At 40.8% G+C, this 68,198-nt stretch overlaps 2 protein-coding genes and 1 pseudogene across 3 annotated transcripts in view; all 3 read right to left on the bottom strand.

The window, feature by feature from the left end:
• LOC125357572 (sodium-dependent glucose transporter 1-like) overlaps positions 1–2,913 on the bottom strand; it is a 12,840-nt gene extending 9,927 nt beyond the window's left edge. Inside the window, exon 1 of the mRNA XM_048354532.1 lies at positions 2,660–2,913. Coding sequence (XP_048210489.1) covers positions 2,660–2,662 — 3 coding nt within the window. The 5' untranslated portion in view covers positions 2,663–2,913. The remainder of the gene's footprint in view (positions 1–2,659) is intronic.
• Positions 2,914–7,906: 4,993 nt separating this feature from the next.
• On the bottom strand, positions 7,907–41,553 carry LOC125357189 (annotated as a pseudogene).
• A 25,101-nt stretch (positions 41,554–66,654) lies between these two features.
• Positions 66,655–68,198, bottom strand: part of Slc16a10 (solute carrier family 16 member 10) — a 134,466-nt gene continuing 132,922 nt past the window's right edge. For both annotated transcript variants that reach the window (XM_048353916.1, XM_048353917.1), the window contains one exon: positions 66,655–68,198. This exon is cut by the window's right edge and continues 177 nt beyond it. In XM_048353916.1, the coding sequence (XP_048209873.1) occupies positions 68,143–68,198 (56 nt within the window). In that variant the 3' untranslated portion in view covers positions 66,655–68,142.

The raw sequence follows: 68,198 nt of genomic DNA, 5'->3' as shown, positions 1-68,198 counted from the left end.
CCTGTAGATAAGATTCTCTCAGATTTGTCTGCTCCCTCTGGCTTTGAACCACAGTCTTCAGATCCTAGATTACTTTTTTTTAATATATATATATATATATATATATATATATTTTTTTTTTTTTTTTGGCCAGTCCTGGGCCTTGGACTCAGGGCCTGAGCACTGTCCCTGGCTTCTTCCCGCTCAAGGCTAGCACTCTGCCACTTGAGCCACAGCGCCGCTTCTGGCCGTTTTCTGTATATGTGGTGCTGGGGAATCGAACCTAGGGCCTCGTGTATCCGAGGCAGGCACTCTTGCCACTAGGCTATATCCCCAGCCCTAGATTACTTTTTAAGTCAGGCAGTTTCAAAGCCAACTATGAGCTTTAATCATATTCTCTGAACAAAGACAATGACTCCTAGTGCTTGAATACAGTTCAACTCTCTGTATTAAGTGGGGCTTAGATTATTTCATTTTAATCAGCTTGTTCATAGAGACACCATTATAGGGTACATTTTGGTGTCTAGGTACATCTTCCTGACTTCCTCATGAGTCACAAATGTCCTAAGCAGCCATTCTTTGTTCGTCAAATGATCAACAAAAATATGAAGCAAGAATAAGGAATCATTTAACTACTCTGCCATTGTAAATTGTGAATTCCTGGAGGTAGTCACTGGAGGCTCATGCCTGTAATCAGAGCTATTCAGGATGCTGAGAGGTTCAAGGTTTGAAGCCAGCCTGGGCAAACAAATTTGAGACTCATATCTCCAATTAATCAGCAAACTGATGCACTGGAGATGTGGCTTAAGTGGTAGAGCACCACCCACGTGAGCAGAAAAGCCAAGCAAGAGTATAAATCCCTGAGCTCAAGATCCAGTAGCAGCATAAACAAACAAAAATAAATAAATAGCAAGTTCCACAATTAGGACAATCTGGCCATTGTAATGTGGTGACAGAAATTACTAACAACGACCAAGGTTTCAGTCCCCAAACTTTCTTTTTTCTTTTCTCCCTCCCTTCCTTCCTCCCTTCCCCTTCCTTCCTTCCTTCCTTCCTTCCTTCCTTCCTTCCTTTCTTTCTTTCTTTCTTTCTTTCTTTCTTTCTTTCTTTCTTTCTTTCTTTCTTTCTTTCTTTCTTTCTTTCTTTCTTTCTTTCTTTCTGTTGTAGGACATGAACTCTGGGTCTGGGCGCTGTCCCTGAGTTCTTCAGCTCAAGGCTAGCCTTCTACCACTGGAGCCACAGCACCACTTCTGGTTTTCTAGTGGTTAATTTGAGACAAGTGTCTCACAGACTTTCCTGCCCAGGCTGGCTTTGAACTGTGATCCTCAGATCTCAGCCTCCTGAGTAGCTAGGATTACAGGCGTGGGCCATGAGCGCCTGGCTCACCTGAACTTTCTATCAGAACTCTTCTTAATTTCCTTTAAAAGGAATAGCTAACCAAATTGTTGAATAGCTAACCAGATTGCTGAATTTGATCTACAACTGCTTGTGTATATAGAGATCTGTAACCACCTTAAAACTTTATCCTTAGAGACTGTTAAACAAGTAGCTGTACAGTCAAGCATCTCATCCAGCTCAGGCTGAAAGCTGCCCAGAAACATGCAAAAGAAGCAAATTCACTAAAACCTGTGAAGTCATTTATATGTCACTTTCTTGCTCTGCCAATAGACATCACCTGTACAGGCTCCTGACAGAGCTTTGCAAACCGTTCCTGTTCAGGTGTTTCCCAACACATTTGTTTGTAAATGTTAGCAATAACTAAAGAATTACAGTTACCTTTAGGGCAAATTCCTTGAACCTTTTAAGCAAAACCGTTACCTTGTCTACTTTTTGAGAATAGTTGGTTCTATTTGCACTTCTGCTCCAAAGGCAGGGTGCCCCTCTCCCCAGCTTAAGCAGGAGCAGGGCAGGACTAAGGACCAGGGTAGCCATACACGTGCACAGCAAGCACTTAGTACACCACAAGTTAGGGCCGTGACTATATTCGAATTACTTCATGTTTTCTAAGAGTAGGCACACAGTAAGTGATAGCGCACCAATCACCTGCAGTCACTTCTTCCTTTGACCTTCTCCCTCCCTGCAATGAAAAAACTTTACAACAATCCTGTCTCAGAGTCCCTGAGATGCTTAAGTGACCAGAAGTGATTGAGGGGGTTCACCCTCCCAGCCCCCTAGATGATAATCATCAACTGGTAGGGGGTGAGGAAGTAAAAGCTACCCAAGGAATTAGCACAGGGTGTTTATTTTTCATGTAAGAAAACTGAAGCGTTGATTCAAATTAGGGCAGAGTAGAAGACAGGTGCCAGCTTTACCACTGAGCTAGCTGTGTAATCTGGAAAAGTCATTTATTTTCCTCTTGAGTTCAGTTCTATCTGTAAAGTTAAGCAGTCAGGCCTTAGACAAAGAGGAAATCCCTGAAAAGCACTTTTCTCGGTAACAAGTTGGACAATGGCTGAAGACCCAGAAACCTCTCTTGTTTCTGTGCCAGGGCCCAAATGAGGCTTACAAAGGTTTGAGACAGTTGAAAAACATATTAGGATCAGTTTCACATTCAACCTTCCATGACTGGAATTGTATGCTAGTGTTAGATAAGGAAACTGAGGCCCTGGCAGATGACTGGTTCCCCCCGGGGGAAGAACCCTGAGGACCCCGGCCTGGGGGTCGCAGCCCCAGTTCTCACCATCCCCAGGAAGGCCAGAGACAGGATCACAGTGGTGAACCAGCGCAGCAGGCTCCCAGCCCGGCCACTCGACCTCCGGGAGACCACCACCGCTAAGGGCTCTTTCTGTCAGCGGCCTCCGCTCGGAGGAGCCGCTGCTCGGCAGCCCCGGCCCCACTCAAGTCCTTGTGCAGCTCCAGCTTGGCGGCTTTTGCTGCCTGAGGGATCACTGGGACTCCGAGCTCCGGTGCCTTCAGCCCCAGAGGCCCTCCCGGTGCCCCCTCCCCCGGGATGGCCCTGAGCCAGGGCCCGGGAAGCGAGACTTTGGACTGCGCACGTCTTTACAGGAAGGGGACACGAGCTGCTCCCATTTCGCGCGGCCAACAGGCCTTTCCCCATCCCGGACCGCGCCTCCACCGGGAAGCATACTCGGTCGCCGGTCCGCGTCCGAGTCACAGCTGGCTGAGCCCGGAGACCGGCACCTGGTGGGAAGAGCCGGAGACGCAGTCTCGGAACTGCCGCGTCCTCTGGGCTGACACCCACCGCCCCTCCGTTCTGGCGTCCCAAGGACCCCGCTGGAGCTCCGCCCCCGGCGGCTCGGGGCGCTCCGCCCGCGCCTCTCAGCATCGCCGGCAGACCCCTGAGCGCAGCTCCCTCTGAGGACTCTGCACCTGGCTGGGGAGGATCAAGGGGCTTTGAATGAAGCAATGCACACCGCAGCCAATTACGCTCTGTAAGATGCAGCACAGAAACAGCTGGGGCCAGGTGGCAAGCAGTAGTTATTGCGCATTTGTTCATTAATTCAGCATCCCTGCGGCGGCGATGGAGATGAGTAGAATTCCATCTGAAATAGAACACACCCAAGGTTTCCCAAATGCCGTGCGGTAATGCAAGTTCCAGAGGAGATGATTGTAGCAGAAAGAAATGAGAAGGGTTGTTTACGTTTGAAATGCTCTACCACCAAGCTCTACACGCGTAGCCCAAGACATTCAGTTCTCAAGGCCAGGAGATCTTAACCTTAGCCAAATTCATTTAAACTACTGGTTGTCAAAAGAAACATATATTGTACTTGGCCCAAATAAATGACCAGTTGATTTTCTATATTTAGCCCTCAGAATGAAGCAATTCTTGCAGTTGGTGGCACTAAAGCAAGTGAGTGAAAATGCCATTCACCAAAATGGACAACTGTGCAGTAATGAATGCATTGTTTGAAGACAAGGTGTAATAGGTTGGAAATACCTGGGCTGTGCGTTGAACAGACCACCACTGCCAACCTTATTATGACAAGAACAGGTTCAGAACTGCAAACATCTGTCCATATGTCCACTAAAGCCACCGAAGTCAGAGGACACTATTAAAGACACAGCTTCATCAGTTGACAAATAATGAATGAATAGAAATGGCAATTTGAGAAACGAAGAACATGCAATGAGGTACAAGAGAGATAATCAACATGGCTCCAAAAATGAGGGGGATGACTCAAGGAAACACATGTGGGGGTGGGAAACACTGCAAAGAGGCTATACATATAATGGCATGGAGAGAGACTGGGCATGCCTGGTTCTGGGACCATGCCTTGTACAAGGAGTTCATTTTGCTGTTTAATTCACTTCTCTTTTTGTTGTTTCATTTGCTTTCAAAAAAACACCTGCTGCATCTGCTTAAAACCTTTTCCTGCCCTTTAATTCTTTAATTGGAAGAGAAAACAAACTAGAACTCTAGACAGCATCAAACCTTTGGCACTATTGGTTTCCCAAAAAAAACTGTGTTTTGGTTTCCTGGTGTCTATCTGGAAAGACAGTCAGACGCTGCTGCAGGCATGGTCCAAATGTTCTAGGTGTAGCTCATGACAGTATGGCTCAGTAGATCCCAGCACTGTCCATGGGATGCTGGTTTTGCAGACATTCACAATGAAATCTTTGTGGGATGTTAAGGGGCTTCCACCCAGATTTCAAATAAAAGTCTGGAAGGTCCAATGGTAGCCAGATCAGAGTGCCAGCAAACAGCCCCTTACAGGACAATGCTTAGAGGCAGAGACACAAAGTAGAGTACAGGAAGATGCGTGAAACATGAAATGTCTGCTAAGAGAATCTGCAGACAATAGATAGAACCAGTCAAAGAGAGTGGCCAAAGTCACCAAAACCCTAGTGGTAGGCTATTCAAGATATGGGACCCATTACTGCTGCCAATATTTTCCCTGTTGTCTTATCCTAGTTTGGCTTGATCCCTCTTTCATTCTTTCTTTTTATTATAAAGGTGATGGACAGCGAGGTTAGAGTTACATAAGTCAGGTAATGAGTATATTACTTCTTAAACTTATTCATGTGCCATAAGTTTTTGTTTCTTCAGGGTATGTTTTTCTTCTGTGCAACATCCTCTTTAGGTTTAGGAATGATTTGCTCCTTACATTTCTTTTTGAATAGTGTCACCTCTTCCCTCATTTTCTCTCAGCTTTTTCCCTCCCAAATCTCCTCCCCCACTAGTTGAATAGTTCATTTTCAACATAGTGCCTAGTGAGTCTCAATGCTGCATTTGTTTACCCTATGTCCCACCATTTCTGTGACGCCTTTATCGTCCTCAACATGGGCAAAAAGTACAGCAATCAAAAATAGTGACAAGAGGAGAAAAGCAAGGGAAAAAAAACGCACAATAAGCAAAATAAGAAAAAAAACTTTAAAAAAATTGAAAAAGACACTACAATCTCCAAATTGGGATAAATTACTGTATTTCCCTGAATAAAATTGAAACCATTGTGTGCAACTACTTAAAGCTAATAAAAATGAGAAATAAGAATAGCCAAAGCAATTCTAAGCAAAAGAAGCAATGCAGGTGGTATCAGAATCCCAGATCTTAAGTGCTACTACAGAGCCATAATAACAAAAACAGCTTGGTATTGGTAAAAAAAAATACCTGAAGACCAATAGAATAGATTAGAAGACCCAGAAATAAAACCACACACTTATAGTCAACTGATTTTTGACAAAGGAGCCAAAGACATACAATGGAAAAAGCATGTCCTCTTCAACTATTGGTGCTGGGAGAACTGGGCATCCACATTCAGAAAACTAAAAGTGGACCCCAGATTGTCACCAAGCACTAAGATCAACTCAAAATGGATTAAAGACCTGAAACTCTGAAAATACTACAGGATAAAGTAGGAGAAACACTAGAACTTATAGGCACAGGCAGGAACTTCCTGAACAGAGTTCCAGGGGCACAAAAGATTGGAGAGAGAATCAACAAATAGGACTACATTAAAATAAAAAATTTCTGCACAGCTAAAGACATTACTACTAAACTAGAAAGACAGCCAACCATCTGGGAAAAGATACTTACCAGCAAGGCAACAGACAAAGGCCTAATATCCATCATCTACAGAGAGCTCAAGAAACTAACCCCCCCGGGCTGGGAATATAGCCTAGTGGCAAGAGTGCTTGCCTCCTACACATGAAGCTCTTGGTTCGATTCCCCAGCACCACATATATGGAAAATGGCCAGAAGGGGAGCTGTGGCTCAGGTGGCAGAGTGCTAGCCTTGAGCAGGAAGAAGCCAGGGATGGTGCTCAGGCCCTGAGTCCAAGGCCCAGGACTGGCCAAAAAAAAAAAAAAAAAAAGAAAAGAAAAAGAAACTAACCCCTTCTAAACCTAACAAGCCGATCACTAAATGGGCAAAGGAACTACATAGATACTTCTCAGAAGAAGAAATAAAAATAGCAAAGGAACACTTGAGGAAATGCTTAACATCCCTATCTGTAAATGAAATGCAAATAAAAACAACACTGAGATACCACCTTACCCCAGTCAGAATGGCCTACATTTTTAATTCAGACAACAAATGCTGGCGGAGATGTGGAGAAAGAGGAACCCTACTGCACTGCTGGTGGAAATGCAAACTAGTACAATCACTCTGGAGGTTCCTCAAAAAACTAAACATAGACATACCCTATGACCCAGCCATACCACTCCTAGGCATCTATCCTGAACAAGAGGAACCACGATATGACAAGGACATCTGCACCTCCATGTTCATTGCTGCACTATTCACAATAGCCAAGATATAGAAACAAACCAGAAGCCCCACTACAGATGAATGGATTTTAAAAATGTGGTACCTATTTGCAATGGAATTTTACATTGCCATTAGAAAAGACAAAATAATGGCATTCACTGGGGACCATCACTACATTGGACACAGATGAAAGGGAACTAAGCAACTCATGGGTGGGAATGGGAAGGAAAGAATGATTGAAGGAGGGAACAGATGTTGCTAACCAAAAGGGAAGTATCATACAAAATAGAGAAAGTAATGTTATTGTTAAGGGTCATGGACTTTATAAGCTATGTAGAGTTGAATGACAATTTTCATCATTGTGAAAGCTAAAATGTATACTGTGAAATATATGTAATAATGTAAATTCAATAAAAAGAAAATAATTTAAACATATCAATTTAATAATAATTTGAAAATGAGAAATAAAGTGCTACAATATACATACGTGTATATATACATATATATGCATATATAAATATATGAGAAAAAACTGTGAATAACTTGGTTACAAGGTTAAACGATCATTTTCAGATAGTTCTGATTTCCAAGATCTTAAAAGTAGAGAAAATACTTCTGGGTCAATTAAACATTAAGTATATTTAAATTTGATATGTAATTTGTGGCACATTTCTTTTTGTTTTGCATGGGGGTTTGAACTCAGGACCTTGTACTTGCTAAGCAAGTTCTCTACCACTGTAAGTGATACCTCCAACCCATTTGCTTTAATTTTTTTTTTCCTTCTTCAGACAAAAGAATGACTTTTTCCTGGGAGCTAACCTCAGATTACAATACTCCTACCTCTGGCCACCAAATAGCTGAGGTCACAGGCATGAAATACTGCACACATTCAGCGTATGTTTTGAGACAAGGTCTAAGTATTTTCTCAGGAGGTCTCAAACTGCAATCTCTGTCTTCTGTGTAGTTGACACAGTAGTACAAACATATTTATTTAGTGTGCCCATCCTGGGGCTTGACACTGGGCCTGGACACTATCCTTGAGCTTATTTGCTGAAGGCTAGTACTCTTCACCCACTGAGTAAAAGCCCCACTAATGGATTTTTGGTGGCTAAATGGAGGTAAGAGTCACATGGACCTTTCTGCTCAGGCGGACTTCAAACTGTGATCTTCAGATCTCAGCCTCATGAGTAGCCAGAATTACAGGCATGAGCCAGGCACTGGATTAAAGCAATTTATTATTTTTACTTCAATGCTCATTTGAAATGAAAGATGGGCTGAAATTCATATTAATTTCTAAGAAACACTTGCACTAACTTTAGAATCAAAGGATCCTTTGATTTGGAAATTATCTCATTTTTAATATTGAGACTCACAGTTCAGGAGAACATAAGAAAGGCCTACATGGCATGCTGTGGAACATGAAATCATTCCTGAAGCCAGGGGTCCTGACCTTGCTCTGATTCCTTCACAGAAATCAGGACAGTCATTATTATTCTTTTCAAAAATGACAGATAGTGAAAATATCTATCCATACCAAAGATGCTCTTTAATGAAACTCCCCAGGTAGAATGATGATGCCTATTTGCTTAGCTAATCTTTTCTACTTGTGTAGGGTCATTTGTTGGGAGGGTTTTGCTTACATTATGTACTACCCATCTTCTTAAAATTAAATGCCTTCTTAGCACATTCTAAATAGTAGAGATAATAAATATCACCTAGTTAGCCTGTTGGCAAACATGAATCTCATAAGATGATCTTACTTTACCAGACCATTGGTAGTTATGATAGACTAGGAATTATTGAACATTTCAAAACCTTTTAGCAGTTAATGTAAATGAATCTAGAATTGAAATACCAAAGCAGGACGAAAATCTTCAAAACTCTGATTGGTTTGTTCAGGAGTGGCAATGATTCAAGGAAGTCACTAAGTGTTCTGCCTATACTTCACATCATTTCCTTGTGTCCTGGCTTCTGGCAAGGGGCTTCTTAAGAAAATCACAGATAATAATAGACCAGTACTTAAATTGCACTGCATTGGAGAGGAATTGTTGGGAAATCTGGCTATGGGTTCTAACAACGTTTTACCAAAGGTTTTCATTAAAGAACATCTCCTTGTATCATTCATTTCAGCCATTTCAAAACATGATACTATCATTTTTCTGCATCTTCTCCTCCATTATCTTCTTCACAGCCTAGAACTCGAGGTTTGAGGTTTCTTCCCATCACTCTTTCTCTGTCCTTTGCTGGTTACCAGAGGCAAGGTGGCTAATTTTTACATCACAGGAAACAAAATAGCAGTGCAGATCGCTGACCCCAAACAGGTGTACAGGACTACTAGTAAGTCTGGGTAGTGTCATTGAAGAATTCCAATTACTGCAGGAATTGCCATATCTCCCATGGCAGCACCAATCATAAGAAATGCAGCAGACTTGCCACTGATGGTGATGTACTGTTTAATCCAAGAAATACCACTGGGAAACGTGGTGGCCATGGAGGCCCCATACATGGAGGTTGCTATCCACAGACAAAGGGGGCTCTTATAAAAAAGCACTAGAAACAAGCAGGAGGTCAGGCTGCCAAGGTTGCTCAGCACAATCATGGTGGCAGGTCGCAAACATGCTGCAAAGAAGATTGCCAGACCCCGGCAGGCTGCGAAGGTCCCCCAGAAGATGGAGTTCAAGCCAGCTGCTTCTCTCTCATCCATGCCCAATGTGGGTAGTGGCAAAGGAGAAAATGTTAGAGCCGATTGTTATCTCAGCTCCAACATAGAAGAAGAAGAAGAACATAAAAAGGAGACAGAGAAGGGCCTTGTGGTATTTAGCTCTTCAAGATTCCTGAGCAGATGCTGCTGTTGATTTTCCCTGCCTTGAACTCTTCATGAAGAACAGAACAAAGAAAAACAGAGAAGCTATGAGAATATAGGTGTTGATGGAAGCAAAAGCCCATGGTAAGTTCATGTCATGGGGTACTCCGAGTAGGGAGACTGAGGCAGCTTCAGATGACCAGTTCGGGGCTGGAGGGAGAAAGTCGGGGTCTGTGTGGTTGTCAGCAGATACTGTGGAGCCCAGGGCCAGTTTAGCCAGCAGGGGAGCCAGGAAAGCACCCAGGGCAAAACTGAAGTGTAAGGCCTGCATGTTTGGGGGACTCTTGTCTTCCCAAAGAGATAAGATGAGGACATTCCCACCTACCAATGAAAGACAGAGAGAAAACACAGTTCATTATTATTAGTGAGAAGATCAGTCAGCATTTTCTGGTAGTAGTTCTGTTATGACCTTAATTATCACTCATTGGCCATGCATCAATTCTGAGAGGCTCAGAAAAGCTAACTTGCCTCCACAGAGAACAAACTGTTGTAACATCTTTTATTCATCCATGGTCAACATTTACATCCCAGTGCCAGACCAAAGACTTATTATGAAACTTGCTAATTCCACACTAGAGAAATTTGGTATTCATATTTGTTTAAGTATGTATGTAGACTAGGTAACACTTTATCTTCAGATAGTGGCCAAATTACTAGGGCATTATGCACTTAAAGTTGGTAGTCAGTCCCAATTGGGGAGAACTTACTGATGTATAAAACAGATGCAAGATACCCATTCAGGTCCTGCATACCCCAGGACCCACTTGCTCTTAGGACAGGAACAAGAGCTGCCCCTATTCTGCGCATATGCAGACTGAATGCAAATAGCACCAGTGGTTTGGCTGTCTGCTTTGTAATCAGATGTGTTTAGGTAATCGTATAATTCCACCACTGTAATTGTATATAACCACAGTGAGCCTAAAGAATAACATATTTACAATATGTATTTTTTTAGAAAATTGTTTGTTTGGAAGTACTGGGTTTGGATTCAGGTTCTCAGACTTGCTTGCTCTGCTTGCTTGGCTGGCACGCTACCACTTGAGCCACACCCCTACTGGCTATTCTACAGTTTTGTTTTTTTTTTATTCACAGATTTTTTTCTGCCCAGGTTGGCTTCCAACCAGGATTTTGTAGATCTCAACCTCAAGAGAATCAAGGATTAAAGGCACTGAGCCACCAGCTCTCAGCTTCAATTAACTTTAGAATGGGAAAGGGAGGCATAAACAATGGTAATAAATAATGGTACACAATATCACAGGTGCTATTCAGCAGGTTTTCAAGGACATAATGACACATAGAGCATGTCTGTTGTAGAAGACCAGAAATGTCAGAGAACAAAAATAAGAGAAAAGGAGGAGGGAAGATGGCACCGCCACAGTAGGGAGGCACCCCGACTCGCTCCAACTGAATAGCGAGCTGGGAACTCCAGCACCCAACACCCCATCAAGAACCCAGCAAAATCAGCAGCCAGAAGCAGTGGAGAAACACAGGAAAACAAAAAGAAGCAAAAAAGAAGAGCCAAAAACCTACACGGAGCCAGAGAATCTCCGGGGCACCCTCCCCCCACCAGCCGACCCTGGCCCGAACAGGGCCAGGCTGGGAAAGGGGACCCGGTGATCGGCAGACCGACTGCCGGGAGGGCAGAGTCCAGACAGCGGGACTTCACGGACACCAGGAAGAGTGCAGACTGACATAACGGCGGCAACAGGAAGTTCAGGTTCACATCGGGAACAGACGTAAGTGGCTGGGGAACCCAGCGGTGCAGAAGAGGAGAGCCAGAGACACCACCATGATCTTTCGCCACACCCGAAGGACCAATGGTGGCACGGGACACACACAATCCAGGACCAGTGAGTCCCCAATTACCCCCTCCCCCAACGGGAGACCAGCTATCAGAGACCCAAACCCTACAAAGAAGCTAGATCTCCCTCCCTCCCCCTCCCCACCCCGAGGGAACAAAGAACCCCCAAATCAGGCGGGAAGCTCCCATCAGGCACTGGGAAGTCACAGGAGTCTAGCAGGGGAAGGGTGGAGCAGCCCCAAGGCTGCCCAGGAGTTGGAACTGGCCGAACCAGCCCTGCCCCCTTCCCAACAGGGGCCGGGGGACGGCAGGCATTGCAAGCCCCACCCGAGGTGCCTGGACCTCGCAGACCTTTACAACTAAAATCACAGGCACTGGTGGGGAATACCAGCACAGCAGGGACACCTGGGCCTGATCACGGCCCCCCCTCGCAGCGGAGGCACAGTCTGAGGGTGCTAACCCGCGCCTGGACAGTTGATCCCACTGCGCTCCAAACATACCGCCCCCCCACAGCGGACTCACGGGAGGGCACAAGCACAACCCAACAACCTGGGGCTCACTCTGGTAGGTGTACCCCGCTCAGGTGGGTGGGGCCACAGTGGCAGCACCCGCTCTGGTAGGCGCACCTACACAGGAGGGCAGAGCTCTCCATCGGCCCGTGCCCACTCAGTTTGGTGCATTTTGCACAAGTGGGTGGGCCCCACCCCAACAACACCGGCCCCAGAGCAGTCCACATAGGAAGACGAACTGCCTGAGAGATAAGCTCCTCTGACCAAGATACAGAGTGGAAAAAAGAACCAAAGAAGAGATAAGCCTCCATGCCATGCTGAATTAGCGACCAACAAACCCCCAACAGGAGCACGCTAGGGTCAGCACAGCACAGCAGCAGGACACTGTCCCGCAGAGAAAGACACGGAAACTACCGGCCCCCAAATGCAGGGAGAGTGACCACCTCAGCAACAACCGAGAAGGTCATGCTCACCCATTGGGAAGCAAGGTTCAACAGCCAAAGCCAAACCCAGAGCCAGGACTCCAGGGCACAAGGCTCCCACTGACGGACCAGCAGGAGCCAGCACAAAACCAAACCAGGGAAGCTACCCACAGATCTCCAGATGTGAAAATCACAAAGAAATATAACACAGTTCATCAAAGGGCAAGCCAACTCTCCAGCTCCAAAAAGCAGCACGACTGAAGAGATGAAGAATAAAAAAGCAAATGAGGCCATGTTAACAGAAATGATGGAAAGCGTCAGAAACGAAATCAGAAAACAATTCCAGGAATTTAGAGTGGAAGGACATACAGGAAGCCAAGAAAGAAATGGAAGCAAAAATGGATACAATGCAAACCTCCGTTAAAGAAGACCTTAACATCCTGAGAAGTGAAATGCATGAAAAAATAGATTTAAAATACAACTCTTTAAAGGAAGAAATTTCCACGATCAGAGCTGATCTGACAACCATAAATAGCTCTCTGACATCCATAAACTCCACAATTGAACCCACAGCACAAAGAACTGACCATATGGAATCCAGAATCTCTCTCTTGGATGATGAAGCAGCCGAAAAAACCAGAAAATTACCACACTCCAAGAAACGGTGAAGCTTCAGGGCAGACTAATCTAGGAACTAATGGACAAAGACAAGAGATATAATCTGCGCAAAATTGGAACAGAAGAAGGAGCCAAATACCAGAGCAGAGGGCTTCATCATATTTTCAATAAAGTTATTGCAGAAAACTTCCCCAATCTCACAAGGGACCCCATCCAGGTAGCCAAAGCCTATAGGACACCTGGCAGGGCAGACCCCAGAAAAGCCACCCCAAGGCACATAATATTCAAGATTTCAGATCTCAGGAATAAAGAGCAAATTCTAAATGCAGCCAAAGTGAAGAAAGAAATTTTCTACAATGGGAAGAGGATCTGAATAACAGTAAACCTCTCTCACACAAACCTACCAAGCTCGAAGTGAGTGGAAGAACACCATCCAAGTTCTACAGGCCAACAATATGCAAGCTAGGATTAAATATCCAGCGAAATTGGAGTTCACATTCGAAGGGAAAACCAGATCTTTCCATAGCAAAGAGGATCTAAAGGAGTATGTGAATAAAAAACCAGCCCTACAGTGAATTCTAAGAGGGGAATCCCATGCAACAGAGATCGTGCAGGACACACAAATAGAAACAGAAACAGAAACAGAAAGAGCAGCTCACTAAAGACAAGGGGGAAAAAAAAGAGGAAAAAACAGCCCAACAAGAAAATGGAAAGAGAAAAAACACTCCTATCCTTGATCTCTTTGACTATAAATGGTATAAACTCTCCAATAAAGAGGAGAAGACTGGCAGAATGGATCCGCAAACAAAAAGTTGGCATCTGTTGTCTACAAGAGACCCACCTTACAGCAAGGGACAAAAACAGGCTACGAATGAAAGGATGGAACAAGATCTTCCAAGCAAACACACTTACCAAAATGGCAGAGGTAGCCATCCTGATCTCAGACAAGCTGGACTTTGCATTAAAATCAACTCAAAAAGACAAAGAAGGACACTACATTTTAATACAAGGAAAAATCCAGAATCACAACATCACGGTGATAAATGTATACTCACTGAATAAAAGAGGCCCCACATATGTCAAGCAAATTCTCACAGAATTACAGAACAAGATAGACGCAAACACAATCATAGTGGGAGACCTAAATACCCCACTCTCCCCAAGAGACATATCCAACACCCAGAGGATCAGTAAGGGAGCTGAGGACCTAAGTAACACCATAGCCCAAATGGATCTGACAGATTTATACAGAATCTTCCACCCTACAGAGACCCAATACACCTTCTTCTCAGCAGCACATGGATCATACTCCAAAATAGACCATGTCATAGCCCACACAAAGAACCTCAGCAAATACAAAAGTATTGACGTCATCCCATGTATTATATCTGATCACAGTGGATTAAAGGCAACCCTCAATAGCAACAGTTACCACAGAGGCTATACACATTCTTGGAGGCTAAACCCCACACTGTTATCCAACACATGGGCCACAGACCAAATTAAAGATGAAATCAACGAATTCATAAGCCACAATGACAATGAAAATACATCACAAAGAAACCTATGGGACACAGCTAAGGCAGTACTGAGGGGCAAGATCATTGCCCTCAGCACTCACATTAAAAGAATGGAAGCAGAGCAGGTGAATAACCTCACGATGAAACAAACAACTGGAGAAACAAGAAATGATCAAATCTCAAATGACTAGGAGGAGAGAGATCACAAAGATTAAAGAAGAGATAAATCTGATTGAAAATAGAAAGACCATTCAACAAATAAATAAGACTAAAAGCTGGTTCTTTGAGAAAATAAATAAAATTGACAGACCCCTCACAAGACTTACGAAAAAAAGAAAAGAAGAGATTCATATACATAAAATCAGGGACTCCACCGGAAAGATTACAACAAGTACACACGATATTCAAACAATCATAAGGAGCTATTTCCAGAACCTCTATTCAGTAAAAAACAATAATTTTACAGAAATGGATCAATTCTTAGAGAAGTACAAACTGCCCAAACTGAACCAAGAAGAAATAAATCAACTAAATAAACCAATAACTTACAGTGAGATACAGGAGGTAATCAAGACCCTCCCAACAAAGAAAAGCCCAGGCCCAGATGGATTCACCAACGAATTCTACAAAACCTTTACTGAGGAGCTAATACCAATACTCCTCAAACTCTTCCGTGAAATAGAAACAGAGGGAGAAATCCCAAACTCATTATATGAAGCTAATATCATACACATTCCCAAACCAGGCAAAAACCCAACAAAAAAAGAGAACTACAGACCAATATCACTAATGAACACAGACGCAAAGCTCCTCAATAAAATATTAGCTAACAGGATCCAGAAACTGATCAATAAAATTATACATCATGACCAAGTAGGCTTCATCCCACAGTCACAAGGATGGTTCAACATCCGTAAATCAATCAACGTAATTCACCACATAAACAGAACTAAAATCAAGAATCACATTGTTATCTCAGTCGATGCCCAAAAAGCCTTTGACAAAATACAACATCCATACTTATTAAAAGCTTTGGAGAGAACAGGAATAGATGGAACATTGCTCAAAACAATAAAAGCCATATACAACAGATCAACTGCTAACATCATATTAAATGGAGAGAAACTTCAATCATTCCCCCTAAACTCAGGAACAAGACAAGGATGCCCACTCTCCCCACTTCTTTTCAACATAGTGCTGGAATCCCTAGCCATAGCAATAAGGCAAGAGGAGGACATCAAAGGGATCCACATCGGCAAGGAAGAAATCAAGTTATCCCTGTTCACAGACGACATCATCTTATATCTGAAGGACCCAAAAAACTCAGTACCCCAAACTCCTACACCTAATAAACCATTTTGGCAAAGTAGTAGAATACAAAATCAATCCACAAAAGTCAGCAGCTTTTCTGTACACCAGCTATATACAAACAGAAAAGGAAATTATGGAAACAATTCCATTTACAGTAGCCAAAAAAAGAATAAAGTACCTAGGGATCAACTTAACCAAGGATGTGACGGACCTATTTAATGAAAACTATAAAAATCTAATAAGGGAAATCAAAGAAGACACAAGGAGATGGAAAGACCTCCCATGCTCATGGCTAGGCAGAATCAATATAGTGAAAATGGCCATATTGCCCAAATTGTTATACAAATTCAATGCAATACCTATCAAAATCCCAGTCACATTCTTCACTGAAATAGAGAAAGCAATCCATAAATTCATATGGAACAGCCAAAGACCTAGAATAGCCAAAGCAATTCTAGGCAAAAAAAGCAGTGCAAGCGGTATCACAATACCAGACTTCAAGCTCTACTACAGGGCCATCATAACAAAAACAGCCTGGTACTGGTATAAAAACAGATCGGAAGACCGGATTAGAATTGAAGATCCAGAAATAAAACCGCACTCTTACAGTCAGCTGATATTCGACAAAGGAGCTAAAGACATACAATGGATTAAACATAGCCTCTTCAACTACTGGTGCTGGGAGAACTGGGCAGCTATATGCAGAAAACTCAAAGTAGACCCCAGCCTATCACCATGCACCAAGATCAACTCAAAATGGATCAAGGACCTCAATATCAGACCTGAATCCTTGAAACTACTTTAGGACAGAGTAGGAAAGACGCTAGAACTTATAGGCACAGGAAGGAACTTCCTGAATAGAGTCCCAGGGGCACAACAAATGGGGGAGAGACTCGACAAATGGGACTACTACAAATTAAAAAGTTTCTGCACAGCTAAGGACATAGCCACCAAAATAGAAAGACAGCCAACCATATGGGAAAGGATCTTTACCAGCACAGCAACAGACAAAGGCCTAATATCTGTCATCTACAGAGAACTCAAAAAACTAAGCCCCTCCAAGCCCAATAAACCAATTAGGAAATGGGCAAAAGAGCTAAAGAGAGACTTCACAAGAGAAGAAATAAAAATGGCGAAGAAACATATAAGGAAATGTTCAATATCCCTGGTAGTAAAGGAAATGCCAATAAAAACAACCCTGAGAAACCACCTCACCCCAGTTAGAATGGCCTATACTCTGAACTCAGGCAACAACAAATGCTGGAGGGGGTGCAGGGAAAGAGGAACCCTTCTCCATTGTTGGTGGGAGTGCAAATTACTATAACCACTTTGGAGAACAGTATGGAGGTTTCTCAAAAAGCTCAATATAGTCCTACCCTATGACCTAGCCATACCACTCGTAGGCATCTATCCTAAACAGCAAGTCCCAAGATATCAAAAAGACATTTTTACTTCCATGTTTATCGCACACAATTCACAATAGCCAAAATATGGAAACAACCCAGATGCCCCTCCACAGATGAATGGATCCAAAAAATATGGTACCTATACACAATGGAATACTACATAGCGATTAGGAATGGTGAAATATTGTTATTCGCAGGGAAATGGTTGGAACTCGAACAAATAATGTTGAGCGAGACAAGCCTAGAACACAGAAAACAAAGGGGCATGATCTCCCTGATATATGACTGTTAAGAAAGGGAGATGGATGGGCTGGGGATATGGCCTAGTGGCAAGAGTGCCTGCCTTGGATACACGAGGCCCTAGGTTCGATTCCCCAGCATCACATATACAGAAAACCGCCAGAAGCGGTGCTGTGGCTCAAGCGGCAGAGTGCTAGCCTTGAGCGAGAAGAAGCCAGGGACAGTGCTCAGGCCCTGAGTCTAAGGCCCAGGACTGGCAAAAAAAAAAAAAAAAAAAAAAAAGAAAGGGAGATGGAGAGACAGTAGAGACTAGGTCTGTGAAACCAAAAACTGCTTGTCAAATGGTATTTCCCACAGGATTGGAGCAGCGACCCAACAGTATGTAACTAAAACCAAACAACTACTCAACATATAAAGGTCAAAAATTGACCTCTCAGTGGAATACAATAGCTCAAAAGCTATGTATGTACGTTCATATAAGTCTACTGTCAACATATTGTCTAATATCGACATTACATTTAAAGTCCTAGGCGAATTTTCTTGGGCTTGGCTACGTGGCTACTGTATATGTTCTTGATAAATTGTATATTGTATATATGTCTACCTGACCTAGAGAAGGGAAAGAAAGAGAGGGCGTAAGATATCACAAGAAATGTACACACAGCCCTACTATGTAACTGTACCATTTTTGCATGACACCTTGTCAAAAAAAATTGTGTTCAATTAATAAATAAATTAAATTTTTAAAAATAAGAGAAAAGAAACATCAGAAAGTAGCAAAGTGCATGGGTTTCTCTAAGCTTGGGAGCCAAGATATATTTTAGATTGTGAGTCTGGAAGAGAGAGAAGAGTTGGTGAATGCAGTCCTAAAATTCAATGTAAAAATGGAACCAGGTAATTTGAGGAGGATGAGTGGGGCTGAGAAAGGCAGGGATTGTGATGGAAGGGGTGACATTGCTCAAGATACAATGTAGTTAAGCTGGGTGCTAGTGGCTCACCAGTCTGGAGAGGAAAGTCCATAATACATTTATCTCCAATAAATTAGTGGAAGTAGAGCTGTACTCAAGAGGTAGAGTACTCAACTTGAGCAAAAAACACTCAGGGACCATACCCAGGCCCTGTGTTCAGGCTCCTTCCCCACCCCCTGTTGCCCCGAGGCATTAGATTCACAAGCCAACATGTTAATTGAAAACCCCCTTGTATATTTTATATTTTGCATAAAACATAGTTTGCATATATTTTTTATATTATATATAATATAAATGAGTAGCATGTCTGCTTCTGACTGTGCTTTCATAGCCAAATAGTGGTTACAAACTCTTAGCCTATTAAAACCATCTAAGGTTAATGACTAACCCAGTAAATTTGTGTTGTTTCTAATAGGAGGAGTATTACAAGGCAACATTTAATATCATCAGCCCAACTTGTCTAATTGAAAGTACCCACTCTGAGATAGAACAACAAAGGTCCCACTGACCTGTATCTGTAGTGCCAACCGCAGCCCCAGCGAGAGACATCATGACAATCAGCAATGCTGCAGTCTTACAGAAAGGAAAAAAATAAAGACCAACTGTGGTAGCCAGCATCGACACTCCTAGAAACCATAAGAAAGCGAACTGAAAAATAGTATTTGTATGGTGTACAGATGGCTCACCCCCATAAACCTAGTTACTTGAAAGGCCTAGATCAGGAGAATTGTGGTTTGTGGCCAGCCTGGGAAAATATGCAAAATCCCTTAGAAATCAAGAGCTGGAGCTGGAGCAGAGTGTCAGTGGCTCATGCCTATAATTCTAACTACTTGAGCATCTGAGATCTAGAAGTTCAGGTTAGCACAGGCATAAAACAAAAAAAGTCAGGGATAGAGGCAAGAGTAAGATGGTAGGGTGCTATCCTAGCTAGTACATGAGCCTTAGTATTAGCCAGACATGGTGGCTCACACCTTTAATTCCTCTTGTAAAGCAGAGGCTGAAGAATTGTACTTTCCAGTCCAGCCTAGACTGCACAATGAGACCCTGGCCCAAACAAAACCAAACCAAACAAAAACCCAAGAAAGAAGGCAGAAGGAAAGAAGGAAGGAAGGAAGGAAGGAAGGAAGGAAGGAAGGAAGGAAGGAAGGAAGGAAGGAAGGAAGATAGGAAGGAAGGAAGGAAGGAAGATAGGAAGGAAGGAAGGAAGGAAGGAAGGAAGGAAGGAAGGGAGGGAGAGAGAGGGAGGGAGGGAGGGAGGGAGGGAGGAGAGAAGGAAGGAGGGTAGTAAGGAGGGTAGTTAATATTCATTAGGGTCATAGGTCAAGTTCTCATTCATAAAATTTATGAAAATTCACAAAATATAATTAAAACTGGATAATCATTAGCAAATGAGAGGTGTCACTTCTACTAGTCATCATTTCATCTAAATATTTTATAAAGATTATGGATTATAGTTTCAATTACTGTAACTTGAACAGCACCCTAGCCTTCCTAATTATGAATAAATTTAGTATGAAGCAAAGTTCTATAATTTGGGCCTGTCTATAAGCCCAATTATTTACTTAAATGTTTCACATGGAAGAAACTAAAGAGTTTTTAGTATGGCCAAAAAATATGAAATGGCCAAAATAACATTCAATCACTATGGTATCCTGTTGTTAAACTTTACTAAACTGAATAACTTGGGGAATATGGAGAATACAAAAACTACATGCATTTAGTGACTTGGAAATCATCGTTTATTCACTTGTGATAAATTATTCTCATTTTGCTTTTTCATCCCATTAAACTAATTTTTTTGAAACATGTCACCCTACTCACACCACAGCATGTTAAAATCATTGCCAGCATGTCAAAATCCTTCAGGCGGTGGCAGAGCACCCTCAGCTCATCACTAACACAAGGACAATGTGTAGCCTGCCTCAGTTCATTACTATCCCCTGCCCCTCATTTTCAACCCAGAGTCCAGAGAGCCTGGCCACATTCCTGGAGCTCTTCTGGCCCCAGGCGGCCCTAGAGACCAGTCCTGCACCTGATGTGCAGAGCTTTGGGACAAGAGTGTGACGTGGACTGGTGTCTCAGTTCCAATGGAGTCGGGAAGCTCAAGTCTGCCATCAGCACAGCTGAGGACTAAGCAAGGCTCTGGGGGAGATGCCCTGTGGCTGCCAAGGTGAGACCAGGAGACACGGACACCCAGCTTCTGATGAGGACCCCAAAATACCACCATCTCACCATATTGGAAGAGCACGGTGAGAGCTAGTTTGTCAAACAATTAAATGCCATGGAGAGGTAACAATCGGTATTACTTACCCACAAGTAAACATGATTCACACTGTCAGAAAGAACTCCTCCAATCATGGAGCCACACAAAAACCCAGTGGCTCGGCCAACAAATATTAGGGAAAGACTGCTGATATTGCGATTCACATTAGTGGCCAAATCTTGAAACGTGGGTCCCGGTATGGCAACACCCATTCCCTAAAATGGAAAAGATGAAGCATTTAACTAACAATTATTAACATAGCATTGAATGGTAGTAGCTTTTCTTACTATAAAAACTATAAGGCCACAGAATATATGGACTAGAGTGAGGGGAAGGATGAAGTACAAAAAATTTTTACTCTTTACCTCACTTATTTACCCTAACCCCTTTGTAGATCATCTTTATAAAAACAATTTTAAAATTCAATAAAAAATTTTAATGTATGGTAATACTCCTAATACTAGAACTATATACTCCCATGAGTTTTTCTTCCATCTACAAGTCTCAAGTTAAAAAAAAAATTAATTCCTTTGGCTTTTTATTTTAATGTGTTTACTTTATAAACAATACCTCAAAAAACTATTCTTTATTGAAAGCTGATGAAATGTAACATTAAGATTATTTTTTTGGTCTTGGACTGAGACTTGAACTTGGTACTGGACACTTTCACTCATTGGCTAGCTGAGACATGCTTCCAATCCCTAAAATTATTCTTGAAACACACACACACACACACACACACACACACACACACACACACACACTAAAATATATACTCAAATAGACCAGTCAAGTGGCAGAATATTCTCAAATATACTTACGTGTTAATAAGAAAATTCAATTTTTTTTTGTCAGTCACAGGGCTGGAACTCTGGGACTGAGCACTGTCCCTGAGATCTTTGGCTCATGGCTAGTGCTCTACCAATTGAGTGACATCGTCAATTTCGGTTTTCTGGTGCTTAACTGGAGATAAGAGTCTCACGTACTTTCATGCCTAGGCTGGCTTTGAACAGTGATCCTTATATCTCAGCCTCCTGAGGAGCTAGGATTATAGGGATGAGCTATCAGCAACTGGCTTAAAAACTTTTAAGTATCAAAAGCAGAAAGGGGTGGGAAAATGGCTCAATTGGCAGAGTACCTGCCTAGCAGGCACAAGGATCTTAAGTTCAAATTTCAGTACTGCCAACAAACAAACAAAACAGTAATACATCAGGAATATATAGAGCCCTTCATCTGAACTTCAAATAACATTGTACAGGAGCTAAAATATTTAAATAGTTCTAAATCTCAATTTCTTCACAGAAACCTCAAAGCTATCAGGAGCACAATGAATCAGCCTTCCTTATTTTCTAAGAAAGAAACAAGCATGTTTATATTTATAAACATGTACAGAATGACTTTAACAAAACTTTACCAAAAGACGCCATCTCCTGATAAATTAAATTAAATGTGGCCTAAAAGTGCCTCCATATATTCCAAACTATAACACCGACAAGCTGCAACCTAGATGAATATATCTGGTAACAAACACTTAAGTCATTCAAAGTGCATTATACTTATAAACTGATATGTTTAATTAAAACCCCCTTGAAAATCTAGAGATTAATTTTACAAAGTTTAGAAATACAAATATCTAAGCCATGGCTAGTCATAACAACTGTAGGTAATCAAGTCAGTTTCAGTCAATAATATGCTGTTAAGACAAACAAACAAACAAATGGTAACTTATGGCCTGTTGTGACATTTCTGGAAGTCACTTCTTGTCTCTGCCTATAAATCTTGCCTTCTACTTGCTGAGGAGACTTATCTCCATTTTTACTGGCTCAGGGTCCTGGTCAATTTATTGTTTCTTTGTTCCTGTAACTTGGCTAAATTTAATTGTCTGAAATTTTTGCTTTACAGATACACATCAGATTTTGGGTAGAACAACTGTGTACCAGGGCACTTTGTGCCCACTGGCATCACACAACTACTGGGGACATGGCTGGGATATCCATTTGATTTGAGCTCTGTGAATCTGTTTTAAGATCTCTAACTTCATTTGAGCTTTTTAAAAACAAAAACAAAGAATAAGAGCGGGAAGACGGAGGAGGAGCAGCAGAGCCCTAGCTGAGCTCCCTCCGACATTGCAGTTTTCTCACCCCATAGAAACTTTTACTACTAGAAAGGCAGCCAGAGTAAGTTCTAACAGTACAGAGATTCTGGCCAGGAAGGAAAAATCGACTTTGCTCATCTGAAAACACAGATCTGTGCTCCTGGCGGTGTCCCGCTGCCGCGCCAGTGCTGGCGCTGGCACAGCGACCCACACTCCATGCGGCTAAAGCACACAGCATAGACCAGGGAGAAATCCTTCAGATGGCGGCTGAGCATGGACAGTCTGAAATCGCAGAGAAAGCATGAGTACCCCACGAGAGATATTCTCACTCACGCCCACAGAGCAGCTTCTGGAAGGTAGCCCTTCCTGCACCGCCAGAGCAAAGCGCCATCTTTGCCACTGTCATAGGGTCAGACCAGATTGGAACTAAAGCGGGCCTGGGGAAAGCGAGGTCAAAGGAGTCATCTTTGAAAAGGGCAAGAGGGACCGACCAGTGAGAGCCAGCTCTGCCCAAGAGAACGCCCCCTGTCCAGGTGGGAGGCTTGTCCTGGGCCACCGCTGAGCCAGAGGTGCCTCGCCCTGCCCGCCGGAATTTCTAAATTTAAAGTGAAAGCAGCAAGCAGCTCCCGGCAGCACGGAAACACCAGACGGGGGAACAAACAGTTCCTGATACAGATAAACAGTTCCAAGCTGAATGCCATAGCCACCTCCGCCAAGGAGACCGCCCCGCCCAAGAGGGAGGAACCTCCCCCAGGCAAGCAACTCTTAGCAGGGTAAACCAGGCCAGAGGCGCCCCACCCTGCTGAGTCCACAGCCTATTCAAAGCCAGGCGTTCAAGGCCGAGACCCCACAGCAGACAGAGGAGCCATGGTTCCCGAAACTGCTCATGTCCCCATCTTCAGAGGACGCCCAAGGCCTACCTGCAAGCTGTGTGAACCACAGAGACCCAGGATTGCACCAACAGGGGAGAAGGGTCAGAACAGATCCACCCCCTGCAAACTGAAAGCAAGTCAAACCAGCCAATAAGGAAAGACCATCGCAAGGAAACCAGAGACTGGGGAAAGACCACCCAAACAAGGAGGACTCCATTGTTTTTCTTTTCAAACATTTTTAAAACTTTAAAAAAATTTTAAAAAAAAATTTTTCACTTCTAAAACATGGTTTCTGGCCAATCGACTTCAACAGGTCATCAAAAAAATCATACACCACGATCAAACTGGATTCATCCCAGGGATGCAAAGTTGGTTTAATATACGTGTCAATTAATGTAATCCACCACATCAACCGGAGCAAGCTAAAGAACCACATGGTTTTATCTCTGGATGCGGAAAAAGCATTTGATAAAATCCAGCACAAATTTATGCTAAAAGCCCTGGAAAAACTGGGATTCCAGGGAACATTCCTGAATATAATCAAGGCAGTTTATGACAAACCAACAGCAAGCATAACTCTAAATGGTGAAAAACTAAAGCCATTCCCTTTAAAATCAGGAACAAGGCAGGGATGTCCACTCTCCCCCCTGCTCTTCAACATAGTACTAGAATTCCTAGCCAGAGCAATCAGGCAAGAAGAAAATATGAAGGGGATCCAAGTTGGTAAAGATGAAGTTAAACTCTCTCTCTTCGCAGATGACATGATCCTATACCTAAAGAATCCCATAGACTCTACCCCCAAACTACTAGAGCTGATCCAAAACTTTGGCAAAGTTGCAGGATATAAAATAAACCCTCAAAAATCAATGGCCTTTCTGTATGCTAACAACCCGAAGACCGAGGCTGATATCAGGAAAGCAACCCCCTTTTCAATAGCCTCCAAAAACATAAAATACCTAGGAATAACCTTAACCAAAGAAGTGAAAGACCTCTTTGAGGAGAACTTTAAAACCTTGAAAAACGAAATTAAGTCAGAACTAAGGAAATGGAAAAACCTCCCATGCTCCTGGATTGGGAGGATTAATATAATCAAAATGGCAATATTGCCAAAGGCTATCTACAAATTCAATGCAGTACCCATTAATATCCCAACACCATTCTTTGATGAAATAGAGGAAGCAATCCAGAAATTCATATGGAATAATAAAAGACCCGGAATAGCAAAAACAATCCTAAGCAGAAAGAACAGTGCTGGAAGAATTACAATACCCAACTTCAAGCTCTATTATAAAGCTATAGTAGTAAAAACAGCTTGGTATTGGCACCGGAACAGGCCTGAAGACCAATGGAACAGAATTGAAGACCCAGGAATGAACCCACAGAACTATGCCTACTTAATCTTTGATAAAGGGGCTAAAACAATAGTTTGGAAGAAAGATAGCCTCTTTAACAAATTGTGCTGAAAACTGGCTTAACACATGCAACAAACTAAAATTAGATCCTTATATATCACCCTGCACCAAAATCAATTCCAAATGGATTAAAGACCTCGAAATCAAAACAGACAACCTGAAAACAGTAAAGGAAGAAGTAGGAGAAACACTTGGGCTCCTTGGCGCAGGACGGAACTTCCTTAACAATGACCCAGAAAGGCTACAAATCAAAGAAAGGTTGGACAAATGGGACTGCATCAAACTGCAGAGCTTCTGCACGGCAAAGGACATAGCTTGCAAGACAAACAGAAAGCCCACAGACTGGGAGAAGATCTTTACCGGCCATTCAACGGACAAAGGCCTCATATCTAAAATATATGCAGAACTAAAAAAATTACCTTCCTCCAGAACAAAACCGCAAAGAACTAATAGCCCACTCATCAAGTGGGCTAAAGACCTACAAAGAGACTTCTCTGATGAGGAAATGAGAATGGCCAAGAGACATATGAAAAAGTGCTCTACATCAATGGCCATAAAGGAAATGCAAATCAAAACAACATTGAGATTCCATCTCACCCCAGTAAGAATGTCATATATCAAGAAAACTAACAATAACAGTTGTTGGAGGGGATGTGGCCAAAAGGGAACCCTACTTCATTGTTGGTGGGAATGTAAACTGGTTCAGACACTCTGGGAAGCAGTATGGAGAGTCCTCAGAAGGCTAAATGTAGAACTCCCCCATGATCCAGCAATCCCACTTTTGGGTATTTATCCAAAAAACCACAAACAAGAACACACTAAAGCCACCAGCACAACAATGTTCATTACAGCGCAATTTGTCATAGCTAGAATCTGGAACCAACCCAGATGCCCCTCCGTAGACGAATGGATCCGGAAAATGTGGTACATACACACAATGGAATTTTATGCCTCTATCAGAAAGAATGACATTGCCCCATTTGTAAGGAAATGGAAGGTCTTGGAAAAAATTATACTAAGTGAAGTGAGCCAGACCCAAAGAAACATGGACTCTATGGTCTCCCTTATTGGGAATAATTAGCACAGGATTAGGCAAGCCACAGCAGAGGATCACAAGAGCCCAATAGCTATACCCTTATGATCACATAAGATGATGCTAAGTGAAATGAACTCCATTTTATGGAAATGATTGTTATATCACAGTTGTAACTACTTTCAACATCCCACGTGTATCTGTAGTTTATACTTTTGATGATGTTCATGTATCACCTTCTTGTGATTGTATCTACACTATCTCTGTAATCTTATCTGAGTGAATGGGAAACAGTGTGTACTGGTATTAGAATTAGGAAATTCAAAGGGAATACCAAAATTGAGAGACAAAGGGTAAAATAAGAGAAACAACAACAAAAGCAATAATTGCAAAACTGTTTGATGTAAGTGAAATGAACACCGCAGTGGAGGAAAGGGGAAGGGGGGAGGGGGGTATGTGGGACAAGGTAACAAACAGTACAAGAAAAGTATCCAATGCATAACGTATGAAACTGTAACCTCTCTGTACATCAGTTTTATAAAAAAAAAAAACTTAAAAAAATTTTTTTTCACTTCTGAAACATCGTTGGTTTTTTTGTTTTCCATTTTTACCTGTTTGTTTTATCAAGTTGTTTTTTTTTTTTTGGTTGTTCGTTTTTCTGGTTTTTTTCCTTTTTATTTTTTTTTAAAATAATTTTTCTCTGTTTTGTGCATCTGTCTTCCAGTATTTTTTCTTTATTTCTCTCTTTGCATTCTCTTTCTTTAAAAATTACTTTCCTATGAATAACACCTCCACTCTTTTCCGCTAACTCTCCATTGTCTATCATTTTAACCTTGTTCTTTCTACTGATTCCACTTTTCTTCACATTTACACGTCACTGAAACTAAACCAAAATCATCACCCCCCCCCCATTACATTTTACTCTATTCTCTTTACTACCTCTAACTTACCCTCCTGACTTACTGCCAGGACCTCAAGGTTCCATTGACTCCTGGTTATTGGATAGAGGGTATCCTTCCTTAATCCGAGTGAATCAAAGGGGTTCATAGAGAAAGCCAGTCCTAAAAGAACTTAATATAAGAATAAGAATTGCTCATAGGGTTGTAACAGTAAATAAGTAACTACTGAATACAGGGCGCAGGATCGGTTGTTATATTGAAATTGTATTCTTTAGGAACACCAAATCTAATTTTATAGACAGGAATATAAGGTATCTGTATATAATTGTGAACTTGTAAGATTTACACAACAGTGCTTGGTAAGGGCTGCTTTGGGTCTTAAACGGTGCTCACAGGTGCTGGTAGACTGGCATTCCCAATCCAAATGGGCAGAAGGAACACAAGAAAGATGGCAAACAATGAAGTCTTATCCCCCACTCAAAACAAGCAGGAAGCAGAGCAGTCAATCAAAGACATAGAAGAGAACCCCCAAAATGCTCTACAAAGTCTACTGATAAACATGTTAAATGAAGTTTGAATCAATACAGCAATCCTTCCATAAAGTAATAGATGATTTCATGGCCTCAACAAATAGAAAGATAAATGAAATTAAAGAGTCAAATGAAAAGATAGCTACCCAGGTAAAAGATTTGAGAGACAGCACTCAAAACCAAATTAATGAAGTAAAGAAGTCCATGCAAGACCTAAGAGATGACATGGAAATCATCAGGAAAGACCAGTCAGAAGGAAAAGAGATTCGAAATCAAGTACCTAGCTTACAGTCCCAACTAACTGAAGCAGAGGATCGAATCTCAGGAGCTGAAGATTCCCTAGAATCTATGGAGAAAGATAAAAAAAATCAATACAAATCCAGTCCAATCAACAAAGCAGATCGCTACAGGAGATTCAAGACACGATCAGGAAGCCCAATTTAAGGATAATAGGTATTGAGGAAAACTTGGAGAAAGAGGTTAATGGGATAGGCAACCTATTTAACAAAATATTAGCTGAGAACTTCCCAAATATCCAGAAGGAAAGGCCTATACAGATACAAGAAGCATTTAGAAACCCAAACTGACCAGACCAGAATAGGACATCCCACTGACACATTGTGATCAAAACAGGATCAGTAGAGTACAAGGAAAGAATCCTTAAAGCTGTTAGGGCAAAGAAAACAATCACATATAAAGGAAAAGCAATCAGAATACCCCAGACTTCTCAGAAGAGACCATGAAAGCAAGGAGAGCCTGGAATGAGGAATACCAAACACTAAATAAAAATAACTAGCAACCAAGAATACTGTACCCAGCCAAACTCTCATTCATAGCCGAAGGTCAAATAAAAGTCTTCCACAGTAAGAAAAAACTGAAACAATATATCTCCACCAAACCAGCTTTACAGAAAATCCTCAAAGATGTACTATACAGGGAAAATAATCAAGATCCCAATACAGACAGAGAAATGAACCCTAAATAGTGAACATCAGATCAAGAAATGGGAAGACACAGCTTTTAACAAGATAGTGATAATGAAAGGAACAAATGATCATCTCTCAATCCTAACTCTCAACAGTAATGGACTTAATTCTCCAATCAAATGACAAAGGCTCATAAGTTGGATCAAAACTCAAGATCCATCTTTCTGCTGCCTCCAAGAGACACATCTATCCAGCAAAAGTAAACATCTTCTAAAAGTGAAAGGCTGGAATCAAATCTATCAAGCAAATGGCCCCCATAAGCAGGCTGGAGATGCAATTCTAATATCAGACAAAATTGACTTCAAATTAAAAAAGGTAAGAAGAGACAAAGAAGGTTACTACATATTAGGAAAATGATCTCTCCGACAGGAAGATATAACCATTCTCAATATCTACACACCAAATACAGGAGCACCCAACTTTATGAAACAAACACTACTGACTCTAAAAACACTCATAGACCCAAACACATTGATAGTTGGGGACTTTAACACTCCACTATCACCTCTGGACAGATCAACACGCCACAAACTGAACAAAGAAACCACAGAACTAAATAATTGCATAGAAAAACTAGACTTAACCGACATCTACAGAATATTCCACCCAGCAACAACAGAATACACATTCTTCTTCACAGCACATGGAACATTCTCCAAAATAGATCACATCTTAGGGCACAAATAAAATCTGTACAAATTCAGAAGTATCAAAACCATTCCCTGCATTTTCTCAGACCACAATGGAATAAAATTAGAGCTCAACTCAAACAGCCACCACAGAAAATCCTACAATTCATGGACACTAAACAACACACTGCTGAACCATCAGTGGGTCATTGAAGAAATTAAAACGGAAATTCAAATGTTTATGAAATTCAACCAAGATGAGGACACAAAGTACCAGCTCCTTTGGAACACAGTAAAGGCAGTACTCAGAGGAAAATTTATATATCTGAGTGCATACACCAACAAACTGGAGAAACAGCAACTCAATAATGTAAGGAAGCACCTTTGCCGAGCTCGGGTCGCCTCGCCTGGCATGGGGGTTCAGGCTCTTCTCTACTCCAATCACTCACTTTCTCACCCTCTCCCCTGGTCACCCAACCCGCAGGTAAGGCCAGAGTGGAGTGGGGGGCTCAGGAAAGACCTCAGGTGCACGCAGCCATAAGAGATTGCTTTACCTCCCTCCTTACCCGTGAAGAAAGCTAGGCGTATGCGGATCTCGGAAACGCTTCAAGAGCAAATCTGATTTAATAAGGGAGGGGCTAGAGCTGATATAGTAGTGGGCGACGAGAGAAGGGGTCATCGACCAGAGAGCTGGCGATAGGCTGGCGAGCTTGTCATAGGACCCCCTCATGAGCTAACGTCACTTGGATAGCACCACCCCAGGGGAAAAGCCCGCGAGATTGGGGAGCACATGGCTGGCGAGAAAGTTGGGGGGCTGTTCACAAAGTCAGTTCTTCTGGTTCCGGACCCAGAGAATTGTGGCCTGCTTCCGCATTCCCCCAGGGCTGGGGGAAAGGCGGCATCTCGGGCACGCTCTCCGTTGCCCTTCCCCCTCAAGGCCAAAGCTGAACCCCAACACACCTTGAAAGAGAATTTTCTTGAAAGAGAACAACAAGCCAACCCCCAAGTCAATAGACGGAAGCAAATAATTAAAATCAAATCAGAATTAAATCAATTAGAGACCAAAAAAAACCATCAAAAGAATCAACAAAACAAAGAGTTGGTTCTTTGAAAAAATCAACAAGATAGACAGACCCCTGGCAAATCTGACCAAAAAATGAAGGCAGCACACCCAAATAAACAAGAGAAGAGATGAAACAGGTAACATCACCACAGAAATAACCAAAATTCAGAAAATAATAAGGGACTATTTTGCAAACCTTTATGACAACAAATTTGAGAACTTGGAAGAAATGGATGATTTCCTAGAAAAAATTCATATCCCCAAACTCAACCATGAAGATTTCAACCTTCTAAACAGACCCATATCCAGTATTGAAATAGAAACGGCAATAAATGATCTCCCATCCAAGAAAAGCCCAGGTCCAGACTGATTCACTGCAGAATTCTACAAGGCCTTCAAAACAGAACTCACACCAATATTTCTCAAACACTTCAAGGAAATTGAAAGAGAAAGTTCACTACCAGACACATTCTATGAAGCCAGTATAACCCTCATCCCAAAACCAGGCAGGGACTCATCACGGAAAGAGGACTATAGACCGATTTCCCTGATGAACATAGACGCAAAAATTCTCAACAAAATTCTGGCCAATCGACTTCAACAGGTCATCAAAAAAATCATACACCATGAGCAAACTGGATTCATCCCAGGGATGCAAAGTTGGTTTAATATACGTGTCAATTAATGTAATCCACCTCATCAACCGGAGCAAGGTAAAGAACCACATGGTTTTATCTCTGGATGCAGAAAAAGCATTCGATAAAATCCAGCACCCATTTATGCTAAAAGCCCTGGAAAAACTGGGATTCCAGGGAACATTCCTGAATATAATCAAGGCAATTTATGACAAACCAACAGCAAGCATAACTCTAAATGGTGAAAAACTAAAGCCATTCCCTTTAAAATCAGGAACAAGGCAGGGATGTCCAATTTCTCCCCTGCTCTTCAACATAGTACTAGAATTTCTAGCCAGAGCAATTAGGCAAGAAGAAAATATAAAGGGGATCCAAATAGGAAAAGATGAAGTTAAACTTTCTCTCTTCGCAGATGACATGATCCTATACCTATAGAATCCCATAGACTCTACCTCCAAACTACTAGAGCTGATCCAAAACTTTGGCAAAGTTGCAGGACATAAAATAAACCCTCAAAAATCAACGGCCTTTCTCTATGCTAATGACCCGAAGACCGAGGCTGAAATCAGGAAAGCAACTCCTTTTGCAATAGCCCCCCAAAACATAAAATACCTAGAAATAACCTTAACCAAAGAAGTGAAAGACCTCTTTGATGAGAACTTTAAAACCTTGAAAAACGAAATTAAGTCAGAACTAAGGAAATGGAAAAATCTCCCACGTTCCTGGATTGGGAGGATTAATATAATCAAAATGGCAATATTGCCAAAGGCTATCTACAAATTCAATGCAATACCCATTAATATCCCAACACCATTTTTTAATGAAATAGAGGAAGCAAACCAGAAATTCATATGGAACAATAAAAGACATAGAATAGCAAAAAGAATCCTAAGTAAAAAGAACAGTGCTGGAAGAATTACAATACCCAACTTCAAGCTCTATTATAAAGCTATAATAATAAAAACAGCTTGGTATTGGCACCGGAACAGGCCTGAAGACCAATGGAACAGAATTGAAGACCCAGAAATGAACCCACAGAACTACGCCTACTTAATCTTTGATAAAAGAGCTAAAACAATAGTTTGGTAGAAAGATAGCCTCTTTAACAAATGGTGCTGGCAAACTGGTTCAACACATGCAACAAACTAAAACTAGATCCTTATATATCATCCTGCACCAAAATCAATTCCAAATGGATTAAAGACCTCGAAATCAAAACAGACACCCTGAAAACACTAAAGGAAGGAGTAGGAAACACTTGGGCTCCTTGGCGCAGGACGGAACTTCCTTAACAATGACCCAGAAAGGCTACAAATCAAAGAAAGGTTGGACAAATGGGACTGCATCAAACTGCAGAGCTTCTGCATGGCAAAGGACATAGCAAGATAAACAGAAAGCCCACAGACTGGGAGAAGATCTTTACCGGCCATTCAACGGACAAAGGCCTCATATCTAAAATATATGCAGAACTAAAAAAATTACCTTCCTCCAAAACAAAACTGCAAAGAATAAATAGCCCCCTCATCAAGTGGGCTAAAGATTTACAAAGAGACTTCTCTGAAGAGGAAATGAGAATGGCCAAGAGACATATGAAAAAGTGCTCTACATCACTGGCCATAAAAGAAATGCAAATCAAAACAACACTGAGATTCCATCTCACCCCAGTAAGAATGTCATATATCAAGAAAATTAACAATAACAATTGTTGGAGAGGATGAGGCCAAAAGGGAACCCAACTTCATTGTTGGTGGGAATGTAAACTGGTTTGGCCACTCTGGCAAGCATTAGGGAGATTCCTCAGAAGGCTAAATATAGAACTCCCCTATGACCCAGAAGCCCCACTTTTGGGTATCTATCCAAAAGACCACAAACAAAATCACAGTAAAGCCACCAGCATAACAATGTTCATCGCAGCGCAATTTGTCATAGCTAGAATCTGGAACCAACCCAGATGCCCCTCAGTAGACGAATGGATCAGGAAAATGTGGTACATATACACAATGGAATTTTATGCCTCTATCAGAAAGAATGACATGGCCCCATTTGTAAGGAAATGGAAGGACTTGGAAAAAATTATACTAAGTGAAGTGAGCCAGATCCAAAGAAACATGGACTCTATGGTCTCCCTTATTGGGAATAATTAGTACAGTTTTAGGCAAGTAACAGCAGAGGATCACAAGAGCCCAATAGCTATACCCTTATGAACACATAAGATGATGCTAAGTGAAATGAACTCCATGTTATGGAAACAATTGTTATATCACAGTTGTAACTACTTTCAACGTCCCATCTGTATCTGTAGCTTCTATCATTGATGATGTTCTTGTATCACCTTCCTGTGGTGTACCTACACTATCTCTGTAATCTTATCTGAGTATATTGGAAACCGTGTATACTGGTATTGGAACTAGGAAATTGAAAGGGAATACCAAAATTGAGAGACACAGGGTAAAAAAAGACAAACAACTACAAAAGCAATACTTGCAAAAGTGTTTGGTGTAAGTGAACTGAACACCTCATGGGGGGAAAGGGAAAGGGGGAAGAAGGAGGGGGTATGAGGGACGAGGTAACAAACAGTACAAGAAATGTATCCAATGCCTAACATATGAAACTGTAACCTCTCTGTACATCAGTTTGATAATAAAAATTTGAAAAAAACAAAGACAGCAGATAACTGCTACTGTAAAAAACAAAAACAAAAAACAAGACTACATCACATGGGATCTGAAGATTAACTGGATTGTATGGAGGCAGTGGCAGGAAGCATTTGAAAATGGGTTCCAACCTTGTACAGGTAGCTCATGCTTATAATCCTAGCTACTCAGGAGGCAGAGATCTGAGGATCATGGTCCAAAGCAGCCTTGGCCAGGAAAATCCATGACATTCTTATGTCCAATTAACCACCAGAAAACCGGAAGTGGCACTGTGGCTCAAGTGGTAGAGTGCTAGCCTTGAACTGAATTGCTCAGGGACAGCGCCCAGTCAGAGTTCAAGCCCTATGACCAAAACAAAACAAAACAAAAAAGGAAAGAAAATGGGTTCCTCCAAAGATGAGGAGTTCACTTTCTGGGACATCTATTAACCTTCATCACAAAAATGATAAGCCTAGAACAACAGGGGGAAAAAAAACCTAAACGATATTGGTTACCTTACACGTTATGGTTATGGTGGTAAAGTTTTCCCTTAGATGACACTGTAAACTAACAAGCAAGGCCCACACACCACAAAGTCCATGAGATGCATTCTGCAATCAGCACACAGATGCATGGAAACAGGTAAGTGAATGAGAGACCGACCCTTTGTGAGATTCCTTACAGAAAGCAAATGAAAGTCTTCAAAACTTTCTTTTTCCTCAAAAATATTAGCCAAAGCTTTTAACCAGTTGGGCAGGATATTTTGTTAAAGTGGTCAGAAAAGAAAAAAACAAACATTAAATCCAGGTCATCATATTCACATTGGTTTCCTTCCTGCTGTTCACTGGAAATTAAGACTCACAAAGGTTAAAAATTCTAACGAAACTAAAATTATTAGAAATAAGAGGGGAGAATCTCCTGTACAAGAAATACGAGATGTGCTTTTGGTAAGCAAAGTTATAATATACAAAGATATCTGGTTGTATTCAACAATTATGTAAATATCTACATTTGCCTTTGATATCATTTTGATTAAGTAAAAGACTGTTGTTTAACTATACATGTGATGATGAACTAAAGTCTTTTCAACCTTTGCTATTTTTTGATGAGTTCCCAAAATAAAATTGTCTTTTGCTTGCCCATGAATTAGTTTTGGGGTTTTCCAGAGGGGCCCTTGGAATAGCTCAAAACACTATCTTTCTTTATAAGAAAAGACATATTGAACCAATTGGGTTTACTTGATACTTTACATAAGAAGCACTGTCAAATCATAAGTCATGTTAAAATGTTTATGTTTATATGGATGTCATTAACACACGTTTGAGAAATTATATAAAATTCATGAAAATCGAGTAGCCATAATCACAATCCTAATTGCTTTTGTGGTATTGGGGTTTGAACTCAGAGCCTTATGCTTGCTACTGAAGTATTTAACCTTTGGAACCATGCCCCAAGTCTCTAATTATTTTTACTTTTTTTTTTTGCCTGTCCTGGGTCTTGAACTCAGGGCCTGAGCACTGTACCTGGCTTTGTTTTGCTCAAGTCTAGCACTCAAACCCAGGGCTTTATGCATGCTAGACAAGCATTCTATCGCTAAGCCACATTCCCAGCCCTACTTTTACATTTTCATATCATATAAAAGAACTTGGCACAGTGGCCAAGGCTGAGTATGGGGCTCAGTCGAACCCAGGAATTTGGGCCAGTATAGAAATCATAGTAATTCCTGGAAGGAAATGGGGATGAGAGAAGGTGGAAGAAAAACAAGGGAGGAAGTAACAAGTTTGAAAAGAAATGTACTCACTACCTTACTGATGTAACGGTAACCCCTCTGTATAATCACCTTGACAATAAAATTTAATTTAAAAAATCAGAGTAATTCCTCTCTCATAAAATATGTTGTATACACAAAAACAACCAAATGGCTGGGTGCTGGTGGCTCATGCCTATAATACTAGCTACTCAGAAGGCTGACATCTGAGGACCATGGTTCAAAGCCAGCATAAGCAGGAAATTCTGTGACTCTTATCTACAATTAACCACCAGAAAACCAAAGGGGATCTGTGTCTCAAAGAGGTAGAGGGCTGGCCTTGAGCACAAAGGCTCAGGGACAGCCTCCAGGTCCTGAGTTCCAGCCCCAAAATGTTGTCATTTGTATCACTATAGTAATGAAGTCTCCTCAGTTCCTAACCACAGCCATTGTAAATCTTATGGTTCACACTTATTTAATTTGGTATGGGGTTCTGATAACATTAAGACTCTTAAGACTGGGTAAGAATTTTCAGAGTTCTGATTAACCTAAAGGCCTCAGAGTGTTTAAACATCAGCTTGATGTTTAACCAGACATCAAGCAAACAAGAATTAATTAAATACTAAGAAAATGACTTGCAGATTTTCCTGTTAAATCAGCAAGCACTGAAATTGTGAAGATATGCAATCTGAATAAACTGTGTAAGACTGATCCAAGCCTAATTATAGATCATATATAATGAACAACACTGAGTACCTCAACTGAACATATTTTTAAGGCCAGGCATAGTGATTCTCACCTGTAATCCCAGATACATAGGAAGTAGAGATCAGGAGAAATGGTTTCAGATCAGTTCCCACGAAAATTGGCAAGACCCAATCTTAACAAAAAAGCTGGATACAGTGATGTGTACCTGTCATCCCAACTAGACAGGAGCCATAGATACAAGGATCACGGTCAAAGCCAGCTCTGGACAAAGTTATGGGATCCTATCAGAAAAATAATGAAGGCAAAAAGGGCTGGAGATGGGAAGCAGTAGAATACCTGCCCAGAATCACACAGCTGAGTTCAAACTAAATGGCTTCCAAATAATGTTTGTTGAGCCCATGATTTTCATAGAATAATGAATGTTTGCATATTATACTCCGGCACTTACTGGGTTGTTTGAGTGTACAGGTGGGATTTGCTCCCTTGCCAGCTTCCATGCTTATTTTCTGCTTAAATGGAAGCTTTCTGGGCAGAAAAAGGCTGAGGCTACAATGGTAGTAGCTGGCACATGGGCTTTTCCCATGGGGCATTCCTGAAGCATCTCCCACAAAAGTACTTACTTCCCTGCACCTCTCCAAAACCACTGAGGTGGTTGGTAATCATTAGGCAAAGCCAGCTGAATGGACTGGAGGCCCTTCATCCAAGATATTGACAATTGATGCCAGCCAGACCCACTCCCACTGGAGAGCAGAGACTGGCCTTTGTTGAAGTAGCTGAGGCTCCTAGTATCAGAACCTCACGCAGCCCCCATGTCATAGGCTCACCTGACTCAGCAGTGCCAGTCTCTAATGCATTATGTTAAGCACATTCTCAGTAGGTCAAAGAAGCCTTTCATAACCCCCTACAACTGGCAACAGGAAGTGATGATCTAGAACCTGGATGTGGTCTTTTGGAAACAAGCCTGTTAAGTAAGTGATTGCCCTTGACTCTGGTGAATACGATCATACCAGTGAATTGTTTCAGCAAACTCCTGAACCTTAAGTCTTAATGTGTACATCTCTCAATTAAAAGTGGCCCTGCCAGACTCCTTAAATTGCATACCTGTTGGGTAGTGTATGGAAATGCTGCCCAGTTGTGTTTCTCCCAGAAGTGGGTCCCATTGTACACTAGACAGCTTTCCCAATACCAACGATGAAGATGTCTCTGCTATTATGGAAATTCGTTGTTTCTCTGATCCACCATTTCCTATTCTCCCTTCTCCATCCCTCCCTTCTGTGTAAATACATGGCACCACATCTGCTGATGACTTTGGCAACAGAGAATGCCATAGTAGGAAACACAGCAATTGTTTGATACCTGAGTGAATAATACTCTTGAATCCAGGAACAATTCCACTCCTGCTGGGGATGCTCCTGTTCCCAATAAGTCACCTGAAGCCCACAAGAAGAGAGGACAGCACTTCTGACATTCTAGACATCCTGTTTCTTACATGTCCACTGAAGAACCAGTCAGTGCCAACTATAAGAAACTTACCTGAAAGCTGAGCAGGTGGCTCACACCTGAAACTACTAGCTACTTGGTGGCTGAAATGTGAGGATCCCAGTTCAAAGACAGCAAAGGCAGAGAAGTCTACTAAAGGTTATCTTCAAAATAAATGAATGCAACCATAGGTCATTTGGTAGAGCACCGGCCATTAGTGAAAAGGCAAAGTGAGTACAAGGCTCTGAGTTTAAGCATTAGTATCAGCACAAAAACGGAAGGGGGAAAAAAGATAAAACCTACCTAGTAGTTTCTTCAGTGAATTGTGAATGCATAAAAGCCAGGATATATCTGTGTGGATAAGACAACTATTTATATGCCACAGTTCCAAATCCAGTAAGGTTCTTTTTCAGTAAAAAAAAAAGGTTATGTATCCATTAGCCCAATAGCCTCCGTTCTATCGCTTTGCACGTGCCTTTTCTAGGCAACACTAGGCTTATTTAGTAAGGGCAGTAAGTAATCAGTCTTTACGACCTCCCATTTACCTTTAGATGGCATTCCTTTGAGGCAATTATAAACATAGGGTAAAGCACCAAGATCCCCTTAGAATGACCTTGAGTCCTGGGCAGTTACAAAGACCACCCATAAATCCTAGCCCATCACGATGCAGCCCCTGGTCCACACTGAGGTCTCCATCTCCTAGCCCCTCTTGGCCTCTGTAAGTTATATAGGTCACCTCAGAAAATAGATGGCATTTCTCACTTCTCTTGTGAGAAGGGGTTTTCTCGGTCCCTTTGCTGACAATAAACCTTTCCTTTGTTCTTGTACCTGGATGTCTGTGTGGTTTTCTAGCAAAGTCTAACAGTAAAGTCTAAGAGTCTTACCCTAACATTATCCTTACAACATGCTATTACCAGTTCACAGTAAGTTTCTCACTACATCTTGTTTTAGGTTTGTGGATATATTGGTAACTAATGAATTGACTTCTGCTCAGTCACCACTAGGTGGCACTCTATTCCAGCCCCAAAGACTGCACTGGTTCTCACACAATCTGTTCCCACAGCTCAACACCCGGATTGGTTTGAATCTACTCATTGTGTTTCACTCCTCTCCTGAATTCTTCCCTAAAGTTTCCTTATTTCCTATAACCAGAAGCCAAAGCATTCAATACCCCAAACTAGCCTTTAGATAGGTAGAAATCATTTCCCAAGGGAAGTTTCTAATAAGTTCTTGGCACTTGCCCTTGGCAGTAGTGGGATGCTAGTTGTATGGAATTTGAAGCTAACATGTAAATTGGGGGAAATTTAAATCTTGCACCCATTAGACCTCCCAGCTCAGAAGTGTTGAATCAACTCACTGGGAGTTAGGTGAGAATATTAATGGTAACTAAAACATGGGACAAAATTTAGCATTAGCTCTCACCCTTGCCCATGTTGGAGGTTTGTGTATGGTGCCCAACATACTCTTGATTTTGCTAGTACTCAAGTTGGCTAAAGGGCTGGAGATTCAATCACTTGGTGAAGCATGTGCTTATCTTAGCATGCAGAAAGCCCTGAGGTCAATCCCTAGATATAGTCTGCTATCATTGTTTCTCCACACTCTACTCAAAATATTGCTTTACAGACATCCTGAATGTTGGACAGTAAACCTTGGTTGCTTCAAGGTTTTCTAATTTTCAGTTTTAGTGGGCTCTAGGTTCCTATGACTTGGTTTTAAGGCAAATTACTGAACTGGATGTCTCTTACAGCCAACAATGGGCTTTAATCACATCATGCCCTGAAGTAAACCATTGACTAATACTGCTAAAATACTGGTGTTTTTTTTTCAAATTTTTATTATCAAACTGATGTACAGAGAGGTTACAGTTTCATACGTTAGGCATTGGATACATTTCTTGTACTGTTTGTTACCTTGTCTGCTAGAATACTGTTGACTGTCTTTATTATGTGGACTCTACATCATTTGATCAGTTTGGTTCATGAAGACACTAATGAAGGAGTGTAGTTTAGGTTCTGGCTAAATCCTGCTGACAGTCATACTGAAGTCTCCCTGATGTGATGAATCCTCTCAAGTCATGAAAGGTCTATGCAGCCATTCTTTTGTGCAGCAAATGGCCAACTGACACATGAAGAAAGCATCAGGAATTACTACTCAGCTGCTTAGCCATTATAAATTATGGATTCCATATTTAAACAAAATTGTTCAGTTATTCCCCGTGAAAGTACTGTCAATGCTTAAGTTTTCAGTCAAACTGAAAGCTGACCAAAAGGGGGAACCATAGCCTAAAGCTGCCTTACAGGCCTGTGAATACAGGGGTCTGTAACCAGTCTGCAGTCAACAAACTGCAACCTGGGAATATTCTGGGCAGCAGCAGCTGAGTAGTCAGGCAGCCATCTCTGCACACCGTGCAGAAATGTGCAAAGGAGGCAAATTTACTTTTTCTGTATGTCACTTTTTTGTTGTCAATAGGCCCTGCCTGTGAAAGCTCTTAAGTGAGCAAATGTTAGTTCAAGTGTTGTCCAACGAAATCTTAAATAAGTTTTGTGCAAAGAAACAGATAATATGTTGCCTTTCCTTAAGTAACAGCTACTAGTTGGCTTTCAAGGAAAATTCTTTGGATCCTTTCAGGAAAAATCATTTCCAGTTCACTTATGAAGTGTAATTGTTTCTAATTGTTCTGTTGCTCCAGAGGCAGGGGATGCCAGGCCCAAAAGGAACAGTACAAGAGTAAGCACAGGCACACAATACCCACTCAGTATAGGACAAAGTCAGAGCTTTGGCTCTATTCCATTTCATGTCTTCTAAGGACTTACAAGAGCCAGCATACAACCAGTGGCGGCTGGCTCACCAAACACCTACACGGACTTCATTCCCCCTTATCTCTATACCTCCGTCAAAACTCTGCTGGGGGTGGGGGGAGGGGGACGGAACTCTGCCTTGGAGTCTCTGAGATGCTCAATGACCAGAAGTGACCCTCCTCCCCTGGACTCACCTCCCATCTCCACGATCATAATTATCAAGTGATAAGAGTGTGATTTTAACAAAACTGGATGCGTAGTTTAGGGAATTAGCAAAAGGCATGTCTACTCTTACCCATTGTGCTAACAAAAGCTCCAGAGTTGATTAAAAGTGAATTGTGGAGAAAAACTGAGAGTGAGGGAAGGGATGACACTGTCCAAAAATAAATGTACTCAATACTTGACTTACGTGTATATCACCTTGATAATTTTTTTAAAAGTTGGACAAAAGGGCTGGGGATATAGCCTAGTGGCAAGAGTGCCTGCCTCGGATACACGAGGCCCTAGGTTCGATTCCCCAGCACCACATATACAGAAAACGGCCAGAAGCGGCGCTGTGGCTCAAGTGGCGGAGTGCTAGCCTTGAGCGGGAAGAAGCCAGGGACAGTGCTCAGGCCCGGAGTCCAAGGCCCAGGACTGGCCAAAAAAAAAGTTGGAGAGAAAAAAAAAAGGATTGTGGGGAAAGAGGAGGTTTCCAACTCTTTCACTTAATCCATCGAGATTCAGGAGTCACTTTCCTCTTGCACATTATTTCCCTACCTGCAAAATTAAGCAGTTGGCATAACTGTTAGCCAGACCATCTTAAGGAAATCCCACAAAAGGCAGGCTTTTGTATAATATAATTTGGAGGGCCGAGAGCGTTGGATCTTCTGTGTCTCCACAGAGCACCGAGGAGACCGTTCGCTGCAGTTGGAAAATATGAGAAAAACAACTGCGCCCCAATGTTGGATGGCGAAACGGAGTCCCAGACAGAGTAAATAAAACACCCGGGACCCCACCGTGCGCAGGAGGCGAAGATGGGGGGGTGGGGTGGAGCGCTCGGGTTGTTAGACCACGGAAGACTCCAGCTGGCGCCCCGCACTCGGGGTCGCAGCCCCAGCTCTCACCAGCCCCAGGAAGGCCAGATACACGACCGCGGTGGTGAACCAGCGCAGCAGGCTCTGGCCCCGGCTGCTCCGCCGGGAAACCTCCACCGCCTCCGGCTCATTCTCTGCCCGGGCTTCGGCCGGCTGCAGCCAGTGCCCCGCAGTGCCCCACCGAAGTCCACTTCCAGCTCCAGCTTGGCGGCCCTGGAGAACGCTCTTGCTGCCCGCGGCCCCGAATTCCCGTCCCTCCAGCCCCGGAGATCTCTCCAGATGCCACGTGCCCCCAGGCACCGGACACCGCCAGGGCCTTGGCAAGCTGGACTTCGGACCCCGTCCGTGCTGGGGGCAGGAAACTTGCACGCTCCAACTCGCCGAGTCCCGCACCGGCCGCCTGGCGGAAATGACGTCTCCGGCTGCACGCGGCTCGTCTCCAGACCGGAAGTCTCGACGACGTTGCCAAGAGACCGCAGGGCCCGCTCGGGGAGGGAGGCCCTGCTCTGGGCCAGTCGACCATGGAGGACCCGTACTCCATGTGGCCGCCAGGGACGCTGCAGCGTTGCCACAGTGGGGCCCGGGATTAGATGCTGCTGGTGAGGGCAAAAGCCTGACAGGTGTGCGTGCAGACCGTGCGCTGTGGGGAGCGAAAGGAGCCTAAAGACTTGGCCCTTTGAAAATCCCCGCCTTTGCGCCGCCCACATGTCACTTTTGCAGTCTGTCGACCGGCTTTCATTCCGCCGCGCAAGGGAGGACTCACATGTACTATCTCAATTCATTCCCATACTTGCACCTTAGCTCTGTTACACTTAAGAAGAGGAAACACTGGACAGTATGTATGAAAGTATGACAGCATGTTGAACTTGCTGGTGGGGACTGGAGGGAAGAACTGGGAGAGAGTCAGAGTAGAAGTGACATTGTGCAAAAGAAATGCACTCAGTCTTTGACTTATGTAACTCCTTGGCATATGTAACTTGACTTATGTAACTCATTTGTACCTCACCTTTATAATAACAATTTAAAGATCAGGATCTAGAGAAGGAGGAGGAGGAAGAGGAGAGAAGGAAGAAGGAGAGGGAGAGGGAGAGGGAGAGAAGGAGGAGGAGCATGAAAGAAGAAACAAAACAGCAATTTGCCCAGCTCAGTGAGGAAGTCCCTGGCTTTCCCTGAACACTGTTACAAACTGTAGCTCAAGAAATAAATCTGGGTAAAACCTTACTCCTCAGATACAGCAGTCCTTGTGTGGAAGTCAACCAGGCCAGTGTGTGACACCCGCTGGGCAGTTGTGCTATCTGAGGAAGATCCCATCTTTATGTTTCCCATTGCTCTTTTATTACATGGCTCAACAGCCTCAAGATGAGATATAAGAACATCTACCAGAATGTTCTTCACTATATTTCTCCCTCCCTGCCCCTCACACCCTTCATCCCTTCCTCTCTCTCCTCCTTCCTGGTTCTCTATCCCTCCTTCTCATCCACTTAGGCTCCTGGACTACAAACCTTAGTCGCATCATTCTTTGCACCAGCTTCCCAGCTTCATCCACTTGATCATTGAGTCTTCCCAGTTCAACTGAGAAATGTGTCTGAAATCAGCTTTCTACTCACCAGCCCCTCTGCCTTACAGTTCTTGCCATTTTTCCTTCTTGATAGACTATTGGAGAAGCTTTCTACATAATTTCCACAATGTGTATTTGGAAATGTTCTGGAACACCATATGACTAAAAGGCCTGTGCACCTGTTTCTGTGTTTGTATACTAGTCCTTGGCAGGTGGGTCAGGAGCATCTTGAATTTTAGTGGAAATAATATACGCAGTGTTTTTTTTTTTAAAAAAAAAATCAGTACTAGTGATAGAACTCTGTGCCTCACACATAGAGGTAAGCGCTTTATGAACTATTAATAACTACATTATTTGTGCAGAGGGAGAAATGAGAAAATCGTATAAATATGAAGGTAATATGTGTAAGGGTAGACTAATTCCATTTGGGAGAGTTGTAGAAGTTTCCCCTGAGAAGGTGACATTCTTCCTGGGTTTAGGCTTTGCCTAAGGGAAAGTTGTGTTTGGACTGAAAGCAGCTATAAGCACAAATGTACAGAGAAATCCTGTGGCATGTGTCACATGCCAGGCTGTGTCAAATTTGGGGAAAACTGTGCATAGGAAAAAAGATACGGTTCTTGTCCTCATGGAGTTTACAGACTGATGGTTTAGTGATTAAGTGTATTACAGGAAAATAGGTTGTTACTTTAGAGAATTGTTTTTAAATTTCTTGTTATAAACAGATATACAGAGGGAGAGAACTTATTTTAGGTTAAGTAGTTTGGAATGGTGTTTCTGAGGAATGTTTGGTGTGGTTGAGGTAAAAGACATATGAAGAGAATAGAAGATGATATGAGAGAAGATGGGTAGATGGACATGGTAAAGATATTTGAATTCCGTACAAAAAAGTTTGGACTTGGCCAGTGTATCACTGTTGGCAAGATGAGAAAACAGACCAAAAATAATTTCTAAGTACAGCAATAAGCACAAGAATTTACTTTTATTTCTTTAAACTCAGCTCATCTCATTGTCAGTATACCTGCTCCCACTTCTGTGGTTCCTGGCCTTGCCACCACCAGCCTGGCTTGTCATGTATGTGAGGAATGTGAGATCTTGCCCTTCCTTCTCTCATCTTCTCAGTTTATCATCAAGTTGTGCCATTGTCACTTGCATAGATATTGCTCTCTTTTTGCGGGAATGTGAGGGGGAAGTACTAGGGTTTATGCTTATTCAACTTGCTTGCTCAGCTGGCACTCTACAATTTGAGATATACCCTTGTCCTGATTTTTGTTGATTAATTGATGATAGTATCTCATGGACTTTTCTCCTTTGAATGGCTCTAAACCAGTCTTCTAGATCTCAGTCTCTTGAGTAGCTAGCACCACAGGTATGACCCACGAGTGCCCCACTCATTGAATTTTATTTCCAATATCGTATTTATTAGTTCAAATATGTCCAAGTGATTCTCTTTTGTTTCTGTTTCTTTGTTGAAAACTTCCATCTTTATATTTATCTCCAGTGTTTTTATCTTTACCTCATGGAGTGTTTTAACAGTTGTGCCAAAGTTTTCAATATAGAATTCCTATTATCTCAGGGTTGGTATGTTTTCCCTTAGGATTTGGTCACATTTTCCTGATGCTATTTTATCTTGAGCATTGTGACAGTTACATTGCATACACGGGATTTTATTAAAATCTTCTTTTGGAGAATGTTGATTTTGTTTCCTATAGGTTTCTATGGAGGATGGTTCCTAGCTCAGTTCAGTCTTTAGGCTCTGTTCTGCCACTCTCAGCCTGTCCTGAGCACATACCACTCAGAGGTCAGACACTAACTTAGGCCACAGCTAAGATCCATTCTCAAAGTCTCTGTTGCTTCTTTGGGTCTCTCCCACACAAAGACAGCTTAGGGTGAACCATGACATTATGTGGATTCATACACAGAATCAGGAATGGTCTTTGATGGCTCTCTCCTTCCCATTCACTTTCCAGCTCACTGAGGGTCTTCTTCTTCAGTTCCTTAGATAAGAAAGATTGGGGTTTTGTCTGATTTTAGCTATCTATGTCACCCGCAAAAGTCTTCTTTTGGAATAAAGCCATAAGGGGAAATGAGAAAAAAAAAAACAGGACACTCATTCCTTTTATAATTTTTTTTTTGTTTTTAGTTTTGACCCCCTTCCACAATCCTTTATTTACTTTTCAGAGTATTTGTATTTTGTCATGAATTTTTAGTTATAATCAGTGGGAGGTAGGAGCTGTAGTAGTTTATATGTCACAGCAGAACCATTCTTATCAGCAGAGGTGGAACTTCCTTGAGGGAGCCCTTTCTGAGGAGCCTCTCCTCTCTGTCTTGATGTTGGTATGGTTTCCTTCCTTGGCGCAGAATTCTAATTTACCTATTATGTCATGCAGAATTCTCACATTTATGTATAACCCAGGCTGTTCTGAAATTCTCCATGTTTCTCAGTCTGGCACAACACAGTTCTCCTGCCACAGGTGCCACCACTACACCTGGCAGATGCTCCATCTCTTTTTTAGGCATACACTAATTATACAATGGTGAGTTACATTGTGAAATTTCCCCCATGTGCATATGATAGATCCTGATCAGCCTCACTCATTCCATTACTCTCCCTCATCCCATTCCCTCTTCCCAAAACTACCCCATCAGGTTTCATCATTCTAATTCCATTCATTCTCCTAGCCTACTCTCTCCACTCCTGCTGGCATCCCCTTCCCCCAAATAGGCTACCCTACTTTCCTATCATTCATTTGGGGTGTGTGTGTGTGTGTGTGTGTGGGTGTGTGTGTGGGTGTATGCGTGTACTCATTGCAACTTAATCTTTTAGATATAGTATATTTTGTTCATAATATCCTTTCTGTTGCTCTCTCTCATTTATTCCTTATCATATAGTGCCCAGCATTCAGTGAGTCTTCAATAACTGTTGAATTTAGTAGTATTTCTTTAAACACCCAAACTGAAGTCTGAATTCTTATATAGTTGTGCCGCTCTTTAATCTTTTCACACATGCTATCCTGTATCAGTTATTTCAATTCACTGGTAGACTATTAGGTCTATGAGACTGCGCAGTAAAGGAAAGCACTTTCCAGCTGTTGATCCCCTGCATGCAGCATGGTCTCCCTCCATCTGTGGATAGAGAAGGCCACTTCTCCAAAGAGCTCCATCTTGCTCTGCCTTGGAGCAAAGGAAACCCTGGACCTTCCAGGTGGCTTTCAGCCACTTGTGTTTGGTAACAGCCATCTGCTACACGGAGTGGTCACTTGCTCAGAAAAGTCCAAACCCTTGGCTGGAATGTGAAACTTCTTCCATAAGTACAAAGGGCTATTGTGCTTCTAAACTGGGAACAATCAAACCAATATAAGTGTTTCTTTAAAATTTTTCAATTCTAAGAAAAGTGCATTTAAAAATTTATTTAGGAATTAAATAGTTATTGAATAGCTAGTATGTGCCAAGCATTTCTCTAAATGGTGAAAGAAAAAAAAGAAAGACAAAATTTCTGCCCCATGGACATGACAGACCACAAAGTAGTACATTGGTAATACAACCTTATTAGTAGAGTTATGGCAAAAGACCCGGCTCCATAGGGTCCCTAAAGAGGAAGACCTGTCCCAGGAAGCCAATTAAAGCAAAAAAGGCTCTTCATTAATAGTGTGACTACACTGGGAAAAGCAGAGGCCTAATGACCTAAAAATGTCTTGAAGGGCTTGCAGCAGCAGACTCAGCATTAGCAGGGAGAAGAAACAAATGATTGAAGTTTGTGTAGTAGCAGTTGAAGTGAACTAGTTCTGGCTGTGCAATGGTTGATCATTACCTAAAGCCATTGTCTCAGAAATCTTCACAGGGCTATGTGGCTGCCAAGAGTAGTGCCAAAGAGGTTTCCATGCCTTAGGGGGTTAGTTTTGGTTTTGTGTCTTTAAATATTCATCAATCAAGCCTGTCATTCCTGAGACCCAAGGTAGGAGAGAACTTCAAAGAAAGAAAATAAAGCAAGATGGCATCAGAAACACGATGGAGTTGGCTAGCTCAGTGACTGGACCCTCTTTCTCACCCCCACTGTCAAGACATCATTCCATTTCCGTAACAGTGGGATAAATGGTTTTAGGCCAGTTTCAATGTGAGATAGTAGTGAAAAATAAAGCAAAGAATATACACTTAAACAATAGAGCATACTCCCCTCTGCTTAGCAAGCATAAGTTCCTGAACTCAAACCCCAGTACTGCCTAAACAAACAAATAGTAGTATAAAGGAAATAAAGTTTAATGGCAGAGGAGTTTCTGGGTGAGGTGGTGTTGATGATGGTTCCTGTAAAGGGTGAGTGGCAGGTGAGTTCCCTGGGCAGGAAGAACAAGGGAGAGAAGAGCAGAAGCAAGGATCCCACACAGGAATAAGTGTGGCATGTTGAAAAAATAAAAACCTCCTTCTTTAGCAGAGAAGCTGGAGTATCATGAAGGGCACTTGGGAGAAAATGAGGCCAGAAAGCAGGCATGGCCTGAGCAAGCAGGCCTGGTGTTAAAGAATTCCTTGATGCTATTAGAAGCCACACTTGGGGGAGGGACAAGATGGAGAGCAGAAAGAACAGAGATCTAACTTGGAGTTGAAGAGAACCAGCTAAGCCTGCTCTGGGTTATTCTGTTGTCTAGGCAGCAGCTTTCAGCAGCTTTCAGGCTATGTTTAGACTTGACTTACTCCATCTTATAAAGCAACAGTTTTATTCTAAGCTGCTCCATTTTGAGGGTGAGTATACAAACAGAATGTCTCTACATCTTGTTTATGCAAGTAAACAACAACCATCTGAACAGACTGATAATTAAGCAAATAAAACATTTCCACCTATAAACTTACCAAATGAAAGCAAAAATATATAGATGAGGAGGCATATCAAACCCATATTAGACAAACCAGGCCTATGAACCTATGGAGCACACCCATGCCAACCAGGTTCTTCTCAGGGCCAACCCTGGCACTGTGGACTTAGTGTAGCTGTATTTCCAGGGGATTGTTTAAAAGTACTATGGCTAACAGGATCCCTGTGGCTTACACCTATAATCCTAGCCACTCAGAGGGATAATAATCTGGAGGATCATTCCAAGCAGAAAACTCCATTTCTAATTAACCAGCAGAAAGTTAGTCTAGAGGTGTGGCTTAAGTGGTAGGGCATCAACCATCAGCAAGGAAGCTGAATGAATGTTGAGATTCCTGAGGAGAGGGGAGGAAAGGAAGAGAAGAGGAAGGATAGGGAGAAAAGAGAAAAGGGGGAGAAGAGAAGAGGAAAGGAGAGGAGGAGGGGAGAAGGGATGGGAAGAGAGAGGAAGAAAGGGGAGACAAGAGGAGGGGAGGAGAGGAAAAAAGAAGAGGAGGGGAGAAGGAGAGAAGAAAGGGAAAGGGGGGTAAGAGGAAGGAGTGGGAGAGGAAGGGAAGGGAGAGAAAGGAGAGAAGATTAGGATGAAGAAAGTGAGAATAATTACATTATTTTTCAAAAAACCATTTGTTTTTTTCCTTTTAAATAGAAATAGACCAGTGATTACAAAAGGTATGAAGGCTTTTAAAAGCTTGTTTTTCAAGAAGAGAGAAATGTAATAGCCTGCATATATGTTGGTGGACATGATTCAATTGACAGAGGTAAGAGTACAAGCAAATGGAAGAGACAATTGAAGAAACCTTTGGTAAAAGAAAGAAGAGGCAGGGACAATCAGTAAAGCTGACTAGGGTTTGGGCTGGAGGTTAGGAAGAGAACAGAGTAAAGACAACACTAATGTGGAGAGAAAACATTGATGTGGCGAGAAAATGAGAGAGTCAATGGGAAGATGGAGATGGATTTGAAGAGCAGGTACAATGGAAGTGGAAAGGTGTAAGAACACTGGAGCTGGGTGCTGGTGGCTCACACCTGTAATCTTGGCTACTCAGAAGGCTGAGATCTGAGGATCTCAGTTAAAAGCTAGCCAGAAAAGTCAAAAAAACTCATCTACAATTAAATTAGCAAAAAAAAGGTAGACTGTAGGTAGAGTTGAAGTTAGAGTGCCAACTCTGGGTGGAAAAAATCCAAGTGAGAGTAAAACCTCAAATTCAAGCCTGGGTACCCATGAAAACATAGTTTGGGCATGAAGTCATTTCCAGAGATGACCAGCTTCAAATGTTGCTACTATGTCAGTGAAAATAAAGTTGTTCCACATGAACACTGAACTGCGGACCAAAAGCCTCTTGATGGAGTAGCTGATGGATGTCCAGGAATGACAGGAAGTTCACCCAGGAATGTCACAGGGACAGGTAAAAGGTGGCAAGAGCATGAGAGACAGAAGTCCCAGGCTACGGAGAGGATCGCTAGAAGAGGATAACCATGAGAGTAGTGAGTGTCCTGTCTCTGAAAGTGTTCAAGAAACAGCTGGACAGTAAATTCAAGATTTAAGGGCTGGGAATATGGCCTAGTGGTGAAGTGCTCACCTCATATACGTGAAGCCCTGGCTCCGATTCCTCAGCACTACATATATAGAAAAAGCCGGAAGTGGCACTGTGGTTCAAGTGGTAGAGTGCTAGCCTTGAGCAAAAAGAAGCCAGGGACAGTGCTCAGGCCCTGAGTTCAAGCCCCGGGACTGGCAAAAACAAAACAAAGAAAAAAAAAAGAATTAAAAGACTCCTGAATTTAAAAAAAAAAATCAGGCTTATATGCAGGAGATTTTGAGGAGAGAATTTTCAGTCCTAAAACTCTGATCTAAGATGGTCATATGCCTTTCAAATTAGGCTTTCTGAAAAAATAAAAATTTTCCTTTTTTTCATTTAAAATTCTTCCTTCATAAAAATTTTATCCTGCTTAGGAGCACAAGTCGATTCTTTCTCCAGTTCCCTTCAAGCCTTCTAGTGGCTGCCCATTCTGGTATGTAAATGTCTATAGGATTAAATGACAAATCACAAACCCTTAAGTTTAATGTGTTAGATCTCTTTAGTATCATTAAACATATGATGACTTGCTGTGTAGTGAGGGCATCCTCTGACTGCAGAGTCAGGCTTTCTCCAAATGGGTATAATGCACAGGAACAGGAGGTTTTGTTTGCTCACTTATTTTACTTCCAGTCTGCTTCTTGACTCTTCTGAAACTGTCACTCAGTATGAGCTCACTGAGTAGCAGTTGCACTTAATGTTTAATCAGTGTAAGTAAAACAAACAATGACATATGTCAACTGTGAGACAGGATAAAAGGGAGAGAGGGAGTAAAACAGAAATAGCTTAGGATCTGAAGTACAGTTTAGTGGTGGAACACTTGCTCAGCGTCAGCAAGGCCTGAGTTCAATCCCCAGAATCACAAAGAAAATAAAAGATTGAGGCTATCTAATAACTGAATGATATCTATCCATCCCCTGTCACAGAAAAATAGTAATGCCCTAACACACTAGACTACTTATGTGCAGCTTAAAGAGCATACAGCTATTTCTCCTAGTCAAGATGATTTCCTTCATTTCAGTATTCCCTCCTGGATCCTAGAATTCCATAAATACATTAATAAAAAAAGCTTTAAAGGAATTTGCTAAAAATTTTATTTCATTTACTGAGAATATCACATTTTTCCACACTAAAATGACTTTATCTAAATTACAAAGTTTTTTTCATTTAAAGGGGTTTTGCTTTGGGTATTAAATTTCACATTTAAAATCAGTTATAAATTATTTTATTTTAAATGAAGCATAAACTTTCTTAAAAGTAATAAAATATTCTATATTGATCAAATCCAGAATAACCATTTAGCATTGATACCTATAAACAACTATTGGGCCCAAACATAGCATCCTATGGGAGAGAAGCAAGCTGCACCATGGTATGTAGCACCACTTGAATTTTGAGGGGTGGGAGAAAACAGTACTTGGGTTTCAACTCAGAGCTTTGTACTTGTTAGACAGGGGCTCTACTGCTTACCCATACCTCCAGCTTCCTTTGCTCTGGTTATATTGGGGATAGAGTCTCATGTTTTTACCTAGGTTGCCCTGGACTGCAATCTTTCTGTTATACTTCCCACAGGTTCATGTCATCATGCCGAGATTATTTTCTGTTGAGTTCTAGTGATCACTTTGCTCAGGCTGGCCTTAAATGTCAATGATCCTAATCTCCACCTCCTTCTGAGTAGCCAGGATTACAGGCATGAGCCATTGGCTCCTGGCAAGAAATAATTTGGTTTTGATGTCTGAGATTAAGTCTTAGAGCTAAGATGTCTAAGATCTTTCTAACTTTTACAATATGCAAAATAATTTTAAAATTACTTTTCAGATAAATATATTATACTAAGATACTAAGTATCCAAGCTCTCAGTAATACTACAGAGTTCAGTTAGTTGTGGTTATAAGTGCCGGGAGCCAAAGAAGCTGCCATGATATAACATAAAGAAACTATAAAACTTAACTGATAAGGACATCTGGGTCTGGCTGTCATGTTATAACATATAACTGACTCTGGTGCTGGCTGTCATGTTATAACATATAACTGACTCTGGTGCTGGCTGTCATGTTATAACATATAGAAACCATAAAACTTAACTGATAAGGACATCTGGGTCTGGCTGTCATGTTGTAACATAAACTATAAAACGTAACTGATAAGAACACTTGATGCTTTTACAACCTTGCCTGTTAAGCCTAACACCTTGTCTAGCCTTGATGAACAGCCTTGTGAACTTTCCACCCAGTCCCTGACCTGGGAAAGAGCATCCCATGCTTCTGTAACCTAGCAACCTAATGACCCTGTCTATGTGAGTTACCCTTTGCTGATTACTATATAAGCTGCCGTGCAAAAATAAAATTTGGGACCTTGATCGGAATCCTGTCCCTCCTTGTGTCAGGTTTGTCTCTCATTCAGGTCAATTCCCCCTCAGGCTCCTGTTGATGAAACCCTGCGGGCCCGGGCAATAAGTTCCAGGTTAAAGAAAACTGGTGGGAAAACAGGCTGGTAAAATGCAAATTTATTCAGCATTTTGCATTACCTTATGATCCTTTGTTGGTTGTGAGGCTTGAACTCAGTGCCTGGGTGCTGTGCCTGAGCTTTTTTGCTCAAAGCTAGCATTCTACCACTTTGAGCCACAGGGTCACTCCTGGTTTCCTGGTGGTTCACTGGAGATAAGAGTCTCACAGAAGTTCCTGCCTGAGCTGGCTTTAAACTATGATAATCAGATCTCAGCCTCCTGAGTAGCTAGGATTACAGGCATGACCTACCAGTGCCCAGCACCTTATAATCACACACACACACACACACACACACACACACACACACACACACACAACTGTATATGAACAGAAGGGTTATCACAACTTCTGATTAGTAAGCCCTACTTTCCACATATAACCTATGCTAATAGTAGGAGTTTTCACTAAGTCACAGAGAAAATCCAGTATATTCAATCGTGAAGTCTTTTAAAAATATATTTTATTAGGACATATGAATCGTACATGAGGTTTCATTTGTGATTTTTTTCATACATGAATGTATGTATATAGTGTTTTCTTAATCTGTATAATATTCTCATAAAGCATACAGGTAAGGAAAAGGCTGAGAAGGATTCAGTGAAAACTTACGAGCCTCCATTTTTGTCAGTCTTACTTCCAGGAACATCAGGCCTCTGAAACTAACACGGAGCTTTTGGTGGAATGATTTTGATGAGGATTACATAATCACTCACAACTTCAGTGCTGAGAGCTCTTGATAAGCCTGAGATCTGCTGATCCTATCTGTAGTACTTACTAATTTAAGTGTGTTGAATCTGAAGAATGAACAATAATGCTTTACTGAGAAAAATCTTATATCATAAAAAATAGAGCAACATTTATCTAAGTTTTAAGACTGATTTTAGACTAAAACTAGCTAACTCCAAATGTTGAAATGTATATTTAGCTCAGTTTAATAAAAAGCTATCATATATGTGTAATTTTCTTTCAAGATTTTTTGTTTGTTTGTTTGTTTTTTGGCCAGTCTTGGGCCTTGGACCCAGGACCTGAGCACTGTCCCTGGCTTCTTTTTGCTCTAGGCTAGCACTCTGCCACTTGAGCCACAGTGCCACTTCTGGCCATTTTCTGTATATGTGGTGCTGGGAAATTGAACCCAGGACCTCATGTATATGAGGTAAGCGCTCTTGCCACTAGGCTATACCCCCAGCCCATATGTGTAATTTTCTCTTATTCCTTCAGTTACAAAATATTCTCAAGTGGCTTCTACTGTACTATAAACAATGAAAAAGGACTTTTTCTTCAAGTTTATTAACCTGGAAAGCCATGTGTACTAAAAAGGTTTCATTTGGTGACCACTTTGTTTATAATTTAAATCCTCAAATGTTAATAAAAACCAGTTTTAAGTACTTGAACTCAATAACAAGGATGAAGTTTTCTCTCAGATGCTCATACAACATACAACATACATAATTTTATTGGTTTTACACGTTTTATGTTGTGTTATATGTAATGCAAAGAAAAATAAATCTGAAAGGCACATGAAGTTCAGCACCAATCTTGATCTTTCTTTGGTTGGGAGAAAAACAGGCACCATATAGTCCGTCTGTTCACAGTGAGGGGTCAAAATATAACACTATTACCAACAAACCCTCAGTCTCTGAAATAGTATTCCCATATATACTGAATTATGATAACACTTTGACGCATTAGGGAAGACCAAAGTAGAAAGGTTTATTAGTTTATACACATTTAAATAGTTAATAGCTGGGCACTGGTGGCTATAATCCTAGCTACTTAGGAGTCTGAGATCTGAGGATCATGGTTCAAAGCCAGCTTGGGCAGGAATGTCTGTGAGACTCCAATTAACCACCAGAAGACTGGAAGTGGAGCTGTGGCTCCAAAGTGTTAGAGCCCTAGCCTTGAGTGAAAAAGCTCAGGGACAATGCCCAGACCTTGAGTTAAAGCTTTACAACCTCAAAATAATAATGCTAAAATAAAATTAGTTAGCAAAGTGAACCTTAACATAACTCAAAGTAACTGGAAAAATGTTACTTAGCAAAGGACAAAAGTCATGCATCCTAGACTCCAAAATAGTACCGTAGATCTGATTTGTTATTTTATATTGATAGCTCCCATCACATGTGTTGATGCTGTTACAGCATTCCTTATTGAAAGGGAAAGAGACATCTTTCAGTAGAAGACATCTTTCAGTAGAAGGAGTATGTGAATTAACTCCTAAACTACTGTCAGATTTAATGACAGCATTTTGAAAACTCCAGTGAGACAGAAAAATAATTGCCCTGGTCCCTTTTCCACTAGGAAAGGAATCCTCTCCTTTCCCAGGGTGAGATGTAAGATTCAGGCACAACCACACACTGTCATCAGCTGCCATCTATCGTCCTGCTAATGAAAGCAAGGCCTTTTCATCATCATTTGAAATGCCACTGGTGAAGCCTTTTAGAAAGTGTTCATTATTCCATCTAGATTCAAAATTTCTTCAGTTTCTTCTCTGTGAGACCCACAAACGTTAGTTGGTATTCCTTGTTTGTTCTTTTTATCCACTTATGGGAGAGCGAAGCACTGAGTCAGTTTTAGTGATATTTCGGTCCTATTAACAGCTTGCCCTTCCTGGATTTTAATGCAAAGTCACCATTCACTCTCCTCTGATAAAAATGAATTGACAGAGCTAGGCCTTCAGCTGGTCACTGAAATCTGAGGAATGTAGCTGTCATGAACACATGAACATCATTAAATAGTGAGAAAGGTTTCATTTCATTCCCAATGTCTTTCTGACTTATTAGTAGAACTATGGAAATCTTCTGTTTTAGAAATAAAGTAGCCTTTTATAATTATTCAATTTCTATCAAGAAAATAGTATCATGGGGAACTTTTTTCCCTCAGGAAACAGATTGCATACTGGACGTTAAAGCAGTTTAAGAGGTTTCCTTGACTGTATCACCAAGATGATTAATGTTTACTATTTAAGATTTGATCATTATAAAAGGACAAGCTTAAAAAACAACGATGTCTAGACTTTCCAAGTTTCTCCAAGGGATTCAAAGATGTGGCAATAAATTGTATCATAGGTCTTTATTGTCTCAGGAGTTATCTGGTAAAGTCTCTACTTATGGTATTTTAATAACTGGTTCTAACAGGTGGAACTTTTACATTTAGCTTGTGGGCACTTGGCTCCTTACTTTTGAGAACTGTACCCCAATTTTCTATTGTTTATACAACAAGCTATTAGGCTTTGTAGAAAAATAAAATAATAAATGGCTGAGGCTATAAAATGTAGAGAAATACAGGATTTATCTCTCTATATTTACTATTTATTCCTTAGACCAAACCATAAAAAATGTCCACATTATCACATCAGCATTACAAATGACAAATAACTCTTTTAATAATGATTTTTTTTAAAAAAAGGCCATGAACCAGTGGCTCTCACCTATAATCTTAGCTACTTAGGAGACTGAGTTCTGAGAATTGTGAGTTGAAGACAGCCCAGGCAAAAAAATCTGGGAGACTGATTAGCCAACAAAAAAATCAAAGAAGTAGTGTGGCTCAAGTGGTAGAGTGCTAGACATGACTGAAAAAGCCAAACAAGAGCATGACGTTCTGAGTTCAAGTCCCAGTACTGAGGCTTGAACAACAACAAAATGGTTTTTTAAATTGACTTTCAAAGAGTTATTAAATTTCTTTGTAATACTTTTTTTGCCTATTAGTAAAAAAATGACTTGTCTTTCAGGTAAAAACAAAGAATGTAGATGCAAAAACAAAGGCAAATCTTCCTTATAAGATAATATATTGTAAAACCAACCATCTTTCACCTAGTATAGAAACTGCTTCTCAGTGTTTATACGAACAACAATGAAGTTTTCAGCCTTAGAAACTGGATTTCTAAATACTTGTTTAAATATTTTTTTAAAGCGGAGCCAATCAGCTAATGCATTTCTATGTGTATCTACAAACCCAAACCATGGAGGCTCCAAATGATGGGAAATTAGGTGCACCAGGGGTGTTAATGGACACTTAATGAGGGTTTGTTAAGGATGGTGGAAGAACTAAAATAAAGAGAGAAATGGAAAAAGATTAAGAAAAAAGTTGCATATGAAAGGGTTGAACAGCAAACTGCCAGGAACTCCTCAGAGCCACATGCTATAGCTGCTACTAGTTCTCACCCAACAAACATCAAAAGCCATCTGGATATAGAACTGTTTACCATAACATGGCATAAATTAAAAATTCTTAAATGCAGCCAAAAGGATTAGAGTTATAAGTAAACATATGTTCACTTTCTATAACTAAGTTTCTATTTACTTAAAAAATGTAAGGGGTTGAAAATAATAGTATTAAAGGTTTTTCCATCCTAGGGCAGAGCCTCTAGGGTCATCTGCCAACAGTGATAAGCTGATAATATATGGATCATGAAATATAAATGAATCCCTGTTTCTATGAATAGAATTTGAATGTAATCACTTTTTAGTTTTTAGTGGAAATTTCAAGTCTGGTAGCTTACTCTGTAAGCCCTACTTAATTGTGACCAAAGAGATTTTTTTTAAGTATCAATAACTTGAATGGATATGTTCACTTGAGAACCAACACATAACAAATAAATGAGCACATTCATTTTGGACATAACCAGAAAATACATACTGTCTCTAAATGAGTGGATCCCAACAAGCTCTACTGCCATGAAATTTACCTGAATCATTTCTGGGAAGTTCCTTAGGCATCTGATAAAATACTATGTGATCAAATCTTTCTATACAGAAGAAAGACTGATCCCTTTCTTACATTATTGTTGGCCTCAAATGCCAGAAGTTTTGAAATTGGGAAATTGAGGAGTCTTATAAGAGTCTGGATAATGAGATAAAGAGTTCTGACACTGGATTCATTTCCTCTCAGAAAAGTATCCTTTGTCAGTCACTTAATTACCAGTAATTGTCTGTTCAGAAATTAGAAAAGATTTACTTAGCCTAAAGTTCTCTGACTAATTGTTACGTTCTTAAGACATAATATTTATAAATTTTTGTATTCTCATGCTTTTGGTTTATAAATAGTAGAATGTTAACTCTTCTTAACCATTTTTCTAAATGCTTATTTCATGGAATTTAGTATCTTACCTTCATTCTCTTCTTTTCTAACAGCAGAGTACACATAAGAGTCTATTATAGTGGACCTTTTTCACTGTTTATAGGCCCACTGTTTATAGGTCCACTAAATTGAAAATTACATAAATGATATACAATTAGATGCTAAGGTCTAGTTTTATTACAAATATGTAATGTAACTTGCTTTTTTAATATGAAAACTAGACAAAACCAAGTCTGGAGACTAAAGATTTTTTTAAATTACCCATTTTTTCTCTCTTAAAAACTAGCCAAATATTTTAAGGTTGTCACAGAGTGAATTCCCATTTTTAGAGTTACACTTTCTGTAAAGTTGGGTGGATGGAATGGCTTTATCAATTTCTGGATGTAGCTCTGTTGACAGAAGACTTGCTGAGCATGTGCCCTAAAAACTTAGGTGGTGGTCTTGGTCTTCTTCTTCTTCTTCTTCTTCTTCTTCTTCTTCTTCTTCTTCTTCTTCTTCTTCTTCTTCTTCTTCTTCTTCTTCTTCTTCTTCTTCTCCTTCTCCTTCTCCTTCTCCTTCTCCTTCTCCTTCTCCTTCTTCTTCTTCTTCTTGTCAAAGTCAAGTACAGAGGGGTTACAGTTTCATATGTAAGGCAAGTACATTTCTTATCCAACTTGTTACCTCCTCCCTCATTTTTCCCCATCCTCCCCCTCGGCAGCTCCTCACCCCCGCCAAGAATTGTACAGTTGGTTTACACCAATTGTTTTTGTAAGTATCGCTATTGCAATGGTTTGACTTTTTAATCCTTTGTCTCTCGAATTTGGTATTCCCTTTCCCTTCCCTAGTTCTAATACACATATATAGAGTATCTGGGGTACTAAGATCAGTTACAGTAATCGCAGGAGTAAAACCACAGGAAAGGAATACGAGAGAAAAAAAAGGTACGGTTTCACATGGCATGTTGAAATTAACTACAACAATGATATACCACTTATTCCATAACTTAGAGTTCATTTCGCGTAGCATCATCTTATGTGTTCATACAGGCATAGCTATTGAGCTATTGTGATCTTCTGCTATGTCTATCATAGAGATGTCTAATTATTCCTTATGAGGTAAACCATAGAGTTCATGTTTCTTTGGGTCTGGCTCACTTCACTTAGTATGACTTTTTCTAAGTCCTTCCATTTCCTTATGAATGAGGCGGTATCATTCTTTCTGATAGCAGCATAAAATTCCATTGTGTATATGTACCACATTTTCTTGATCCACTCATCTACTGAGGGGCATCTGAGTTGGTTCCATATTTTAGCAACGACAAATTGTGCTGCAGTGAACACAGTTGTGCTGAACACAGTTGTGCTGATGACTTTAGTGTGGTCTTGCTTGTAATCGTCTGGGTAGATGCCCAAAAATGGGACTGCTGAGCCACAGGGTAGCTCTTGTTTAGCCTTCTTTTTTTTTTGGGGGGGGGGGGCAGTCCTGGGGCTTGCACTCAGGGCCTGAGCACTATCCCTGGCTTCTTTTTTGCTCAAGGCTAGCACTCTGCCACTTGAGCCACAGCGCCACTTCTGGCCATTTTCTGTATATGTGGTGCTGGGGAATCGAACCCAGGGCCTCATGTATATGAGGCAGCCACTTTTGCCACTAGGCCATATCCCCAGCCCTTGTTTAGCCTTCTGAGGAAGCTCCACACTGCTTTCCAGAGTGGTTGAACAAGTTTACATTCCCACAAACAATGTAGTAGGGTTCCCTATTGGCCACATCCCCTCCAGAATTTGCTATTATTAGTTTTCCTGATAATGGATATTCTTACTGGGATGAGGTGGAATCTCAGTGTTGTTTTGATTTGCATTTCTCTTATGGCCACTGATGTAGAGTACTTCTTCATGTGTCTCTTGGCCATTCTCATTTCCTCTTCAGAGAAGTTTCTTTTTAGGTCTTTGGCCCATTTCTTGAGGGGGCTATTGGTTCTTTGAGGATTTGTTGTGGAGGAATTTAATTATTTGAGTTTTGCATATATTTTAGATATGAGGCCTTCATCTGCTGTATGGCCAGTAAAGATCTTCTCCCAATCTATGGGCTTTCTGTTTATCTTGCAAGCTATGTCCTTTGCCCTGCAGAAGCTCTTCAGTTTGATGCAGTCCCATTTGTCCAATCTTTCTTTGATTTGTTGCATTTCTGGGCCTTTATTAAGGAAGTTTAATCCTGTGCCAAGGAACCCAAGTGTTTCTCGTATTCTTTCTTGCAGTATTTTCAGGGTATATGATTTTAGAGTTCTTTGATCCATTTGGAATTGATTTTTGTGCAGGGTTATATATAAGGATCTAGTTTTCATTTGTTACAAGTGTTGAACCAGTTTTGCCAGCACCATTTGTTGAAGAGGCTGTCTTCCTTCCATTCTATCTTTTTAGCTCCTTTATCAAAGGTTAAGTAGCCATAGGTCTGCAGGTTCATTTCTAGGTCTTCAGTTCTCTTCCATTGGTCCTCAGGCCTGTTCTTGTGCCAATATCAAGCTGTTTATTATTATTATTATTATTATTATTATTATTATTATAGCTTTGTAATACAGTTTGAAGTTTTGAAGTTTGGTATTGTAATTCCTCCAGCACTGTTCTTTTTACTTAGGATTGTTTTTACTATTCCTGGTCTTTTATGTTCCATATGAACTTCTGGATTACTTCCTCTATTTCATTAAAAAATGGTGGGAGGTGAAGGCCCTGAGGCCGAGGTAGTGGGCTGGGTTGCCGGAGTTCTGGTCGCAAGCACAGGCGGTGTGGGCCGCTGCAGGTTGATTGAGGCAAAGCGAGGGCCGCAGCGGCCCAGTGGAGATGAGGAAACTGAAACACATATTATTGGAACCAGATAATACTGTGAATGTTGAAACCAGGATACAAAGTTGGACTGTCTGACTTCAGAATCTATAATCACTATACTAGCCCTTCAGTAAGGTACATCACTGATTGGTAAGAAGTTCCTAAAGATGAGTCGTGGATATTCAGAAAACAACAACTTCCTGAACAATAATAATCAAATGGTCTTGGACATTATCCTCTATCCATTAATTGGAATCCCTCAGACCATCAACTGGGAAACCGTGGCAAGGCTTGTGCCTGGATTAACACCTAAAGAGTGTGCAAAAAGGTTTGATGAACTGAAGAGCAGTGGCAATTCACCTGTTGACAACCAGTATAATCCCGTAATGGCTACTGGAGAGAGTCCTGTTGAAACTTTAGCAACATATATCAAATCCTCACTTCTTGACATTCAAGATTTTCAGGAGACTGCTGATGGCCAGGATGCTGTTTCCAAAGCAGGAAGACATAGTATAGCTTCCACAAGGAATTGTTCTTCAGAAAGTGAAAATTGTACTACTCGTAATGGTGGAGAAAAGACTGAAGAATCTGAAGGGTAGGAGGCTGGTTGTTTGCTAGATAAGATTTAAATTATATTATTGGTGATTATATGTTTCAGTTACCATAATTTAAGGATTTCACTTACAAAATTGGCAAAACAATTGAAATCATTTCATATGTTGAGCTATATGCAATTGCTTGGCACCTACAGTATGATTTGGTCGAGTTATTTATAAATTAGACTATAATTTTCCATTTCAAAGATTCACAAAGATTCACTTTCATATTTGTAAAATTATAAATAATGCTATTAACACAATAAGTATTTTTTCTCCTAACACTTTGGAAGTGAATTTTTATACCCACACAAAACTTTCTCTGGCATTATTCTCCAATGTTATTAACCAAATCAGACATATAATTTAGAATTATATGAGTATAATTACTTATTATACAAACATTTAAAACTGAGGATGTCTTTCAGTGCATTGAAATTATTGGTATTTTGTATGCAATAAACTGCATGTATATATATATATATATATATAGTAAATCCAGTTCAAGTTTTGATAAATATGTATACCACATAACTATCACTTAAATCAAGACATAAATCATTTTTGTCATCCCTAAAATCTTTTGTTTTGATAGCTTTTAATAACAGTTTTATTAGTATGTATACTTCACATGTGTGTATGTATATGTATGTGTGATTCTATTGGTATGTTTAGAAGAAGGGATAGAGCCCAGTGCTTTACATACTAGGCAAGCCATCTACTACTGAGCTAATATCTCACCTCTTTTTCACTTTATCTTGAAACAGGGTTTTGCTAAGTTACTCCAGCTGGCAACTCAGATCCTTGAACTTGAGATCTTCCCAGGCCAGCCTCCAGAGTAGCTGAGACCCTAGGCATGCACCACTTCACCTGATCAAATTTCACTTTTTTTGCATGTGTGTGCATGCATGCCTCTGTGTGTGTGTGTGTGTGTGTGTGTGTGTGTGTGTGTACCTGTCTTGGGACTTGAAATCAGGGCCTAGATGCTATCCCTGGACTTTTTAGCTCAAGGCTAGCACTTTACCACTTGAGCAACAGTTCCATATTTGGCTTTCTGGTGGTTAATTAGAGGTAAACATCTCACAGACTTTTCTGCCCAGGCTGACTTTGAACCGCAGTCCTCAAAGCTCAGCCTCCTGAAGAGCAAGGATTATAGGCATGAGCCCGTGGCATCTAGCTTCAAATTTCACCTTTTAAAAATGTTTTGCCAGTGTCTGAGAATGTGGCTTAGCAGTAGAGTGATTGCCTAGTATGCATAAACAGAAAAAGCTACAAGTGGCACTGTGGCTCAAGTGGTAGAGTGCTAGCCTTGAGCAAAAAGAAGCCAGAGACAATGCTCAGGCCCTGAGTCCAAGCCACAGGACTGGCAAAAAAAAGTTTTGCCTGGTACTTTGGAGGCTTGAACTTAGGGCCTGGCCTTCTTACCACTTGAACGATAGCTCCACTTCCAGCTTTTTACAAGTTAATTAGAAATAAACATCTCAAGAATTTGTCTACCTGGGCTGTTGGTGAGCCCTGATCCTGAGATCTCAGCCTCCTGAGTAGTTTAGGATTATGGACATGAGCAACCAGCACCTAGCTGCCATGTCCTTTTTTTTTTTTTCTTTTTTAACCAGAATTATCCAGTATTTTATATTTTGTCCAAAGCTACTAGTGCATTATACTTCATGATAGCAGTTTATACCTGTTATATTTTGATCACAATTTCTTTTGAAAGAACAATTTGTGAATAGTTTCTTGAATTCACTAGGTGTAGTGGTTCATACCTGTAATTTCAACACTCAGAAGCAAGAGGATAAAGAGTTCAAAGCCAGAGGCAAGGGGATCAGGAGTTCATAGGGCAGCCTACGCTGCATAGTGAGACCCTGTCTCAAAAAACCAGAAAAGTCATTTGAATTATTTTGACTTTAACATAGCATTGACTATAACCCTTTTATCTGGTAGCCCAGTTTTATATAAAAATTTTATGTTCTCAATTAGTATTGTAGCACAGTGTGTCTCTCCTTTCGTCCTCTTTTTGTAATGACATAATAGCAGATAGGTATCAAACTGGTGTAATTGTCAAAAAAATTGTTGAAGCAGTATATGAGTTTTTTAAAGCAAAACTTGTTTTTGTTGTTGAATTAAAATATCTGATACATGAAAAATAAATAAATAAATTTTAAAAAAGGGTGGGATATTGATGGGTATTGCACTGAATTTGCAGGTAGCCTTTGGCAATATTGTCATTTTCACAATGTTAATCCTCCCAATCCAGGAGCATGGGAGTTTTTTCCATTACCTTAGTTCTGTCTTAATTTCCTTTTTCAGATTTTTAAAGTCCTTATCACAGAGATCTTTCACTTCTTTGGTTAAGGTTATTCCTAAGTATTTTATGTTTTTTGAGGCTATTGCAAAAGGTGTTGCTTTCCTGATTTCAACTTCACTCTTCAGATTGTTGGTGTATAGAAAATCCATTGATTTTTGAGGATTTATTTTATATCTTGCTACTTTGCCAAAGTTTTGTATCAGCTCAAGTAACTTGGGAGTAGAGTCTATGGGGTTCTTTAGGTATAGGATCATGTCATCTACAAAGAGAGAAAGTTTAACTTCATCTTTTCCTATTTGTATCCCTCTTATGTCTTCTTGCCTTATTGCTCTCGCTAGGAATTCTAGTACTATGTTGAAGAGGAGAAGAGAGAGAGGACAACCTTGTCTTGCTCCTGATTTTAGTGGAAATGGCTTCAGCTTTTCACCATTAAGTATAATACTCACTATGGGTTTGTCATAGACAGCCTTTATTATATTCAGGAATGTCCCCTGGAATCCTAGTTTCTCCAAAAAAATTTTTTTTATCATAAATGGGTGCTGGATTTTATCAAACATTTTTTCTGCATCTAGAGAAATAATAATGTGATTCTTGACCTTGCTCCTGTTGATGTGGTGGATTATGTTAATTGGCTTGTGTATGTTGAACCAGCTTTGCATGCCTGGAATGAATACAGTTTGATCATAGTGTATGATTTTATTTTTTTTAAGACTTGTTGAAGTCAATTGACCAGAATTTTGTTGAGAAGTTTTGCGACGATATTCATCAAGGAAATGGGTCTAAAGTTCTCGTTCCTTGATGAGTCACTGTCTGGTTTTGGGATAAGGGCTATACTGGCATCATAGAATGTGTTTGGTAGTGAACTTTTACTCTCTATTTTGTTGAAGAGTTTGAGGAGTGTTGGTGTGAGATCTGGTTTGAAGGCCTTATAGAATTCCACTGTGAATCCATCTGGACCTGGGCTTCTCCTGGGTAGGAGATCATTTATTGCAGTTCCTATTTCATTGCTGGATATGGGTCTGTTTAGTAGGTTTAAATCTTCTTGGTTAAGTTTAGGCATATCAATTTTTGCTAGGAATTTGTCCATTTCTTCCAGGTTCTCAAATTTGTTGCATATAGGTTTGCAAAATAGTCCCTTACTATATTCTGGATCTTAGTTGTTTCTGTGGTGATGTTTCCAGTATCATCTCTGATTTTGTTTATTTGGGTGTATTGTCTTTGTTTTTTGGTCTATCTTGTTAATTTTTCCAAAGAACCAACTGTTTGTTCTGTTGATTCTTTCTATGGTTTTTTTTGGGGGGGGGACTTTAAGTCATTTAATTCAGATTTGATTTTAATTATGTGCTTCCATCGGTTGGCTTGGGGTTTGGCTTGTTGCTCTCTTTCAAGGAGCTTAAGGTGCTTCCTTAAGTTGTTGAATTGAAATTTCTCCAATGTGTTGATGTAGGCACTCAGAGCTATAGATTTTCCTGTGAGTACTGCCTGTGCTGTGGCCCAGAGGAGCCGGTAATTTGTATGTTCATTTTGGTTTAATTCCATAAACATTTGAAATTCTGTTCTGATTTCCTCGATGACCCATTGGTGGTTCAGCAATGTATTGTTCAGTCTCCATGAATTGTAGGGTTTTCTGTGGTGGCTTTTTTGTGTTGAGCTCTAGTTTTATTCCATTGTGGTCTGAGAGAATGCCGGGAATGGTTTCAATGTTTCTGAATTTGTACAGATTTGCTTTGTGCCCTAAAAATGTGATCTATTTTGGAGAACGTTCCATGTGCTGCTGAGAAGAATGTATATTCTGGTGCTGCTGGGTGGAATATTCTATAGATGTCGGTTAAGTCTAGATGGTCTGTGCAGTTGTTTAGTTATGAGGTTTCTTTGCTCAGTTTTTGGCATGTTGAGGTGACAGTGGTGTGTTCAAGTCTCCAACAATCAAAGTGTTTGGATCGAAGTAGTTTTAGAGTCAGCAATGTTTGTTTAATGAAGTTGGGTACTCCTGTATTTGGCGTGTAGATGATTAGGATGATTATATCCTCCTGTAGGAGAGATCCTTTTATTAGTATGTAGTAACCTTTTTGTGTCTTCTTACTGCTTTTAAATTGAAGTCAATTTTATCTGATACTAAGATTGCAACTCCAGCCTGCTTATGGGGGCCGTTTGCTTGATAGATTTTATTCCAGCCTTTCACTTTTAGAATATGTTTGCTTTTGCTGGCAAGATGTGTTTTGGAGGCAGCAGAAAGATGGATCTTGTTTTTTGATCCAACTTGTCAATCTATGTTATTTAATTGGAGAGTTAAGTCCATTAATATTGAGAGTTAGGATTAAGAGGTGATGTTTGTTCCTTTCATTGTCTATCTTTATAGGGGCTGCGTCTTCCCGTTTTTTTGCTCTAATAACCTGGAGTTCTATTTAGGTATCCTTTCTCTGTCTAGATCGTTATCTTGGTGATTTTCAATGTGTAGAATATCTTTGGGGATATTCTGTAATGCTGGTTTGGTGGAGATATATTGTTTCAATTTTTCCTTTCTATGGAAGACTTTTATTTGACCTTTGGCCTCTGATTGAGAGTTTAGCTGGGTAAAGTATTCTTTTTTTTTTTTTTTTTGGCCAGTCCTGGGCCTTGGACTCAGGGCCTGAGCACTGTCCCTGGCTTCTTCCGGCTCAAGGCTAGCACTCTGCCACTTGAGCCACAGCGCTGCTTCTGGCCGTTTTCTGTATATGTGGTGCTGGGGAATCGAACCTAGGGCCTCATGTATCCGAGGCAGGCACTCTTGCCACTAGGCTATATCCCCAGCCCGGGTAAAGTATTCTTGATTGGTAGATATTTTTCTTTAGGGTGTGGCATACATCATTCCAGGCTCTCCTTGCATTCATGGTCTCCACTGAAAAATCTGGGGTAATTCTGATTGGCTTTTCTTTATATGTTATTGTTCTCTTCTCCCTAGCAGCTTTAAGGATTCTTTCCTTGGTCTCTATTGATCCTGTTTTGATTACAATATGTTGATAGGATGTCCTATTCTGGTCTGGTAAAACTTATGTTTTATAATGAGAACTTGAGGATTGGTCATAGTTGTATGCCCTTCAAAAGCACTGACAGTGATGAAAAAGTAATGCTTTAGGTAGTAAGTAGGAATAAATGAAGGGCTGGAGAATGTAGTACATTATCATGTCTAAGTCTTTTTCTTATAATTTAAAATATCATGAAAGGACAGCATGGTCAAAACGTAGATTGTTTTTCTGAAACAGAAACTTCTGCAAACAAACTGTCATAAGAGATATGACACAACTATAAGTAGTGAGTTGCAACTGTTTATATGGCATAGTAAGTTGCTGAATAGGTTCAGAATTAAAACTATTGTGAGGCATAGTAGCAGAGGCCTGTAAAGCCAGATAATCTGTAGCTGAAGAAAGAGGTTCATGAGTTCATGACTAGCCTTGACAACCTAGATTCCATTTCCAAAAAAGAAACCAAAGCAATACCAAAACCACACCAATACAATTATTTAAAATCTTTGTTAAAAACATATTCCACATTTAGCAGTTACATTGAAAACCTTCAAAAGTAAGGTCAGAAAGCTGTTTGGAAAGGAAAAAGTCACTGTATTTTCCAGCTCTCTGTTGACAGCCTCCTCACCCACACCCACAACAACAAATCCATATGCTCCGAACAGCCCCATCCTTAGCTACTGGAAAATGGAAGTAGTACCCTGTAATGATCATAAAAGATACAATACAAGTTAATAAAGGTAGGAAATGGGGAATGAATGAGGAAATAGAAGATATAGTATGAAGAGAGATGTACTCATTATCTGACTCATGTAATTGGAATCCCTCTGTATATCACCTCTACAATAATAATAAAAAATTAATAAAATAAAAGAGTAGGAAATGATAGAACTGAGTTTCTTCTCTTACAGTTCATTGAGAAACAGATGGGGCTGGGCGCTGGTGGCTCTCACCTGTAATCCCAGCTACTCAGGAGGCAGAGATCTGAGGATTAGGTTCAAAGCCAGTCCAAGCAGTAAAATCTGTGAGACTTATCTCCAATTAACCAACAGAAAACAGGAAGTGGCACTGTGGCTCAAGCCCAGGCCCAGAATTCAAGCCCCACAACCAACGAAAGAAAGAAGGAAAGGAAAAAAAGAAAGAAAGAAAGACAGAGAAAGAGAAAGAAAGAAAGAAAGAAAGAAAGAAAGAAAGAAAGCAGGACCTGAAGGATACTGGACATGCTTTAGGAAAAGGTAATATTCTTTGCAGGCAAATAAACTACACTCAAGTAAGATTCATTATTCATCTATGTTTAGGACTTAAATATACTTTTGCATCATATTACTTTAATGGTTGATAGAATGATTTCAAAGATACAGGAAAGAGATCTTCCTTTTAGAAAAGAGTAGTAGATCTTCGCAGGACTTTGGTTTTAATTTTAGGTCCTCAAAAGTAATAGCTTTCTAACATTAGTCTGCATACAAAATATAGCAGGAATGTTAATAAAGAACACACATGAGGAGTACAGTCATGTACCACACATGACATTTCAGTTAACAAAGGGCTGCTTATACTATGCCGGTTCCACATGGTTATAGCATATAGTGACATTGGAGCCATGTTAGTGTAACTAAACTATGATGTTCACACAACAAAATTGCCTAACTGCATCTCTCCAAACATCCTGTCATGAAGTGATGCATGACTATACCTCTGAATGCAATGGTTTGCTAGAAAAATTTGGAAACGTAGAAATTGTTTCTCTTTATAAATATGTTTTAACCCTTTAAGGCCAATTAACTTCATAAATCACTTTAACTTGTTTCTAGCAGAAGGCTATTTTCATCAAGAATACAAAAGTTTTTGCTCCTGCAATGTGTGTCTATGGCACCAACTCGTAGCATGCTCAATAAGACTATTTAAATAACAATGCTAATAAACCTAGAAGTCAGAGCATTTCTAAGTTAAAATTGTCAGCATATAGTTCATGCATTCTATTTTACTTTATTGTTTACACAAATCAAAAACTGTGGGATGCTTCTGATGACTTGAGTTGAGCACACTGCAAACCCAAAGGGAACAAACATGAATGAAGACATGCCTAATTTCTGAATTGCTCTGCCTTGTGATGAAGGTTCTTTCCATCTTACACATGGAGTCTGTGTTGGCATCTGTTTCCAGAGGGTGCCTGGACACTGGAGCAAATCAGAACCTCCTCATTTCAAGCCTAAATTACTTAACAGTGGACATGAAGCTTATATAGATGTTCTATCTGGGATCCAGACAATTTTACAAAAAGTTTCCAAAATTCAGAAGTAGTTAAAATACCAAAACTAAAGGTACCACATCAGATAACAACAACAACAACAAATCCAAACCAAAATGAAACCCTTTCAATATGCCTCGAGATATTTTAAAAAAAATATTTGTAGAAGCTAAATAGCTTTCCACAGTTTCCAAAGTTGCCTTTTACTAAGATAGCTTCCAGTGGTGACAATATTGGACCTGTACAGAATGTGTTCCTGTAACAGTCTCTTCCCTAAGACTCCTGGAAATATCAGACAGATGTTTGGTAGCAGAAAATGGTTCTTGTAAAATGCAGGTTCCATTTCACAATTATTGTGTTATTCCAAGGATGTAATTAAAAAAAATAGGTGATTTGCAATTCCTATAAAAGGAAAACTTGCTTAAAATTCAAAAGCAAGTTTCGTGGAGGTATACAGCACTTTAAATAATAGAGTCAGATTCTTTTGTGAAGATTCCAGGTGAGCTTGATAGGAGAG

Source organism: Perognathus longimembris, chromosome 9 (genome assembly GCF_023159225.1).
Source record: "Perognathus longimembris pacificus isolate PPM17 chromosome 9, ASM2315922v1, whole genome shotgun sequence".
In the NCBI taxonomy this organism is placed as follows: Eukaryota; Metazoa; Chordata; class Mammalia; order Rodentia; family Heteromyidae; genus Perognathus; species Perognathus longimembris.
This window is presented reverse-complemented; position numbering and strand designations above follow the sequence as displayed.